This window comes from Centroberyx gerrardi, chromosome 13, assembly GCF_048128805.1.
Source record: "Centroberyx gerrardi isolate f3 chromosome 13, fCenGer3.hap1.cur.20231027, whole genome shotgun sequence".
Classification (NCBI taxonomy): domain Eukaryota; kingdom Metazoa; phylum Chordata; class Actinopteri; order Beryciformes; family Berycidae; genus Centroberyx; species Centroberyx gerrardi.
This window is the reverse complement of record NC_136009.1, coordinates 19,341,604-19,400,210: the sequence shown is the minus strand read 5'-3', so window position 1 is coordinate 19,400,210 and position 58,607 is coordinate 19,341,604. Positions and strand designations below refer to the sequence as shown.

At 39.0% G+C, this 58,607-nt stretch overlaps 2 protein-coding genes across 2 annotated transcripts; one reads left to right on the top strand and one right to left on the bottom strand.

Annotated features, from left to right (window-relative positions):
* The first annotated feature begins 22,480 nt into the window (after positions 1–22,480).
* Positions 22,481–41,523, top strand: pth1r (parathyroid hormone 1 receptor). Its single transcript, XM_078287875.1, has 13 exons — positions 22,481–22,519; positions 24,730–24,832; positions 29,619–29,729; positions 30,195–30,319; positions 33,450–33,553; positions 36,463–36,649; positions 38,411–38,564; positions 39,069–39,129; positions 39,672–39,738; positions 39,878–39,972; positions 40,530–40,671; positions 41,026–41,067; positions 41,161–41,523. Exons 1-13 carry the CDS (start codon positions 22,481–22,483, stop codon positions 41,521–41,523), a joined length of 1,593 nt encoding a protein of 530 aa, XP_078144001.1.
* Positions 41,524–45,898: 4,375 nt separating this feature from the next.
* On the bottom strand, positions 45,899–57,924 carry tmie (transmembrane inner ear). Its single transcript, XM_071913831.2, has 4 exons — positions 57,817–57,924; positions 53,472–53,589; positions 52,339–52,488; positions 45,899–46,197 (listed from the first exon to the last, which is right to left on the bottom strand). Exons 1-4 carry the CDS (start codon positions 57,922–57,924, stop codon positions 45,899–45,901), a joined length of 675 nt encoding a protein of 224 aa, XP_071769932.1.
* Between the last annotated feature and the right edge of the window lie 683 nt (positions 57,925–58,607).

Genomic DNA, 58,607 nt, shown 5'->3' with positions numbered 1-58,607 from the left:
ATGTCTCGGTAATCTAATCTTACTAGATGCAACTTTTGAGAGAGACTGCAGGGGGAAAAAAAAAGAAGGTTTGGCAAAGGCCCTGAGATCTGTTGAATGTGGAGTTTGTTTGAGGGGTGAGAAAATATGTCATTTCGGAGTCGTGGTTTAATCTAACGTAAGAGAGTGCGCACCAATGGGAGCCTTTTACGCTCCACCCTACCTGCCTCTTTCCGCCCCCCCTTTCCATCCACATACTCACTACTGAACACGACCTGCTGCCTTCCACATCTGGAGCCGCTTCCCAACACGAGATCCTTCAACTTTTACATTCACTCCGCGCAGAAATACTCAGGCGTTTGTGAAATATACTATCCGTCAGGGTGTATGTGGGTTTCTCTAAATAGTAAGTAGTGATTCTTAAAGCCAAGTTGGCGTCTTTTTTTTCCTCTCTTAAACTCTCCGGCTTTTGGGCTACATCACCATGCGTAAACAGAGAAGGTTTGGGAGTTTCATACATTCAGCGGCGATCTAACTGCCAAAGCTAGGCTGTGTTATAGTTCAACGCGACTTCTGAAATTAACTTAAACGATAGATTGCCATTGCTGTGTTCTCACGTGCGAAGAAATAAAAAAAAACAGCCGTAACCAAGAAAAGTGATGTGCAGCAATGCGTTGATCAGTTGATCCACGCAAAATAGACAAATATATGAGAAGTTTGTTATGTTATGCTGTAGTTTGTAACAAGAATGTTATTTGTTGTTAAATGTTGCTGTGACTAAACCCTGTCTGAGACGCTGCTGGCTCACTGTCGCCTGCACGATAGCAGACTATTGCGCTGATGGTGACATGAGCCAGAGGGACTCCAATAGTGAATTTCAACAGCGACTGGTGATGGAGTGATACATTTTGGTCTTATTTTGTCCAGCACTGACCTAACATTTGGACATAAGCGCCGACTCTGGAAGGGAAGACTGGAATAAGCCATAAGGCGCACAGCTCCATACTGAAGTGTTTAAGTTAGTCTGAGGGGAAATTTAAAAGACCTAAAAATACAGCGTTGGTTTCTTCCCTACAAAGAATCATTTGAACTTCCCACCGCAGAGCGAGAGCGACATAAATAGTTCTGACATGTGGATGTAATTTCAGAAGAAGGAAAAAAAAAAAAAAAAAAAAAGAGACAGATGCAGAGAAATAAAGTGAGCAGAGGCTGAGACTGAACGTATAGTAGATTAGAGGAAAAAAAAATCGAGAGGCGATTATAGAGTTATGATTTTACAAGCCGCCATCAGCACCAAGAGGCCAGATGGAGTAAAAAAACACAACTCGCCCCACTTTGAAGATAGTTAAGTCGCTTCAGTAATTTCATCTGCGCGTCAGTCTCTATCTGTTTGAGCCTTGTAAGGACTGTTGGAGGTCCCGGGAGAGCTGCCTCAGGTCAGGGATGGGATCCACTCTGCTGCTCCACAATTTGGACTTTCTCCTCATCTCGCTCCTCAGCAGTGTGTGCCTGGTAAGTCATTTCATAAACATGCAAGTTGTTGTTGTGTAACCTGTGATTATGAACTCGGCTCTGGGGCCAGTGTTGCCTCGTTTGACAGCATGTCAAACATAGAGAGCAGACTGAAGAACAGCTATGGTATTGACAGATATTGACAGTTTCATAATGCTGCACAGCCAGAGACTGAAGGTGATCCCAGCATGTTTGCTCTCAGATTGAATTCTACCGAAGGGGTTGACAGGGCTACAAAGAGCAAACTGCTGTGGATAATAACAGACCTTAAGTAATAGTGATTACACTCTTGTTCCATTAAGTGCGTCTACCCACAGCAACAATAACATGCTGTTTTGTGTGGAGCAATGCCTGGTAACCTAGTCCCCGTAATAGACATGGTCATTATGTTTACTGCAGATTGTTGTGTAGCTTCACCATGCTCTCAGTTGCCTTCACAGCTCATCTTCATGTCAGAATGGGAAAATGCGTTTCATTCACTTTGAAAACACCCCCATGAACAATCCCAACTCTGATTCACAGCTTTAATAATTTACAGTACATTTGCGCCACATTGTGATTTATAATTGCACTCTCAGATGTTGCCATAGCTGTATGCAGAAGGCCCGCTCTACACACACTGGCGGTGCAGGCAGAGCAGCCGTGCACCAAGTTGGTTCTGTGTGTTTTGGCTGAGACTGTTGTGCATTCAACAGGCAGTTCGCCCAGGCTCTGAGGTACAGTGCATTTTCCCAGTGATGTGGTCCATCACTGTGCCGCGGTGGACCTCTAGGCTCATTGGTTTAGATGGCAGAGGAAAACAATTATAACATAGCTGTGTATTTATAGCTGATTCAACATTCAGTCGTTAAAGGCTGTGTCTGTGAATACTGTTTACCCGTTTTTTAAGTTTGATGTTTGGTTAGTGTTGCTCTCCACAAAAAAGTAACAGTTTTTTTCCATAGTATGACCAAAAGGGTCACAGATCGCCCTGGATGCCAGACCTGGGAGTGGAACATCTGTGTCCCTGTTTATAGAAAGGACATAAAGCTTTTGTATTTGACTTGAGGCATACAATTGCCAATCTACAGCACCCTGCTACTTATATAGGCCCAGCGTTAAGTGTAGATCATTGGCTGGTATCATAAATACAAATGTTGTGAATGATGAAGCTTGTACTTGTTGAGATGCCAGTATTTTGTTAAGGTGAAGTAGGCTGATACTTGAACAGACGAGGCTTCTCTCAGCTGTTTTACACCTCAGCAGACACGCTGTAGTGACAGCTCACAGACAAAACCAGAGCACTTCCTCATAGGAGCCTTTGTTCAGTGTGACTGACTGCCTCACTTACCCAGTTATTGCATTTATTAAGCGGAAGCACTACTTTCAGGAACCTTGGTGAGCATCTAATTTCTACCTCATGACTGTGTTTTTCTCCATGATGACTTGCATGTGTCTGGATCCTCAATGGAAGGACTTGAAGTAGTATCTGTAGCGTAGGCCTGCAATAGCCGCATGCATTATGTTACTGTGGGCCTGGACAGAATATGAATTGGAAGGGTGTCATGTTTTGTGTTGCAGCAGGAGACAGTTTTGACTAGTTTGAAATGTGTTTCCATTTTCAGTTTGAAGGAAAATATCTGTTTTGTTGACTATTTTAGCCCAGTGCATCTTTGTGCCTTTAGGGCAAAAATGTGATGACTGACAGTGATTTCTGGGTTAAGTAATACTTAAATCAGTGTGTTCAGCTAGAACAGAATAGTTCACATTGCAATTCATAGTTGTAATCTTCAATTTCATGAATAATGTGTATCAAACCATGTGCTTAACTGCAGTGACCTTATTACGTGAACAGCACATGACCATTCGAGGCCTGACTGATGAAGGATTTTTGGGATCAATACTAATGTGCATAACTGGGAACAAATTAAAAGCACATACTCCTCAGTTTAAGAATTCCTGTATCTTATTTCTTTCCCTGAGGACAGTTCAGTTGATGTTCATGAACATGATCGATCTTCTTCCAAAACTTGAAACCAGAGAATCACGATTCTAGTCTGCAGTGTCATCAAGATATATGTTATAGGCCAGAAGTGTGCCATAAACAGTGAGAGTGATTTTTAGACCTATTCGCTGTTTGTTTTCACTTTTGCCCTTCACATGAAGTGTATTTTATAATAGTTGATGATCAAAAAGAGTACTTACTGTTTATCCCCCCCAAAAAAATCACCTCTCACAGTTGTTGTTTTTTTGGCAATTTATTCTCATTGGAACTATACTGTATGTTGTAACATCATCTCAGATTAGGGAACAGGATAATCTCTTCTCAGTCTGTCTCGTAATTAGAAATAGCAGATACCTCTCACTAATACATACGAATTGTACTGGTGCATTTGTGAAATTGACTTTAATACTGAAACTGTATTATACCCCTTTAACTAATCCCCAACTAACTTCTGACATTTTATGTGTTTTTGTGTGAGTGTGTCGGTGACAGCGTGAAATAAATAACAAGTATCTCCTTGAGAAGCATTCCACTGTGTCTGAGTAATTGAGACAAAGCTGCAGTCACTAGAGACTATCTGATTGCCTTATTTATCATTCTTAGTAAGCAACTGAGCCCAATAAGCCTCTGTATTCACCTACCGACTCATTACTTGCTGGGTCAAAGTAGGGAACTGCAATGTGTCATTATCTGTCAAGCACACTTATAAAGGAAGAGCTGCTTTCCAATTAAATACGCGCCATTGACGTATTTCCCCTGAAAACAAGCCAAAAAATACACCTAATTTTTACAAAATCATAGGTGATATGAAAGTAAAACTCATCTTACAATGGACTCTAAATTATTAGATATCTCAATGCCACTTGTATGGATAGGATCATCTCTGTTTAAGGAATATTTTGTCATGCATTTAAGATAACAATTTCTCCTCATATACTGTACAGGGTTTGGGAATGAAACCCTTCAAAATTTGACTTTATTTACCTCCTTATCCCCTCCTGTGAAATTGTGAAACTAGACTCATTTATAAGTGAATCAATCCAAAGTCACAATGTTATGTGACATCAAATATTTTCTTCACAATTTGCTCTGGATGATTTCATCCGACACAGATAGTGCACACAGTTGGGATCTAGCTTTTACCCTGATTTCTTCTCTCATCAGGCCCAATTAGGATTCAGGAGAGACAACAAAGCACTGCCAGGACTAAGCGTCTCATCTTGGGATATGTTTCTGGTGTGTTAACTGTCTGTCATTTCTTAGCCAGATTGTTAAAGTAAAAATCCACTCTCAGATACTGTTACACTGTTAGAGCTCATCAATTTGTGATGTTGAGTGTGTTCCAGGAGTTATTTGGTGATGAAGTGTTTTTTGGTGTACCCGCTTTCTCTCAACCTGCCTCGTCTACTACTACTTTCTCTCTCTCTCTCGCTGCCTCTTTTACAATGGATTTCTCCCTGTGTGGTTGCTGAAAATTGGTACAACATAGTGAGTCTAGAAAGAAAGCTGTGTGCAAAACCTGGCCGTTGATGTTTTTTGTTTTTTTTGAAATCTTTTTTATCAAACTCCATTGTAGCTGCGCTGGAAATTTCTCAACATCACATCATCTTGGTTTGGCCAATTATCTGCGGGAATCAGAAAAATACACCACCAAACAACACAGTGAATTCAAAAATGCAAGCTACAGCTGCAATAGCTTTTTTTTTTTTTTAAAGTTGTTTTCATTTATTAGATATTTGTCACAGAATGGGGGAACATTTCTGCATTTTTCCCTCCATGTTTCCCTACAGTGACCTTTTAGCATTGTTAGCATTCCCCAATTGAAACCAAGGGTACAGCTAGCTTCAAGCTACATCTTTTAGGAACACAAAGTGACAAATGCAGGAACTTCTTCTCACATCATGAAAAGTGTCTGGTGAAGAAAAATAACATCTTAAGATTCAAAATGTGAAAGTATCCCTTTAAAAAAGTAATTTCAGATCCCCGTGGTAGCTTCAATAATTCTGTTTGATGCTCATTTTCATACTGTTGCTGCAGTAGAAAGCATCCAAACATCAACATACTGCTCATACCACTTTAGCCTGAGGTAAACACTGGGTGCACATTGCACTTTAGAATAAGATGAGAGGACTGTATCAATCCTGGAGATCCATCCATCTTTATATGCCCAGTTCTCCCTGTATAATATGTAGATGTGTGTTACAGTATAGCATGTAGTGTAGATTTGACAATGCCACGATTTTTAAGTAGCTTTCAAGCTAAGGGTTAGAATAATACTTGATTATTAACTCCCAGATGATTTCAAAGTTGCTAGAAAGAGGCCGGGAAGCTTGAAATAATATGACAGTAACCGAACATCACCATTCACAACCTACAGTGGAAAGTGAAGCTCTTTTTGATTTATCTTGCTGCTTCCTTACAACCTGATCTTAGGCCTATTTGTTTATAAGGAAATGTGAACTCTCAAAACACACAAAACAGAGGCATGGCAGTAAACCACTGACTTAATAGTTTCTCCCACTGGTCTTTTGTTTTTGCTCTCCATACAGAGTAAGAATTATCATAATTGTGATCAGTGGTCAGTTTTTCTTAGTCTGTAATTTATTTGTATGTGCTGCTGTTTCGCTGTATGATGATACTTGGCTTTTTGTGGCATTTCCATAGCTTGTAACATTGCCTTGAAGCGATATTCAGCAAGCAATATACTGTGGTATTCAAGGGCAAACCTTGGCTATTACTGTTAGTCTAGAGGCCAGATGTAAATGTTGTCAAGGATGACTATAATATGTTAAAATGAGACACAAGTTTCTTAGTGGAAGTTTTTAAAGTTGTGTTCCAAGTTAATTATGGATGCTACTCTAACTAGGAAAACCATGTAGTTCTATGGCAATTGTCCACAGGTACTGCACTCATTTCCAGAAAGAAATGTCACATTATCCAGTCGCTGAAGCACACCAAAATACCATGTTTACACTCTTGGCTTTGGGAGAATTGGTATTGTGTAATTTTGTGTGTGATGGACTGCAAAGAAATGGAAATGAGTGGTAGGGTATAAAGCTGAAGGATTTGAGAGGGAGTGTTCAAGTACACAGATGGGATTTATACCCACCTTATTTACGATGTCATTTTTCCATCCAAATGAGAGAGTGTGGTTTTGTAATTTCGTTTTACAGCGCACACTGTGGATTTAAGCATCATCGTCGAGGTGTAAACTCTGTATCAGCTGCTGTAGCAACACGACTTACCTTGCTAGATTGTGAGAACGCCATTCGCTGTCGTCACCGGTCGGTTAACATGTTTGTCTGAAGTTTCCTGGGATCAGCGCGAGGTTCAGGAGGGAAAACACCCCTCACACAACATGTCATTATACCCCTTAATATTTTAGAGCATGGTATGTGCTTTACAGTCGCTAAGAACTGTATTGAGTTAATTACAGACAAATTACAGACAGACAAAAATCAGATTTCTTGAATTTTCTCTCAGAAATGCACCCTTCTTTATCATTAATCAATGGTCACCTTTTTCTGTAGTGACTGACACATTGCTCACTTTTGAGTGGGCCCATGAGTCAGTCTCATAACGTGTGTGTTAATAGGGGAGTCTTCAGTTTCATTGGCATGGTAAGGTTATACCATGGTTGTGTTTGACTCAGGAAAGGGCTTGTTTTCTTGACTTCCCGTGACCCCCTCTTTTTTTTTTTTCAACTTTTCCACTTGAAGAATGCTAGAGTATGTGTAACTCAATGCCACTTTTACACCTCACTGAAAAAGTTACACTACGAACACAGATATTTTAATGATCTGCCTAAGCTGTAAGAAGTTCAGCAGGCTCTTCCGATAAAAAGAGAAGCCTGTCATTTAGGCTATATGCATGAAAGAGATACATGTTTCATCCGTTTTGGCATATATGCATAGTTGTTCATGCAATCTTCAAAAGTCCATCTTGTGGTTTAATATATTCAAGATTTCTATTTTTTATTTAGAATTTTACATTCTAAAGGACTTCATTATTTTTGAGTTGATGGCATCTGACTTATTAATGCTTTTCATTCGACTCATTTGTACTGTTCAGTGATCATACGTCTCTACATGTTGCATCCTAAAAGCTTAATCTGTCACAGTTTGAGTAAGATGAGAGAGGACACAGTCTTTAATGAGGCCTAACACTGATTTAATGCACTGGATCTGATAGTTTTGATCTTTTCTACAGACCTATAAATCTTGCATGTCGCCTTTTTTATTTTATTTTTTTTCATTTTGGACACGATGACATGAATAGAGTGATTTTTCTGCAATTGCGCAGTTGTCAAGTTTCAGTTGAATACCTAGAGACATACAGTATGGCGATGGTTATCTGTGCAATTGTAAAGCCATCTGTCAAATTTCAGATTATCAAGCCGCCGCTCTTCTGTCAATCTTTGATAAGATTTACTGGATTTCTTCTCTTTGTGTTTTCAGGATTTCCAATATCAACATTGTTTTCATTGTTAATACTGCAAATACAGGCCTCTTGAAATAGAAAGTCTACAAACTGGGCTGAGAAAATGTTTGACAGCAGAATACCTATATAAGTAACAATTGGACACAGTGATTGATTGCCAACACCAGGATGAGTTCTTGTCCTGTGGGGTCTTTTTTAATGCAGTTACCTACTCTATGAATATTGTGGCGCAGACTTCCCTGTGGACAGTTTTCCTGGAATCCCAGAGTGCCTCAGTTGCGTTGACTTGTGAAAATTCTCAGTCATGTAGCTGCCTTTCCCATTGAGGTTCAGATTCTGCTGAGCCCTACCCCCACTGTTGCACGAGAGATTGGGTTTCAAATATACAGGAGCTCCCTAGACCCATGCTGCTCTTCCTATCCTAAATGCAACATGAAATGAGTTTGTAGACAGCACAGAGTCAATATCCTAAATTATCAAGGCTTGGATGAGTTGGCTTCCACAGATCTGATCCAGTTGTTTACGTGATTTGGATGCAGCTCAATTTTTGGGCAGGACCATTCCCCCCGGCACATGGCTTATGGCTGAGAGAAGGCCGGATTTCTTAAAAGGACCTTTATTAGTTTCATTGCAAACCTCTGGGGCTTATGGGTTTGTAAGTATGCAGTTCACAGCTCCAGATTTTCCAGCAAAGAGTAAGAAATCCTCTCACTGCAGTACATGGCAGATCTGAGCCAATTCAAATTCAGATAACGGTGCGAAGTTTGGCTGGATTGCTGCATTAGCTCCATGGCATTTAGCACTTGAGCCAATGAGAGCAGGGACTCTGCATGCTGTTGCAAAGTTATGGTTCAGCCATGGCTCTGCAGCTTAAGTGCTCCATGTGAATACAGCTGCCTGTATGGTTCAGCAGGGAGGTAATTGATATTTGCCACAAGTGTGATGTTGACAGTGTAATGAAGGGAAAATGGCCAATTTATACCTCATGTTCTCTCCTGGTGCTCCGGATTCATTCAAAGACAACAATTCTATCAATGTCTATCAGTGTCTATCAGTGTCAGCCCTGTGATGGACTGGTGACCTGTCCAGGGTGTCTCCTTGCCTTCTGCCCAATGTATGCTGGGATACACTCATCTCTTCTTCTTGACAATACATGGGTTAATGATGTGGTTATCCTGATTGTTCCAGGACTGTTGTGACTTCAGCTACTCCAACAGTTGATGCTTCACACCTAGCTAGGCGCTGTGGGACTGGACAGCATCTAGACTTGTCTGTGTGTTTGTTTCTGTATCAAGTAGAGCGATTCAAAATGAGTCCTCTTCCTGTTTTGGTTGAGGCTCTGTCTTTGAGCTGTAGGTCAATCCTGCACATTTTGTGCCAAGTCGTACCGTGTGACAAATAGATTAAACACATAGAGAACAATACATAGAATTAACCAATTTTCACACCGATGATCTCATTTTTCTACAGCCATTATACTGTGCTATCAAAATGAATTTGAGAATGATATATAGAGGTAAACATTCTACACATAGGGGCTTTAAGAAACATTCTTCCTTTCAGTGAATTTGACTTCATTGATCCAGTTCGATTCATTTTTAAACTGACATCGTTCTCTTCTGTTCTCATCTCTGTTCATTGCTCCCTTTAAATGAGATATGATCCTTTCAGCTCATTTACAAGCCACTATTTTAGTATTAAGTTTTAGTAGCCATTTTATTGGCTACTTCAGTGCAGTTCCAAAGGCAAGCTGGAACACTCTTAGGAGGTTTTGGTTTATTTCTGCAAATAGTTTCACTGATGGTGTTCACATTGAACCAGACACCACTGGAATAAGCTTACTAGCTTGAATGTGTTTTCCTTGATAGTTTTTCAAGAATAATATGCACCTTATGGTTTACACCAAGGAATGGTATATTGCACATATTGCTTTTCTTTGAATTAAAATAAGGTCGGTCAATCAATCAATCAATCAATCAATCAATCAATCAATCAATCAATCAATCAATCAACTGTCTACATTTTACTAGGACAGTGGGTGAAGACATCAGCAGTTAAGTTTGGTTTCACTTTATTCACACACTTTTTTTTTTCCATGTCCAAATTCTTCTGTAAACTATTTTTAAGCAATTATTCAGGCTGTTTATATGCATCATCATATCCCAATTACAAATATCCCAATATTCATGTATAAACAGAATAATCTAAATGCTACAATGAGACTTTACCGACTTCAGACACCAACAGTGAACAGGACAAGGTGTTGGAATGCCTCAGTATCCCGGCTAAAATCGGCATATCCTAGCAATCATATTTAGATTCATAATCAGGACATAGGTGTATCCCAGCTACTATACATGCTGCTTGCATGCTCTTAAATTAGATATGAGTATCTCAGATGAGAATATAAATGTGAATTCAATATACTTGATATCAGTGATAACTAAGAATTTTAAGTTTCTGAGTGTTTAAGTTTAAGTAGGTGTTGGGAGCTACAAGGTAAGTTAGCTTCAATTTACCATGTCTGTTGAGGCAGTTGATGTGTTGCTGTCTTGGGTGAAAAACTCAGTAACCCTGGTGTGATTATTTTATGTGCCAAGGGCATTGGATGAGTTCTCTTTCAAATCACCACCGCTCGAGATGTTATAAATAAAACATTCTTCTTAAAATATTGAATCTGTATAGAATTTATTGTGCATTAGTACTCTTCGTACTTTTAGTAATTGAATTGCCTTTTTGTGCGACAGAATCGAACAGAAAGCAAATTCACTCAAACTATGTTGCTATGTTGTTATTTACACTGCACTGTAAATGTGTTATCAACTTGTCCAGTCCTACAGGTTCTCATCCATGCACACTGTTGCCTTTTGATATAGACTCTGCTTTTTCCCCATGAATTCCAGTCGTTTTCGATGAAATAAAAACACGGTTCAAAGACCTCAGCACCAGCGACCTTGTAGTAAGTGGAAAGTGGAAAGCCCATGCTGACAGGCCAGTTACAGACCTCTCACTTGCAATATACCATGCACACAGTTCAGCCCATGTGCGCAAGCAGTTTTTTTTTCTTCTCACTAATCAGTTTGGCAGTGTTTTTCAAAGTAGATGCTGCCAATTTGTATTCCATTTGTCCTCCATCACTCTTCATCCTCAACCCTGCACATTAACATTTAGATTTCAGGCTATTAAACCCTGTGAAGAGCAGGGAATCTGTTTTATTTGAACGCATTTGATGACTTGCCATGTGATGTATATTTCTGTGGTTAATCCATTAATGGCTCTGCAGATCCTTTAAGAGGTGTACCCATGGAATGCCTGGTTGCTTCAATGGAGCTGGTCTGCAACAGTCCATCAGTCTGTGGCTTGTTGAATCTACATTGAGATAATTGTTAATTTTTTTCTATTTCAAGAGTTGCCTTCATCTAATGGGTCATGTGTAATTTACATGAAACAATGTTGTGTGAAGGCTGCATGCTTTCTTCTGGAAGTCATGCTGGGAAGTACATGTTATTTTCGCTTGCCCTTACAGCGATGCTGTAGGGGAAGATGCAACATATGCAAATTTCAGAGATCATATGTCTTTTTGAAGGTCATAGTCATGCTGTTGTTACTTTAATGCTAACTTGTTTAATTCATTCCTAAGCAAAAAGAAAACCTGTGGTTCATTAAGAATATGTAAAAATATCCTACTTTGAAGAAATTTGGAATAAATTTAGCTATATTATTGGCCAAATTCCAGGCTTATTAATTACACTTTGAGACACGTAGTGTTTGAAATAACAGCAAATTGATTTGTGTAGTTCCTCTTCTCTTCTCTTCTCTTCTCTTCTCTTCTCTTCTCTTCTCTTCTCTTCTCTTCTCTTCTCTTCTCTTCTCACTTTGTGGCTGGTATCCATTCCAGTGTCAGTCAGATACACAGCTATAAAGGTGCACTTAGCTGACAAAAAATGACCTTCGCTAAAACAATCTATTTGAAGGGCATCTCTGAAAAGAATGGCTTCTCTGAACAGCACTTGAATCAATCTGGCCATCCGGTCAAGGTTCACAACAGCAGCCTCTTCAGTAAGCAAATCATAGGGGTGGAATGCTACTGGCCAATGAGAGACACCTTGGATGATTAAATGGTGCATAATTATTCTCCAATTTAGAGGCATTATTGGGAAGGCAGTTACAATTAGGGGTCTTACACAAATGACGTCTTTGCCCTAGTTCTTTGCAGGCGGTAGTGTGGTTGATGCTCCGTTGGCTAACAGTGGAAAGGGGTCTGATTGCTTGGAGTGTTGCCCTCTGCAGCTCCTGCTTATAGCTCAAGTGCTAAAATACCTCCAGAGCACTGATTGCTGTATTGTGTTCCACCTTCCCTTAATGCCACATTATGCTTCCTGTGGAAATTATTTTCGGCAGGTTTGTAAGGACAAAAGGACATGTTTGCGGAAAAAAAAAGAAAGAAAATTAAGCGATGCGTTGGCCTCGGACTCCACAGTGTGCTCAGGCTCGCTGGTTGAAATAGTCAAATTCTTTGCACGCCAGCCCCCACTGCGTGATAGTCTGTGATTGATCTAAAATATCATGCAATTGGTTGTGCTGGTTTGTGGAAAAGCATTTCCATTTTCTTTTCCAGTTCATTGCCTTTGTTTACGTCTCTGTGCTAACATCTCATGGTCAAAATGAATTGTTTCGAAACTAGGGTCGCTGAGCTTTTTAGAGGATATCTGCATCTTTCTGACTTTTCAGTGCAAGATTTACTAAAATGGCTTCTAAATCCTCATATTCTCTGCACCACCTTGTTGCTCTTTCACCACGGCCATTGTTGTTGTTCTGTGAGTTTTAGCAACCGCTATTTCCAGTTTCCCAAGGTTACGGTTACCTCTTAAATCTTCATGCTCCCCCACTGAAGTGGTGTCAATAAAGGAACAATACGAAGCCGCAGATATACAAAGTATACAGTATACACAAAATTGTATGTGTCCATTTCGGGCAAGATTGACTTAGTTGTTTGTATACCGCTGCCTTTAGACCATCAATTCATGAAATGTATTGATTACCTTTACAGGGCAACTATTGCAGTGAAGATTATAAATCAACTCTTTTACAAAGGGCAAATCATACTTTTTATCTTCAGTATTTTTAATTATATACATCTTAAGTAGTTTATTTATTCCTCTGGAATCAACAGTGGAGCACCTTTTTTCAGGTTGACTCTTGACTTCCATTGAACTTTGTCTAATGTGAGTATTCAATTATTAGATAAAGAAAATCATTTATCTGTGAAGATGCTGAATCTCTATGAGATATGGCAAGCATGAGTAAGCAGAATGATATGGATGCCAAAATGCTGAGGGTCTTTTGAAACGATTAATAGCTTGATGCTAGTTGACACAGCAGTGTGTCACATCCATTTAGACTTTGAGAATGTTGCTCTGTGATGACACCTTGCCATTGTACTGTTAAGCAAAGTGGAATATGAATTGAAACAACCCTTTGCAGCGAACTAATTATAATGTTGACAACAAAATCAAGAGCTACAGTACTGGAACAAGGTTCAGCACACTAAATTGATTTGTTATGAATAATAGGCTGAAACAGAGAAACATTTGTGGTAAACAGTGAAGAAGTTGATGTGAACATCGGAAACAAATCCTGCCACTGGACATTCCAGCTGAACCTTCGAGGCCACATGTGCTGGCAGTCAATTCACTGTCATCATTCATTTATGAAACCCTTTGTAAGAAAAAAAAAAAACTACCTTTGGAAAGCTTTCAGACATTTTCGGTCTTCTACTGTTTTCTTGCAGCAGTATGTTTTTTTTTTTACGAAAGTCACATTTAAAAATGGATGAGTCCATTAGAATGTACCTGCTGTTCATGCTAGTAAATATTGTAGAGTCCTGCTCTCTGTGAGCTCACCTACTTCTTTTTCCCAATGAGGTCACAGCGATGTGCAGGTATCTGATTTGTTTGATTCACAAACCAAACCAAATGGATCAATTTTCAATGGCTGACGCCGTTTTTCTCAATGTCCTTTACATTAATGTACCATTCATAAGGTATCAAAATGTAATGGACTATTCTTGTGTGTAGTGAATACTTATCTGATGATGGAGATACAAATGAATGAACGATGCTGTTTGGATGTTAACATATGAATGCTGACAGTGTCTTGTGTTTCATCCCCAGCTGAAGCTGCTGTGATTTAGAGGATTGCTGTTGATGTCGCCATGTTGTAACTGAGAGGATATAATGCCCCATTAATGCAACAGTGTCGACAGTAAAATGACACAATCTGTTACATCTCAAAATAGCAAGCTCTTATTTATTTAAAATTCACTTTTAAAAATATATTTTTATCCTGTAATCTTCATAATCCGTATATCAAGGCATCACTCCCCCGTGCCTATATATTTTCCAGATGTCATTGTAGCCCATTGTCATGCGAACAGTCTGCTGTGAGTAATCTACATTTTTGTTACATCCATTAGGATATTATGAAAGGTCTGGTGCATTTAATTGTTACATAACCATTAGGAGTTTCTAAGCTTTTGATGAAAATTAAAATGCTGTTTTTGCATTGTTTTATTGAGAGAATAGCCCATACTTTATATATTAAATCACTTATGTAACGCAGGAATAAGTGCTCAATTTTCAATTAGAGAGAACAACACAATCAGACCTATCCGGGCCCCATGATATGTACGCTGCTTCTCAGAGCGCACACAATGTTTCCATCAAGGACAAAAGTGCTGTTCTTCAGGCTTATGACCAGAGCAGGGTATAATTAGGAACTGAATGCTGCTTTAAGTCAGAATGTGGTCTGCAAGCATTTCCAAAGGACAACCAGTCTTGTGGTTTGTGGTTTTTATCATCAAATGCAAATTGCACAGTTGAAGAGGAGTGGCACTGACTCATAGAGTTTATAATATCCAGGAACCTCATCCGCTAAAACATTCATGCGGTGCAATATGTCAAAAGTAACATATTCATGTTTTTTCCAGATAGTGGACAGGCCATTAAAAACAAGATTCAGCGGAGTTATAATTTTCTAGACCCCCCTATTTTGTGGAGAAAAAAAGTGGAGGAAAGTCAAAAAGCCCTTGGGATCAAATTTTGAATATGCGCCAACAACAAGGAAGTAAATGTTAGCCTATGGTGTAAAGAATGGCAAATGACCAAAACAAGTACATAAAACAAACATACGACTGTATTCCCATAATAGGGGCGTTTTACAGCGACCAGAGTAAATATTATCTGTATATTATTTATCATCCATGTGACGAAGTGTGATCTGGAAAGGAAAGTCTCACTTTACATGACCATTTACCCAAAAATCTCATCCTCAGTGACGGATTAACTAACAGAGAGGAGCATTATTGGATGACTCTGAAGTGATCTAGGAAATTAATAAGGTATGTGTTTCCAATCAAAATACTACCGGAGTTGTGATCAGAGGTTTTATGTTGACAGACAAATCATGTCAAAACACTGTACTGGGACACAGAGCTTGTGTGTCAATAGCACACACAGTTTGCCCCTCTTTCCCGCACATATAAATGATTTACCATTTGGTTGCTTGCTTATCCCGAAATGACCCATGTTTCGAAAATTGGTCAAGTGAAATTTGCCCTGAAACGGAAAGCAGCAATATCTATAAACATGTTCCCATGTTGGGATGTTAGTTACTGTATCTCCCACTTACATCGGTCTGTAAAAAGCATCCACTATAGGCTCCTGTAAGGAAAGGCACAATGCCTGCATTATGCAAAATGTACAAGACATAATTGTCCTCTAATCTGCCATGATAATTGACCCTCACTTACTGTTTTGTAATCACTGGATTCACATAAACTAGCAGTAACAACAATTACAGCTATTAGTAAAACTAGTACTATGTTCTTTCATTCAACTTTGTGTGACATGATCATATACTGAGCTATGCAAAAATTGTCATATTAGGGTTTTAGATTTATTACTATGGATGTGTTGATGATTTTAGTTAGACTTAGTTTATGGTTAAAATCCAACTGGCGTTTAACATTATCATTGGAGGTACAGTACAATTTAAGTGATGGTAAGAGACATGTCCCACATTTTGGTTCTGCTAAGGATTTGTGGTCACACTAGAGTAATGAAAGTGTATAATCCTTAACAAACTATGAGTCAATAATGAATTAAATGACAATAATCAGTTACTCATATTCTAAATATGTATAACTGAATAGTACATAATTAGTAATGACATTAGTTTAACTTTTATGTCTGATTCATAAGTGAGGGATACTATGTAATACTATTAGACATGCATAATTTGCATGTCTAATAGTATTACATCTATAGTTAGACCTACATAAACTTCTTAAGGAACTCAGAAAGTTATCTTTATTTTTTACTAATGATGTATAAATTATTTGTTGATCATTAAAAAGTAATGCTTAATGCTTCATGAATTTTTTCTGAATGTCAAATTGTTGTACTGGGCTGTACTCATGTTTTACTAATGTATTATAAATGATTTGGTGGGACATTTTGTAAACAGTTGTACAGGTTTTTGCAGCCCCTCTTTTGGAGTTAAACCTGTTCATCATGTAACATGTAACACAAACATGGATGAGGGATGAGATTTGTAAGCTTTAACTTTTCCTAAATATTACTAATCCATTTTGAATGTGCTGTAAATGTATTCATAAATTATTTAATATTAATGAAACTGCTTGCAGCCTGAAAAGTTGCAACAAAGCACCAGTAAGAGTATGACGCATAATGTTAATAATACTAAAGACAAGGACTGATGATGCTCACAATTAATGAGAATTTGACCCACTTGGTTATCTATACAAACAAATGATATATTCCAAGATGAAATAAACCAAGCATTCATTGTGTTTTTTCAAGTATTAAAAATGTATTCAGCTATTATTTTACCTGTTATACCCCTGTTTTAAATGTGAATTAGAGCAATGATGTGTTTGTTTTAAACATCTTTTATCAAATCCCCTTTCTCTATAGTAGCCTGGTTTGGAAGCCTGAATGTTGTTCTCAGAGTAATTTACCAAGCACATGCATGGCACCACATATATCAATTTAGTGTCCAGGAAAATGAAGGTAGTGATAGATGGTCGACCGCAAAAGAGTTGATTCCTCGACTCCAACAGGCTTGAGAGTTGGCGTTGGCTCTCAGCCAAAGACTCCGAGAGTCAAAACTGAACAGAGTCAACTCTTGGTATCTTTTGACCAATGATTTTTTGTCTATATACATAAAATATCTCATTTATCAAGAACCATACCACTTGACCAGTCGCTTAGCTACTTTAAAGAACAAATCAACGCCAAATCACATAGGGCAGACAATCGTTGTTGCACTGCTCTCTATGGGTTTGAAACTTTAAAGCACGTTGCACTAACATCGGCTTTGAGATCACTGATTGGGATGAGGCCAAAAGTGCAACATGCCTGACAGTTTCAACCCATTGAGACCAGTGCAGCAAAAATGTTTTGCCCTATGTGATTTACTGTTGATTTACTGTTTAACATGAAGATGGGACTTCTCCCTTTACTTCTTAATGGAGCGGGCGTTGTGTGGGTAGTGTATTTCTCACTGGTCTTTTGGAGAAACCACCTGTGTGTACTATGCCGACCTCAATAAGAGCTGGGAGTGGATGGAGGATGTACACACAGGATTAGCCCCAGTGAGACACTAGATGGCATTAAGATTGGCTGTGTGAGCATGTGTATATGTACTGTCACTCCAGCAAATCATACCCTCCGAGCACCTAAAAAGCGATAATGCACTTGTTTATGGTAAATTGGTTCTAAATTATTATTGCTCTTGCAACATTATTCAGATTTATTGATTTGAGAAATTAGCACTACTCAACGTCTCCCACAATTGGAATCAGAGTCATAATCAAACATAATCAATCTAAATGGCAGAAGGCAATTGAAACCGCTGATAAGCATTACCAGCAAGCCAGCATTACGTGTATTGCCATCAAGTATAGACCTGGATGAATCACAGGGAAATCCTTTTGTACTGGGAACAAAGAACAAGATCAAACAGTGGAACAATGGAAGTTGATGGTGCCCCATCTACAACACATTACCAGAGGCTGTTGATTGCAACAATAGATCAAGGTTTGACGTCGATGCCATGGATAATATGAACAGATTATAATTTATTCATTTACAATCTGTTCATTTATTCATTTAAACCCTTATTTATTTAAAAACATTCACTTTATATGCTGTCCCAGTGAGACACTAGATGCAAGCAATGCTGCTTACATTGCTGTGAAGAAAGGAGAGTATTTTAAATGTGAATTACAACAATCTTGTCTAATTTTACATATCTTTTATGAAATCAGTCCCCTTCTTCTTTATAGTAGCCTACTTTGGAAACCAGAGCCTGAAAAACAAAAACTTACTCAACAGTACTGGGTTCAGCCTGAACTTGATCCGTTTGAGCGCTTGCCTCAGTCATAAAAGGAGGAGGGCAAAAAACACACTGTGTTATGTCTTTGTCATCCGGCTTCAAAGTGCTCCAAAGCTGCCGCTGTTTCAAATATCACATCATTTTTGTATTTATTTATTTGACTCAGGACAGCTGGCATGGAGCTCTGTTTGTCACTCATCACAGTTAAACTTTCAATGTGATGTAAATGTCAAAAATAAAGGCTAGCATTCCTTTGTCTGTTTAACAATTAAAGAAAATTGTGTGCTTTGTCTACACCAAAAATAGATTTTCAATAGATGATTTTACAAGCTAGGGCACTACTTATAAAGCCCTCAAGACCCACAATATGAACCAAATGCATTGCTTAGGATTAGGATATGAGCTTTGGTCAATATATATGAGCCATGGTCAATATATACAAGACAAGATGCACCACAAGTTAAAGCTACAGTCTGCAGCAGCAAAAGTGCACACTTACAGAAAAATACATCAGCTAATCAATGGGCTATACAGGTGAGGACATCAAAAGGCACATTTACATGCTTTCATGTACATAGCCTATGATCTACAAATAAATTAACTATCAAGAAGTCATCCAAACAATGGGCACACTTAAAGGCCAAGTCCTACTTCACAAAATAATGAGCCGAAAAAAAAGATTCTGCATCACGGATGCAAAAGGATGGTAGGAGGTACTCTTAAAAGTGCAGTAGTTCTAATGTACTAAAATTATAATTTTACTTGCATGGAGAATTACAGAATCTGTTTTCCAGTGTGCTACTATAGTTTAAAACATAGCTCATCAACAGTTCGCCTAACATTTTACACGCTTTACACAACATTTTACCACAAGATGGCGATGTGATTAGGGGTTAGACATCACTGCGCCTCCTGGTGGGCAAATATAAACAGCTGTTAAGATCCATATTAGCTATTTGATACTTGATTGACATCAAGGGGCGGTTCCACACTTCAACCCCCACTGTGGTGCAAACAACCGCTACTCCACCAACACAGAGTGAATCTTTATTCAGCTGATCTGTCCTTTCTTTAATTCCCCACTGCAGATACACAAGTAAACAGAATATTGTGTCAATTTACAGATTTGTATAGTCTAGCCATTGTTACTGTACAGACTGAATCTTGAACAAAGAAGATGTATTGATCCGCATATTGAAATTTCTTCTCTCTTGTCTCTCTGAGAGGTCAGAGCAAAGTCAGATGTAGAGCAGCGTCTCTGGAGCTGATAGGGATTCAGTGTTTTGCTCCAAGACACTTCTTCAGATGACTGGTGGCTGGATCCCGGGTCCTCTGGTTGAACAGCAGTGTCTCTAGCCCAATGTAGGCACCTCAATGGCATTTTAGAGTATTTGGTTATGTGCCACTTCTTTTTTGAAATGGGAATACTACTAATGAGACTGTATCAGTGGGCTGTACTTTGACCAGTGATCCTTTATTGAATTATGACGCTCTGTTAAACTTAGCGGCATTTTTGCTGTTCAATTCAACTTTCTGGACCCTGGAGTTTTTTCTGTTGTGCTTTTGAATGAAAATCTACTTTCCCAGCCCTAGCATTTGACTCTCCAATTCACTGCAGGCCATTTCAGGAAATGGTTTTGGTCAACCACAACTTTCTTGAGAAAAAAAAAAAAAAAAAAACATTGTGCAAGACTGTCCATAATCAAGACTGTTGGTAATGTACTGGAAACCCAATGTCTCCACTCAGTGTATGCATGGCATCTGTCCTTATGACTCCATTCGTACTTGTTGATTTTTTAAAAGTTTGTTTTGCAACAAAATCAGACATTCAAAAAGCAACAAGTTAACATTGAAGATACTCATTTGTGAGTGCCACAGATAGATAACTTAATATAACTTGCAGACCTTGAATTCATTTTGTAACCAAATGTTGGAATTAGAAAGCTAATGCAAATGTGTTTCCACTCCCTTACTGTGTATAGTATCAGTATGTAGTCATAGTGGTTCAACACTGTCTTGACACACCGGCCTAAATACAGTAAATTCAATATTGGTCTTCGTATATCCTTGAAGAGAGCTTCAGTTTAAGTCATTACCCCACAGTTTTTGAAGACAAATAGAAACTTGTGGTTTATTCAAGTGGAGTTTGTATTCCAGGGACCAGTGATGAAAACACACATATTTATATGGTGTGTATTTTTCTAATTTTCATATTGGCACACTCTCAAAAGTATTTAACAAAAAGAATACTGTGTTTTGAATGAAATGCAGTAAATAAGAATGTCCATGTTTCTCCCTGTGAGAGTTCTGTTTACTTTGGTGGTTTGGACTCTGGCCAGTGGAGGAGGAATAGTTTTCAGAAATAATCAGGGGGCACACTTATTACCCAGGATTCTCTTCTTAAAACGGCAAATGATACTTCATATCTTTGAGATCCCTCTTGCCTGTAAGTAGGAGTCTGCAGCAGAGGGAGAAATTCCTCTCGCTTTGAGAAAAAAAAATGACAACCTCACACTCCATGACTCATTTTGGAGTTGAAATGTATGTATTTCCTATCACTATGTCTCACAGGGGCTCAAACCAGCTGCACTGTAAAGGTTAAGATATTTGTTCTTAGTTTATCAGAGCAGTGACCTCAGTTACCAGGTTTGTAGTATTCATAAAAGCAGATGGAAGTTCAGCCAGTTATACTCATTCAGGGACTTGCAGAGTACAGAAAACTCACTACCATTATAACATTAATCATATTTACCACTGTTGACAGCAAAGACAGCCAAAAATGTATGAGTAAAAATGGCTACCATCATGATAAATTAAATTACAACATAAATATTCAGAGTTGATTTATTGCTGATCTAAAAATACATGGTTTGGATGGGAATTTATGAATGTATACCCTGTTCGCATGTTATTTTCTGTGTTGTTTCTTGTTGTTTCTATTTCTCTGTGTGTAGCTTTATCAGAATCACCCCAGGGTTAAGTTCAATGATGATGCTGGTGATTTAGTAATGATGAAGATGTTTATAATAATATTTGTCCTTTCAGAACAGAATTAGTGCCTAGACATTTGTTTCTCTGTTTCTGGTCCCCCATTGGTTAAGGCTTCACTAAAAGAAACAGCGGTCAGCCATTCAGATGAAAATGGTCTTAACTCCTTTGGAGCTGTCAGTGGAATATTCTATATTGGCATAGTTAGCACAGTAAACAGGTAGTATCTATCCTTGTTCGCCTGTGGTCAAATGTTGTTCCATCTGTGGTTGTTTACCGTGCAAAGCCATAAACGTCTTCATTCTGTAACCTTATTCAGCTCTCAAACTGGACATCCTTATTTCAAGACTGAAAGTAGTGAAAATATTGATGGATCGAGGTATTATGGTTTTGTGTACAGCAAACCCACGAGAGCCACGAGGTATTTACAGTTTAATTTTAAGCTCGGGAAATTGCCCCCTCGCATCAAAGACAATGTATACACGTCTTAATTTGCAAATGACTCCTTGTCAAGTATGCAGATGCAGAATGGTCTTAGCTGCTCGTTTCAAATCGTAAACAAGTACCCCAGAGGGTTTAAAATAGCTCCTCGGAAATTAAATTACATTTAAATAGGTGGTTCTCTGTGTCAATTGCAGTAACCGACTGCAGCACCACAGTTGCAGTTTTTGCATCAAACCTTGAATGACGTTAATAGCAGTGTACCTGTTGGTAAGAAAAGCATCCGCAAGTTTCAGTGTATAATCACTTGCAGTGTAGAGTAGACACTAGCTGGGAAATCAGTACAGCTGTGTCTTTTGTCATGGTGGAAACTGTTTTAGCAATTATGTTGAATTTTGCAATTTTATTATAGCTTAATTAAGTGCACAATGAAAATATTAGTGAAGCACATATGAGCCTCTTCTTTTTTTGGTTTATTCTTTTTGGTTTAAAGTCTCAAATAATAGCCTGTCTCTAATAAGCAATAAGCAACATGTCCTTTGACAAATAAATCCTGCTGCCAGTAAAAACAGGGTCAAAATGGTTAATCTGACATAGATAAAACAGCTGGCACAAGTGTTTAAAAATGTTGCAGCCTGACTAAAAGCCGTAGCCTTAATTAACCAAGGAGGCCCCTCAGTACTTCAAGTTTATTCAACCAACAGACAAAACAGCAACATGGCCAGAGGAAACTTCAGTGTGGAGTTTATGCTGCAGGTGATCAATTATGTAGAACAAAACTCCAGAGATGCAGCAGATAGGTATTTTGGCATAGGCCCAGCACTTGTCATTTTGATGTGATTTTTGTGAGTGGATTGACAGTTGAAAATGGCTGTAATGCATTTAGTGTGCCTGTATTTATTTAAATCCGTGTCTGCATTACTTTTTTCCTGCTCTCCCTCCTCCTCTCTATCTCTTTCCATTTCTCGCTGCTATACCTGTCACTTCAGGTGTCCTGGCGTGACTGAATGATAAAAGTCAAATTGAAATGACAAGTGTAAGTTAGGGAGTCAGCTGCTCTGTGAAGTAAATGTCTGTTTTCAATGATAGCTTGTCTCCCATATGAATCGTTTGCTCTACTTTTGTTGAACCAAAAACAAGACTAGGTGTCCTTGGTGATGGCTGGGCTGTGGTAGCCCCGCCCCCAGGCCTTCAAAATGTTAAACCAGTAATACGCCCAGATCATCATTGGAATTTTTACGGTATTATCTACAGTTGTGGGGATCTAAACCATAAGGAATATCTTGCATTTTGCTGCAGTATGGCTCACTGCACCATAAAAAATCCATATGACACCATAGAAAATCCTGGTGATGATCTACGCCTTAGTTTTAGCACTGAGCTTGCACTTTTATATTTTCACTTTTATATTTCTTGTCACACGATGTCAGCGATGAATGTGGTCATTTTCAATACAGTCATATTTGTTATTGACTCAAAGTGATCCCAGAGCAAACAGTGAGCCAGCCAAAGTGAGCTATTAGAATGGAAAATATTTCCTTGAATGGAAAACCACACCTGAGCTATAGCGCTGCTCTCAGACACAATGTTCACAAGCCACTAAAATATAAGGTGTAAGAAAATGTACAGAGTAAAATCTCTTTTTCTGTGTCATGTCTGATTAGTGGCTAATGGATACTGACCACCTAGTGGATAAAACCACATGAATACAAGCTGGGACTATAAACAACAAGTGAAACTGATACTATTTAGTCAAGGGAAGAAAAAAAAACACTAGGTCTTTCATAACTCTTTGCTTCATGGCAGTTAAGACAGGAATAAATATATATATACAGTATATATAGTACGCTTATTTACACAAGTCATTGTAACATTCACTTGCATTGCTTTAAGGGATTTTAGAAGAATTCCGAGCACTGGATTACCATATTACAATGAGTGAATTTCTGTTCCGTTAGTGTGCATGTCCCACTGAGATCTAACTCTCACATATATACATTTCAGCAGAGAGGCCTCTGTTCAGGGGAAGCAGGAGCAGCGGCCCCTGGGGCAGGTCGGAGTTCACTGTGTTGCTCAAGGACACTTTGACAGGAGTGGACTGTTGCGGTCTAAGTGCAGTCTAATCTGAGACCTTCCAGACACAGCACAGTCCCTCTAACAACCAGGCCACCCTGCTGCATTCCCCCAGTGGCTGCACGCTTAGAATATCTGAGAAAACGTCTGCAGCCTCGATTTTCAGGAGGTTTTCACTAAAGAAAGGCAAGGATTTAGATTGTCCACAACACTATGACCAGGGATGTTGAGTATAGTGCTTATACGATTTTCTTGGGAGTTTTCCCTTGTCTTCACTGAGTGTCTAAGGTTGGTGGTGCCAGGTAGGCTAGGTAGGTTAGGCCTGCTATGTCTTCCAATATGCTATCGTGTATCTTGTGCTTTGTTTTGTTTCCTTTTTGTCGGTACACTGTATTGCATAATTTTCTTTGTGACTGATTGCTGATTAGTTAGATCTAAGTCCTTAAAGACATGCTTTTGTAATGAAGGGCTATATAAATAAACCTGACTTGACTTGACTTGAGTAGTGGTTAGAGGGTTGTGTGAAGCAGCTGTGCTGAGGAAATCATATCTGGATATCAGCCAATTGATGCATTTCATGCTCATTTGGTACTGTGAGAGAAATGTCAGAATCTTAGCTTCAGATCCAGATGGGACCACAAACGTGCAATAATATGTTCACTCTGTATTTTAGAATTGCCCTATTTGGATGAACTTGAAGTTGTCGAATTGTTTATTGGCAATGCTTATTGATGGAATTTGGCTTTGGCTTTGGAAATTTGGATTTGGCATTGCAACATGTAATTCACAGATGTCAGCATACAATGTTTGTGTCAGCATAAAGCCCATTTTATGTACACTTAACGTTTGAATATTTCCCATCACTAACTCCATGTCAATGTCCTTCCATGCAGGTTTATGCAGATGATGTGCTCACCAAAGAGGAACAAATAGGCCTTTTGTTCAAAGCTAAACGGAAATGTGAGGGGAACATCAAGTCAAAGCAAAGGATTCCTGGTGAGTAAAGTAAAATGCAAGTACGTGAGAAAAGATAATTAGACCCTTAAACCTTTTTTGGCATATCTTCATGCTTTTGTTTTGTGCCATTAATCTGAAAATGTGCCTGAAAAATTTAGCTGGATGGACATCTGTGATCCCTCAAGAGTTAATGTTATTGGTTCATTGCCTGCTACTTTAACCAGACAGTAATTTTGTTATGGTAGAATTGACATTTGGCATTTAAAATGCACCATTAATTGAGTGTGATGGATAGATAATAGATACAATCTATACTAGGCTTGTGCTGTTTATTGATCAAAATGTGTCTTCCTTAGCAGTACAGGTTCATACCACCGAGGGTAACTCAAATATTGACACTCACTGTGCAGACGGTTGATAACTATCTCATGTGATGGGAAGGCCATACTTCATTACGATTGATTAGGTTTCCACCAGTGTATATGGTTGCATTGATTTACCACCACCTGGAATGAGCTCCTGTGAAAAGTGCAAAAAGAGATAATCCACTTTGACTATTTACACCTACACCTTTCCTGACATTACAATCAAATGCCTTCCTCAAGGCAGTTGTGTCTGTCAAACAGTTCCATATCCAGTTGAATGTAATTTGATGGTTACATTGAGGAATGCAGCTCTTTTTCCCTCCTTGTGGCTTTCTGGAGGCTAGGACCGAAGGGGGAAGCTGATCCTGGGTGTATTTGTGTACTCATGGGTGTCTGAAGAGCATCATTTTCCAGCAGACCCCAGCGTCTATCTCACTGCGGTTACTGTCATTTTCCATGTTGATTGTTCAGAGGAGGTTTTTGGATTCCATATCCAAACCAATCATATTATTTTTTTCTTTAACCCCAGCACATTGTGGTCTCATTAAATTCTCAGACCCTCCAAACGATACCCCTTTGTAAATGAAACACATAATTAAAAATGTTTATTTCCAGGCTAAGAACACAAAAGCTTTTGTTGACAGTTCCCAGTAGTTACATTGTCTCATGTAGCATTTCTCAACTGTTCATGGTTTTGATAAACGTCCACAAAGCTTCAAATTGATTTAAAAATTACTTGAATTGCTACCATTGAAAATTGTAGGCATCAAAAAGCAGTTTGTGTAACATTCTCAGTATTTATAGGAAAAACTAGAAGCGTGTGCTGTTTCTCACAGCGTATTGATCAGAATGGCCATAGACGCTAATGCAGAGCAGAGCACTCAGACACACATCAGGCCTTTAAGATCAGAGTCTCGGTTCCTCCTCTGACCACCATCATGCCTAATGCAGCCTGACATGGCATAGATGTGAGCTAGGCATTACACTTTCTCAGGCACCTGCAGGTACCTTTGTAGAGGAAATCAATATCACTTTATTTAGCCTAGATGTTTAGATTTATTTTCAATCTAATCATTTTATAATTTACTTACATCAAAGTAGAAATTTCATGCAAGTAATCTTCAATTGAATTAAATACTTGAAAGTGGCACTGTAGGTCTACACCATATTTCTTGGTGAAGAGAGGATAAACACAAATTGAATGAAGATGTGACTCAGTGTTACATACACTGTGGCTGCAGTGGCTGGGTGAGTGCAATACATGTTGCTCTCTCTCCCTACATTTGGCAGGATGTTGACACTGAATCTAGCTACTTTCTCATGAGAGACTCTAATTTGCCCATAGGGGAATCATGTTGCATGGGGTTCCTGTGAAATGCTGTTTTGGGGGTACAGAGCTCCAGAGCCGCCCGCTGTAGCTGACCTGCATACCTGATGATGTTAGCCGAGTGGATGTGACTTAGCCTTTATGTGGTGCCTGTTTTCTGACCTCTTTCGGAAGGTTGCACATGTCTTTTCAATCACAGCACAGTTGAAAAAATTAGGGTAAACATATTACCTTAATAAAGAAGAACAGTCCCTGGTGTGCTTTTATGCCTGGAAAAGCACATAAGGGCTCATTTCATGTGCTTGATTTCAGATATTTATTTAATGGCACATGGATTGCTTTTAATTCACTTCATTTGAACTCCAGAGTCTCATCTGGTTGTTTGTAATTTAAGTAATCAGTAAGTGGAAATCACTGAAAACCTGATTAGCGGTTCGCCGTGATGTTGTAATACTTCTCAGAATGTCAAGTCGAGATGTGAGATAAAGTTCAATAGAGCATTGCTTTAACAAGCCCCCCGATGACCCAGATGAACGTTTCCTTTGAAGTGGCCATTAAGGTTTGGACAGGATTTGTTCTTGTAGTTGTGATGACTTTGGCCAAGAATATGCTGGTTTTATTTGGAAACTGGTTCATTTTGGTCTCTTATTGTGGTGAGACCTTGAATCTGTGGGCTGAGTCAAACTCAAAGAATAGCAACTGGTGTGCATTTTTGAGGACTTTGGCTTTTCGTCCATATTTGTCTTGCCTGTGTCCTGCTTGACCACCCCTAGTGTATTTTTTTCAGCCACTGTAAACTAGTGGTTAGCTAAACTATTATTAGAGATGTGGAGTGATGACTATTTTAAATTGTTTGCACTGTGCAATGTAGAATTAGCTGAGAGTAATGAATTAATCTTGCTGTTCTAGGTATTTTGAGAAAAATGAGTCAAGGCCGAACCCCCGGTTTGGTTGTGTTGCAACCCTTCACGGTGAAGTCCCATCTATTTGTTTTTATTTCTCATTTGTGCTTTAAATACACAAAAGTCTCCATTACATGGCTGAGACAAGGTTTTCATTGAGGGAAACACTGAGGTTTGCCTGGAGAGGACAGTGGAGGGATGTGGGTTCAAGGCCCCAGACCTTGCAGTGTGAAAATAGCTCAGCATTCAAACTTGTGGTCTCGGTGTAGAATAACATCAGCAATCATTATAAAAGGTTGCATATATCAGGAGTCAGTACGATATGTGTTTTGACATCTGCAGGTCTGAATCAAATGAGTGGGGGGAAAAGAAAACCTTATTAAAAACCTCAGTTACATCACTAATACCAAAGTCCCCCATAGTCACGTTTATATTTAAATCATGGTTGTGGAATTTACAGGAAATTATATATGTGTGTGTTCGGTGTTTAATTTAAGCCTGTTAGTAGGTGGTCCTATGGTAATAAAACCTATGGCAAAAGCGAAGAGCCATTTTACTTTTACTCCCAGGATGTGTGGTCAGTGTGATTTTCAAAACTAGACGCTGTTTTCCTCCCGCCAGAGATCTGTGCGAATCAGTCAGCTCCACTCAGTCTACTCTTTAATTATGTTCTCCAACTGACAGGCCATTTTGAAGGCAAATAAAAAGCATGTCGTCATTGCTTCAGATGTTTCTTTGTAACTTTGATTACAGGAATGAGAAAATAATAGATCTACAGCAAAGAGAGCATAGTTTTAGTTTTATCCTTAGCTACTTATTAGTGGTCAAAATGGGGCAGATGTTTTCAATAATGCAAAATAAATGCCAAGCCATAAGAGCGGCTTTTGCCAGGAATCTGTGGGGAAAGGGACTTTGCTCCCACTATCGGAGGGCTGAGGTCCACGGTTTCGCTGACAATTAAGGGGCTTTCTGCTCCGAAACAGGATTTTTTCCTTTGAACCTGCAGCTCTTTCTTTGTCTGAAAGAAGTATAGACGCATCTTTGAAAGTCTTGTGTATTACATTCTCCGCTGAAAAAAAAAGATGACAGAGTTTCAGAAAAAGCACACAGTCAGCAATCCTGTAGGGCATGCCGAGGAAGTGAGGAAAAGAATGTATAAAAAGTGCACATTGGAAAGATTCCTGAACAACTTTTTTGGTTTCTTTCTGAATGTTCCTCACCACTCGTCTCAAAAAATGAAAACTGTCATTGAAAGTCCTTGTTAGTACTATTTGATCAGGGAGGAGCACTCTGAAACAAAAAGTGTGAAGTTGAATAAATGTTAACATGGTTGATTTTTGGTTTGGCTCGTCAGCTAGTGTTCGTGTATTAAGAAATTCAAAGCTGAACATATATGAGATATAGTACCAAAGATATGATAATGGTAGTCAGATTTGATGGAAGTTGGAAACTGAGATCCTTTATGCTATTGTGAGGGAAAACAAGCTTAATGCCTTTATTTCCTGTCAGTGACTCAGGATACTACACTGCGGTCAGTGTTGTTTTCCTTTTGCATGGAATCTTGTAAATAAGATCCATATTGAAACCAATTTCCTACAACAGAAAAAAAAAAAACAGTACGGTTCTCTAACAACAATGCAGCACTATAATTTTAAGTGTTTGAGTGCTGTGAATAGATCATACACTTCCAGTTGCGCACAAACATGCTCGTTCATATAGTAATTTATTAGTTATTAGTTACGGAAATCTGCCGGGTGAAGAGGCCACTGCAGCTAACAAACAAGGCTCTAATGAACATAGATAGAATTCAATGGACAAATTGTTATCAACATGCTGGAAATCCCATGATTATCAGGCCTTAATTATATTACAATGGATGTTGAGTAGCCATATGGCGTCTTTTAAAGACTAAGTATGTATGTTTTCTGTTCTCTGGGTGACTGGTGTTTTCCTTTAAAAAAAACAAAAAAAACATGGGTCATGGGATGTATTGCGTCTAATTTACAGTCTGTCAGACTTACCACAAATTACACGGTTGCTGTGCAATGCTAATTTGCATACTATATAAAGTTCATGCATGTACCCTACTTTTCAAAGGACAACACAATCCTTAGAAGTCTTGCATACTACTGCCCTCGTAAATGCCTATAGCCATGTAATGCTGGAACCGAGGCAGCACAACCTCTCCGCATCTCTATTTTTAAATGTCACCACTGCTTTTGTCTCTGCAGATGGTTTCTGCTCACCAGAGTGGGATGGCATTGTTTGCTGGCCTGAGGGGGCTCCAGGAAAGCTTGTTTTCACTGCATGTCCGGAGTATATCTATGACTTCAACCATAAAGGTAAGATTGACCCTGGATCCAGTCAGCAGGTGTGACCCTGAAGCTCGTTTTCAATTCTTGTAAGAACACCATGCCTCAAGGTGCATGGTTGGTGCAGCACACATCACAAGGCCACCTTTGACTTTTTAGATAAGATAACATAGACAAATCTTGCTACTGCAGATCTGTTCTGATAGAAATGATCTGATATTACAACAGATAGATAGACAAACAATAGATATACATTAGGTTTTCTAACCACTCTTCAAAAACCAATTAACTTATGTCTTAATTTTTCAACATATACAATAAAGTTAATCTAATTAAGTAGCATGCTTGGAATGCATAATTGTCACTTCTTGTCATCTGCACTGCTGTTACTCATATAAAGAGTTGGCAAAGTCTGTATTTAATAATAGGCTCAGTTGGAAAAACAGTTGGAAAAATCTGTATTTTAAAATAGCCTTGCGTCTGCTTGATGTCCAGGACTAGCATACCGCCGCTGTGACAACAATGGGACATGGGAGCTGGCCACAACCAACAACAAGACCTGGGCCAATTACAGTGAATGTGCAAAATTCCTTTCTCATTACAACCAGAACCATGAAAAGGTGAGAATGTCATGTCGTCCATTTACATGCTCAGTTAAACCTTGCCTCTCTCCACAATAATTAAGAACAACACAATAGCTTTTGTGAATGTATTGCCAGAGTAAATTGTGACACTTTTGATACTACGCTCATTTAGACTACTATTGCACCATTTAAACTTGCAATTACACCGCCATTGGAATTTGTACACATTTTTGACAAAGGCCGTTTCAGTAATGTACAGTGTAATGTAGTTTAATCATCTGTCATAAAACGATGAGATAATGATAGGGAGATGATGAATAGGATCCAATTATTCATAAATGGCAATGCGGTTGCCATGCAATTACGTAAAGCTGCACTAGGCTAGACAACAGAAATGTAAATGGGTGTATTCATGTAAAAATACATCCATTTTGTAATCCTATAGGGTGTCAAGTATGTACACTGGCAGAAAATCTTGTCGATGAGTGACAAATTGAAACTTAAGAGCAAAATACAAAATTTGCATTCTGCTCATTGAAGTTCTCAAAATTTAAACAGTTACCTCTCACTGTCATTTGGGGCCTCCAATGTGCAAAGTTGCCTGGTGCCGCTGTAACTATTAGCAGCAGATGTTTTTGGAAATGTGATAATATGTGTTTCTCTCTTTCTTGCTGTGACCAACTCAAATGTGGTCAAACTGCACAAACTCTATAAAAATCATTGAATTTATATATAGAGTTCAGTATCCAGTGGCTCTCCAGGTCCAAGGCAGTCAGTTGCTCTTGGTTACAATTGGTCTGTTCTGTTACTTGCTGTGATTAGGTGGCACAGCAATCAGTCCCACATTGATAAGAAGGAAACACCACAAACAAAATGAAAGCCTTCAAAGGTCGCCCAAAGAAGGTTGGCAGGCGGCTGTAAAGTGGAATATTACGTTTACGCTGAGGCCGCTGTAAAGAGCTTTGTCCATTATTTTCAAATAGGCTTGGTTTTCAATACTGCATTTTTGCCATGAAAGGATATGCAACATTGGCTGTCCCACATGGATTCGCCTCCCCCTCACTTAAATGTGGGTCTCAGTGTAGAGGATGTGGGCATAACCTCATCATGACGCCCTTCAATTTCTTACTGACTTCAAATGTTTATGTTGATGGGCTCCCAGGAGTGGTTGCAGCAGTTAATGACAAATGCATATGCACAAATGAAACCCCTTCACGGCACAATTGCCGCACCGCGCACCACCACCACAACTTACAGACCCATTACTTGGCACGGGATCCCGATGCTAAATGATAACAGCAGTGGAGTGTCTGGTTACATCACACTGGGCTCTTGGCCCCTCCAATGTGCCTGCTGTGTTGATGTACAGAGAGCATGGTTAGTGGCTCTCCTCACTGTGTCCTCTGGCTGCCTGCTCACTGCTGTAATCTCACCGCTGGAAGCCCAAGCAGTCCCACCCAGCCTTTGTCAGCTCCATCACCAGCGAGTCAAATGCTGTTTTTATTAGAAACGTATGGTTACTTGAGACACTTCTGTCACCAGGTGGCAATGCACTGTCAAATGCAATGATTGCTTTTGAAGTTAATTTTTGAAAAAATGCCAAGTGCTGACATCTGAGAATTTTCCTCTTACACTTTTTTTTTTGCAATGCAGCATCCAACCATTGATCTTTTGCTGGAGTAACAAAAGCTCCCAATGGTAAAAAGGGTATACTGTAATTACAGATCCATAATATCTCCACCATGTTTGGAACAGTAATGTGTGATTTCAGTACCATGTTACATGCTCTTTGTGAAGAAATGATAGTCAAACCACTTGCCTAGTGTAGTTCACAACAAAATTTGGACTTGCAGTCTCTTGTCACACAATGTACACAATACTACTTGTGGAAGAACAACTCCTGAAGCTTAAGTGTGTTGAAATGAGCGTTGTAACAACTAATTAAATAACTTAACTAAATGTTATAACTAAACAACATTTTTTCTAATTTCCTAAATGTCCTACATCACATATGAAGTTGAATGAACTCCTACCAATAAGTGTGCAAATGTGTGGCATACATAATGAGATAAATATGCATGTTAATTTACAGTCCAAGTTCTGTAAAGAGCCTGACAGCACTCAGATGGTAGTCAGTGAATCTTTTCATTACATATGGGTAGATGAGGCATCCTGAACCTTATCCACTCAGAACACACAACATACAAGTCTATTCTAAACTGTGAAAATAATAAGCACGTGTTTTTCTGCAGGTTAGTGGTCACTGCAATCCTAATTTATCAAATCACCTAGAAATATGCCAGTCATTTCTTCACTTAAATATGGCAATTGAATTAGTTTGACTGAGTTGCTTTAGTTATTTCTAATATGTTGCGGTCATTTGCTGAATAAACAATGGAATGTTAAACTGCCACACTACTATCTGCCATAGTGAATCTGTCGAATATTAACTTACTTATCAGCTTCACTTAAAGTACCCAACACAGCTCGATTACTTGGGATTTACTTGTGATTCTGGTTATGTGTGATGATTATGTACACTGAAAGAAGTAATACTTTTTACAGTGTTGGTTCTGTAGTTTCTTGCAGAGGGCAACCTGCATATCTATTTCTACTTATTTGTGCGTGCACTGGCAGCTGTCACACAAATTCCTTATCATCCATCTGTCCTGCAGTCCTGCTGCAGCAGTCACAACAGATTATTATTTCTCAGATGCTGCAAAGTAGGACTGAATACATATTGGAACACAAATCTCAAACGGCTGATGGCCAGGTCATTTCTTGAACCTTATGGTGGCTGAAAGGAGAATAAAATTAGATTTTTTTTCGACAAAAAAAAATCTCTCCTGGGCAAGCAGCAATGTAGCAGGGGTACACTGTTGCATGCAATTCATACAATAAAAAGTCAGCATTTTACAATCACTTCATTTTTCTCTCTGTATCTTATATTGACCAGGCAGCTATAAAATACAACAATACATTCCCTAACATTTTACAAGCTATTTGTTTTTTTAAAGTGAATTATCAACTATACTGAAAATTCAAAACCTCAATCTGTGTAAAACCAACAGTACATCAAGCAGTGCATCAAAGAGAGGATATAGCTTGGTGGAGGTTACATTGTTTTTATAAAGGTTTACTGTTGATACTATTTCACATTCTGCTTTTCCAACAGGAGGTCTTTGACCGTCTGTATCTCATCTACACAGTGGGTTACTCCATCTCTCTGGGATCACTTATGGTGGCTGTGGTCATCTTGGGATATTTCCGGTGAGTTGAAGTTGTCACTGGAATTCTGCAGTCAATCTTTCCAGCCACACACATTCCCCAGGAGAGGGATTTAGATGCAGGGTCAGAAATTAAGGTTAGAGTCACTGTAGGAGAGATCAGAACATACAGTCTTTTTTTTTTTGTTTAATAGTGTGATTTCTAATCATCTGAAGGAATTCAAGTCGCACCATTTTATGCTCTGTTTTGCTTTGCTTTAATCACCAAACGTTTTTGGCTACACAGCCTCCATCATGGTGGTATATAGCGAATGTCATCACTTCCTTAATTCTAATTAGTCATGTGACCTTGTTCTCAGACAATATTTACATGTACCATACAATCACAATCCCATTTTTCACTGGAACAGATGTTTACATACAATACCATACACATGCAATATCAATTTCCTTATCTAGAAAAATGAGAAAATGTATTTTCTGCATGACAATCTCAAATAGCACAACATTTCTTCATATCAGTTCAACATGGATATCCATAGTCAGTTCAGTTCATTTTTACAAAAATGGTCTTAGATCAAACTCCACATTTAACCCTCAGGGATTTAATGTCCCCCCCCCCCCCCCCCCCCTTCTTGATAATGTCACCTTTGCAATTCCAATTTATTTATAGAGAAGAAACTCCATAAAATACAGTACCGCGACTGGATAACTTTCTGTTTTACATCTGATTCTACTTCTGTGTTCCGCAATTCTCTGTTTAAGTTCCCTTGATGTTTTTCCTTCATGCGCTTCACCGCACAGACATGTCAGCATATAGATTACTCCCTTTGTACTGCATGACATGATCCCTTTATTTGTATTCTTTTTCCTGTCTGTGGATGGGGATTGGGACTGTATACTGTATGTAAAACAGTCCTAAGCCTACTACTCGTCTGCACCTCACTGGGTGTGTGTTTTCTTTCGTAATTTTAGCGATTTCTAATCACACCATTGAATTCCAATGTATCAAATGCAAATGTAAAGCACAGAGAATATTACAATGAAAACTCTCTGGTGAAGTTTATGTTGACTTAATGGAAAAAAATAGGCTTTAGCTTGAAATCATGCAATTCTGTTGTATTGTGTAATAGCATGCACATATACGTATTTTGTACCATGACAGTAAGGTGAAGCGTGCAAAATGTTGTATCAAACATTACCTTTGCCTTTATCGTGTGCATTTGACTTTTACCATGATATGTCTCTCTTTGAGGAGTCTGCCTCCAGGCTTGCAGTAATGCATGCTTCATGTTCTGACATTTAGGTTCTTTGTTATTCTCATACTGATTTCAGGTTTCATAGAGCCACAAGAAAACATTGGATATTGTTTTTATACTTCAGCCAAGATTTACAAAAGATTACTTTATTAGCAAAGTGTTTGAGTGGCATTTCTTTCTAATTTAAGGCTCTAAATTCAAATGGACAAAGGGGATAAAAAGTCCTTAGAAGGAAGAACCATGTGATGAAGAATTTGCTAGAGATATTCCTCTCTTGCCTTGTAATATAATGTGGCTCACTAGGAACTGTGTTGAAGTGAAGAAAAATCCTTACACAAGGTTGAATTCATTTTTTTTTTTTTTTAAATGTGGCAACAGTTTGATAGTTTTTTCTTAACTGATTAATGCAGAGGAGGACTTTTCATTATTTGCTTATTTTGTTGAGCATAGGGAGTATCAGGAGTCGGTGTGAAGGCGTTGTTTACCAACGCTCCCACCGGCGTGACTTACTGTACAGGCAGGCACTCAGAAGGAGCCGGGCTTTAGGAAAGCTCCAAACTGGCACCAGGAAATCTATGGGCCAAATGAGTTTAATAAGTTCTCCCAGGGGCCCGTCTGACATTCTGGCTCTGTGCTCCGGAGCACTCTAGCCATGTCTCCCCTTCAGCATGTCAGCTTTCAGACAGGAGACTTCATAAATGTTTCTGAGGGAGAGAAAGGGGATACTTCACATTAGCAGTTGTGTTCGTTTTTTTCACTGGGGAACCGTTCTCTAGATTAGTTTTCGCCCACCACTTCCAAATCAATAGTTCTCAAAGGATAGCTTGTCAAATATACAGCTCTTTAATGAGGCTATGGGGAAAGAAATAATAAAATAATAAAACGCTTATGGCTAGTTGTGGGTTGCTTTCATTATACATTAATTGTTAAGGATTTTTTTTTATTAGGCTTAAATTCTCATTCAAGTTGGCATTAGGGAAAATAGATTTATTTTTGTGCTAAAAAAACACTTTATGATATAACCTGTGCTACTATTGATCCAGTTGATTCCAATACTGTGGCATGACCTCAAAAGCCCACTCCATTGTAAATACTTAGAGAGGATGTTTTGGAGAAATTTTGACAGATAAACTTTTGGTTGTCTGGAAGGAAACTCGCATGCTCTTGGAACTTCTCAACACATGCTTGCAATTTTGTTTTTACAGCTCACTTTGAGCCGAGCAATTCAATATTTGTGCTTTTCAAGCCCCTAAATCTCAAGAATGTGTTATAGTCAGCGTGGAACTCAGCTGGCTCTAATTAGGATGAGCATTGTTCATGTGTGTGAAAATACTCACACACACTTACATGAAGGTGCGCGTGTCCACACACACACACACACACATACGGGCGTGCGCACACAGGCACACATACACGCACACGCATACACATAAACAGTTCATAACAAAGGAATGACTTGATTCTTTGCACATTAATAGCTGCTGGTGTATTTTTTTTTGCTAGATCCAATTTCATTTCATTTACAAGCGATTTGAATGTGTGGAGTGTTTGTATTGTTGATTTTTCTTTGCACTTCTCTTTGAAGAATATTCCAATTTTGCTGTTTATGTGAACAGTGCAATTTTTCTTTATATGTTTTTTTTCCTATCAAATCTGTCTTCTCACTTTTCTCCTCTTATTTTTTTCCCTCTAGACGCTTACACTGCACCAGGAACTACATCCACATGCACCTATTTGTCTCCTTCATGCTAAGAGCTATAAGTATTTTCGTGAAAGATGTCGTGCTTTACTCCGGATCGGCCTTGGAGGACATGGAGAGAGTCAGCGTGGAAGACCTCAAGTCCATCACTGAGGCACCGCCAGCCAACAAAACACAGTTTGTAAGTGCAGCAGTACAGATAAACAAGCGTACTGGAAATATATCACTAAATATATTAGCATACAGTATACAAGGCATCGCACACAAACACACATCTTGTCCTGTAAAAAATAAAAACAACTCCTCTTATGACTCATGTGTAAAGAGGCATTCTTCAAGGCAATGGACCAAGATATTTTTTGTGGATGCTTTGATGTGCAAATAACCGATAGTAACATATTTAGTGGCTGCTTTTATCCAGCACCTTACAGTACCATGAGTGCACACATTTTTGTGCCATGCTCTACTCATTGAGCTATATAGGACTAAAACTGCTCACTAAAGCAACGCACATATAGTGCAAATAAAGTGACGGTGCTAATTACACCACAAACGGAGCAGAAGTGACAGCAGTGATAATGATTAGGTTAGTTATCATGCATGGGGAGAATAGAGTGCTGAGAGAAATTGGCTTCCAATGGCCATCTATCTTATCTTTGGCTCTATTAATTCATGTCATGGCATACAGCAACAACAGCTGTAGCTGGATAGCCGTGTGGAGGCTGATTTTTTAGCTGGGGCTGACACTGGCTGAATCAATATGGGCTGTGGAGATTTTCACACCTTATATCAACACAACAGCATGGAATACTAATTGGTTCAGCAAACATCCTCACTGTCAATGGCCTGAAACTATATATATATATATATATATATATATATATATATATATATATATATATATATATATATAAATATATACTATAACAGTATTCAATATGTTATTTTAATAAGGATAAGGTAGTTAGAAAGTAGAACGTTCAAGTAACTCTGATGGCACGTTCATGTCATATTGGATTTACGGTAAATACAATCTGCCAGCTGGGAAAAATCGTTCACATCAACCTCCTAGTGGTAATTATAGATAGGATATGTGGGATTTTTTTGTGGGCTCCGTTATCTCCCTCTCGGAGTCACAAATTGCAGAACTGCATCGCCACAAGCAGTAAACACAGCAGGGAATCCACCAATGTCAGTAGTCCAAGGTTAAAAATCAAAATGATCATATTCACAAATACAATCAACCCTACATACGAAAAGCGAGAAATATCTGCTGCCTTTCGTTAATGGTAGATTTTAAATTCCTAAGTGCAAGCGCTGTTGGATGTGTTCGACGAGTTAAACACGAGTCCTCCACCACAAAATCCTGCCTTTCCGCTTCTTCCGATGTGACCTGAATGCAGCAGAAGACCGGCAGCCGGCAGAGTAAACAAAGACGTGTGTGAGCAATGACAAAGAGCATCAAATGGACAATTAACTGACATGCCGTGTGATAATTGTTCAATCTCAGCTATATAAAGACATATGCAACTGCAGCATGAGTGTTATTGTGTTGAAATGACGTCAATCGCTTTTTGTGTTCGACTGTTTGAGATTCCCTTGACCCTGTTGCATTATGTTGGAGAGCAGCACTCCCTGCGAAAGTCATTTTGATCAGAATCAACTGGCATGATGGCAAAAAGTAGGGCAATAAGGCCCAGACTTATCCCTTAAGTCCGCATAGCTTATTCACACATTGTATGTTGCTGCAATAACAAACATAACTATCAGCACCCATAGGATTCATGCTTGTTAAGCCATAGAGCCGGCAGTATGGGAGGAGAGACTAGAGATAACAATGTGACGGAAATACATTTTGGACAGGTCCTGGAAAAATTATTTATGTCAGTATAGGTATTGATTAAATCTGTTAGACTTGTTTGTCTGCTGTGTGTGTGTACAGATTGGCTGCAAGGTGGCTGTGACCCTGTTTCTCTACTTTCTGGCGACCAATTACTACTGGATCCTGGTGGAGGGACTATACCTCCACAGCCTCATCTTCATGACTTTCTTCTCAGACAGAAAGTACCTATGGGGATTTACTCTGATTGGATGGGGTGAGTTATACTTTATTCATATTCTCCTGCACACAAATTAACATTTAATAGGTTGCAGTATGATTAGTAGGTTTGGTATTGTACTAATCTGAATAGTATGTAATTTATGTCATGTTGATGGTCTAATTTGTATGTAAAAAAAGATTGAAAAAAAAACACAAAAAGCTGTCAGAAAGCTGTCATGCTCACACTGTGTTACTATCCAGCTGAGAACAAAGGAAATGACTCATGCCTGTGTGGACACTTTCACCGTGAAATATGGGCTTTGCAGTTCCTGCATTGTACACACTGTGCGTATTAGTTATGTAAGCACAGCGCATACAATGTGGATGCTGCGCTGCCCAGTTTCCTCACTGCAAGGACCTGAAAAATATGAGCAAAGTTATGGACTCTTATTATGGGATCGTTTATAGTATTGCATCACATCATGATGGCTACTAGTGGACATTGCAGCCTTGGTTTTTAATGGTTGCTTCTTGTAATCATATTTATTTTATTTTTCAGGAGTCCCAGCTATGTTTGTGACAGTTTGGGCAAGTGTCAGAGCGACCTTAGCAGACACAGAGTAAGTGACCTGCACAAATGATAGATAAACTATACTGTTAAGTCATGTTAATTAAAAATAAACTATTCTACATCAGCAGCAACAGCGGTTAAGGGAATGTGACACTGCAGGCTTGTTTAGGCCAGCTAAATGTGTGTGTTTTCAATACCAACTTAAAAGAAGATACAAATTTTGCTATTTTTATGTCTTGGGGCAAACTGTGACAAAGTTTAGTGTTTCAAATTGCAAAAGCCCTTGAACATGAAAGGAGCTTCATCTGCATCCCTGGGGTTTATGCATCAGTTCAGAGGGAATTAAGGTCAGAAATATATCGTGTAAATATGTAGATCCAAAAACTTAAATCGATTCTGAAGAGTTTCATGTGATACCTGTGTCCAGACCTTTCAGATCAATCTATAGCAGCTTTTGAAAAAAAAAAGCGATGTGATGAAACGATTGGATTTAGAGAAACAGATGGCTCCTGGATAATCACACCTACCTGCAGCGTGATATTTCTTTTATCGCTCATTGATCCCTGTTTTGTTGTTGTTTGTCAATGGCAGATGCTGGGACTTAAGTGCAGGCAATTTGAAATGGATAGTTCAAGTCCCTATCCTTACAGCTATAGTGGTGAGTAGATACTTTCTCCTGCTGAGCTGTAAATTATAGTATTTTACAGCACCTGCGGCTTTAGAGCCGTTGACTCTGTCGCCTTATCATGTTTGCAATGACACTTAATTATATCATTATATTTCTGTTTTCTCTCCAGGTTAATTTTGTGTTATTTCTGAACATCATCAGAGTCTTGGCAACTAAACTACGGGAAACAAATGCTGGAAGATGTGACACAAGGCAGCAGTACAGGTGCTGTAGGGTGTTATCATGGCAAAATTATTTTTACATTCTTAAACCTTACTAGACTGACAGCTCCTCTTGATTTATTCATCATATAATGTATTAGTAGCCCACATCACTGGCAGTGTAATAAAATCATGAATAATTTACTATTTTTGCTGTGTGTATCATGTGACAAGTTATGAGATAAGCTTTACATATGGCACATGACAACACCCCCGTCATACAGTGAATATATTTAAGATAAAGGTATTTGTCCAAAACTGTTAAAAATAGTGTTTAAATGTTAATCTCTTTAGCATGTCAGGATGATAAAAAGGGAAGATGTCTGCATAAATTGACCATTATAACCTTGAAAAGGAATAAGCAGGTAAACAAAATGAATGAATACATGAATGAATTTAAAAAACAGATTTTTTTAGCTCTTAAGTGTGCAGAATTCTTCTCTTTTTATGGACTTGATGTTTGAAATGTGCTCCAGCACGTTTGCAAAGTAGATGAGCGGTAGGCAATCTACAGTAGTTTGTTAAAATGATTGAAACTTTTGCCATTCTGTTAATTTACAGAAAATTGTTAAAGTCAACGTTGGTGCTGATGCCGCTGTTTGGTGTCCACTACATCGTGTTCATGGCCATGCCGTACACAGAGGTGACTGGAATTCCCTGGCAGATCCAGATGCATTACGAGATGCTGTTCAACTCCTTCCAGGTAAAGCAAACCGATAAAATGCCAGAAACTTAAATCTTAGCTCTGGGGTTCCACATACATATTAATTTCTCCTTTCAAGTTGAACAAATCTGATTGAACTGGTCAGGATTTAGCGTGTCTCCAGGCGCCACGTGTCTTATCACTGAAAACGCTGCCTTTGAATTAACTATAGCTGCACACATGCTTTGGTGCCGAGTTATGATTAGATCACAGTAACTAAGATTAAGAGAAGGCAGGATGATGATGATGAAGACGTGCACCCGAATCACTTAAAGTAACTGTCTGGATGTAAGACTGAGGATAAAGTAGGCCTGGAAGTTGAGAATATTAAAATCATACTCTCTTCTTTTCCAGGGATTCTTTGTCGCCATTATATATTGCTTTTGCAACGGGGAGGTAAGAACTTATTTCAGCATTTTACAGCAAAGATTACCGTATAAAATCCAAGCTCTTCTGAGGCTAAATGACTGACTCATCTTCTCCCCTAAGGTCCAAGCGGAGATCAAGAAGTCGTGGAGCAGGAGGACGCTCGCCCTGGACTTCAAGAGGAAAGCTCGGAGCGGCAGCAACACCTACAGCTATGGACCCATGGTATCACACACCAGTGTTACCAACGTCACGGCCCGCGGCCCGCTGGCCCTCCACCTCACCACGCGGCTGGGGCCGGTGCCGGTGAACGGGCACCGGAACCTTCCCGGGTATGTGAAGAACGGCTCCGTCTCTGAGAACTCGATACCCTCGTCGGGACAGGAGCTGCACATTCCCGAGGAGGAGCACTCGACCCACACGCGGCCCTGCGAGGAGGAGAAACCCTCTCCTGTGGTGGAGGAGGAGAGGGAGACAGTCATGTGAAACTGGAAAAAAAACAACGACAAAAACATAGAACGGTCAGTATTCTCAGGATGGTCTGAAGAGGACGACTGCATACACCAACACTGCCAGTTTTTTTTCTCCTGTGAATCGAGCCAGAACATTGCCGACTGATGAGGCTCAAGGCAAAAAAGGGTGTATCACTTTTGTGAAGCGGGCCACCTTTCTTTGGGGATGAAGACCTTCACTGTTGTGGCAAACGCTCTCTTCGACTTTAACCAACCACCTGCCACGCTGAATGTGTAAAGGCTGAAAACAGACTGCCATCACTTACTTTGTTTTCCCACTGCCATCGCTGTTTTACCTTTTTTCTATTTGCTCTTTTGGTAATGTTTTTCGCTCAGTTTTAGTCCATAAAAGAGACTGGGGTTAGTTAGTTGGTTGCCGGGAACAGCCTTAATCACCTATGTAAAGCCTAGTGGATCTTGAGTGCACTTGGGGGCCGATGTCTGGGTAATTTCAACAGATTGAGCTGACTAAGTGCAGGCTTAAAAAAAAAAGTCCTAGCTTTTTTGAGGAAGCGTGCAGGAAGCTGTTCATGCTTTATAGCGTCGTATCTCACTTATTCTGCATTGACTTAAATCTGCTTCAGTGTAAAAGGGAAGGTACTCAGGTAATTGAAGTCCTCTGTTGTTGCACACCAATATTCTATAAACTATTAAAGTGGTGTTTCAGCATGGGCCGCATTTCTCTCTGGAGGATGCTCTCATGTAAGGCTGTGTAAAAGGATTTTTCCAAAACTTTGTACAGTTTCTGCTGTTTAGAATAACCCAGTATCCATCTGTCTAATAGTTATGGATTTCACAGAGTTCAAATGATTGTTCATATTCACATTTTCTACAATAATATTCCGTGACACACTATATAATGCCAAAATAAGAATTATTTCCTTGAAGACCGTCTCTCTCTCTTTGGGATTCAGTGTGAGGTGAGGTAAAGAAAGCCCGCACGAGAATCTGATAGAAATGGTGTCATATTTTCTCACAAAGTTTTCAAAGGAAGGGACCCCACTCAAAAACACAGGGTGCAGGAAACGCTCATATTTTCCAGTGGAATGTTAATTAAATGAGGAATCCAAGGGAATCTCAAATTCCCCTGCAATTCCAAGAGCGACATTTGTGGTGGCTATGAAGGAAAACCAGAACTGAATAACACACAAGAAATTGTACAGATGGTCCAGTGTTATGCTGCTTTTTTTTGTATATATATATATGGTATGTATACATATGAATAGAAGTCACAATGTTTACAAAGATCAGAGATACATTCTAGTTGTGAGCTAATAGCGTTCATGTTTATGGATATGTATTCAAGCTATGTTTCGATGTAAAAATATTGAACTTTTTTTTTTTTTTTTTTTGGTGCATGGAATATTTGGAATGTTCCATAATGTATATAGTCCAAAATAAAACTGGTGAATACATTTACAGGTAAGGGAGAGCATTCAAACTAGTATTTAATGAAGCATTCCACAAAATAATATCTAAAACACAGTAACTTGCCGCTTGTAATCCGCTTGTTTTCTTGTGTCTGTGAGTGTAGAAGTTGAAATTGCTTCTTTCAACACAACCAAGCATAAACATGTGTAGCCTTCTTTAGTAACTTTTTGCACATTTCTACACTTTGAATAATAGTTTTGCTTTCAGTTCATTCCACCGTACTGTTCGGTTCATTCCATTGTACATCTGCATATCTAGTACTGTTTCTCAGAGTCTGTATTTATGTCTTTCAAGTAAGTGTTAAGATGTCCCAGTCTTAAAATGTTATGTCCTGTGCGTTTTATTCCTAACCTCTCGTTGAGTGTGGATACTGTGTTAATGTCATGGTTTGCAGGTTGGGGCACATTACCTACTATACCAAAGAGAAAAGGCGGAGAACGCTGCCTTAGAAAAAGATTTATTGCAGTATTTCAGCGTACGGTCCAACCGGTCCAATCCTGTTTGCAATGACAAAATAGTCATAAAGTTGCAAGAAAATTACCCCCCCCAAAAAGTATTTGGTATTGGTAGTTGGTGTGGGAAAATCTAGAGATCTATGTGTTGTGTTGAAATTCAACGCCCACACAGATTAAAGGTTTCAGCTAAACAGCAGGGAAGCAAAGGAGAAAAAAACATTCACCACTCTCAGTAGCTCAACTGACGGTTGTGCGGTAGCGATGGATTAAGACCATTACTATTACAGGCGGTTTTGTTGTACTTAGATTTTTAACTTGACTTGGATTCAGTTTTCATGTCTCCAGACATGAGCTATTTGCGAGTTGACTTGGACTAAAATGTTGATGGACTTCTTACTTAAATCGGATTGAGCTGCTTGCTAAAATAGACAGACAAGACGTTTTACCTCACAGTTACCTGATGTGCCCAAAGCTAACATGTGCTTTTGTGTCCAGTTTTCTCCCCTTAACAGCCTATTGATTTGAAATCCTAATGATCACCATTTGCTGGAACACTGTCCTACTTGCTGTTGTGCTCTTTTGTTCCTTCACACTGACTGAATTGTGTTGTTAAGCATTTCGCTAAAAACTGTACACCCACCTTCCCTTCTGCTTCATCTGTTGCTAGATTAATTAGGATGTGTGCTCTCTGCACATAGACTCGACTTTTAAGATTAAAGTCCATCTACCAGTCTGCTCAAGATTGGAAATCAGTCAGGCCTGGTCTGCTGCAGTCTGTACTGCCGAGGAGTACATCAAGCAAACTCTTGCAAAATGTTCTTTGAGTCTGCAGAAAAACAGCAGTGCAGATCAAGATGTAAGACTCACAACTCAGAAAGTAATCATTTTTCTAAGTGAGCAGATGCAGCATTAATGAAGTTAATTCAGCAGATTCAGCAGGTTCAGATTGATTTAAAAGAAAATGTAAGATAAGACATACAACTTTTCAGCTTGTCTGCAGTGTTTTCCCATAGAGCAGATTTAGTTTTACTAGCCTTACAGCCAGTTTAGAAATGTCAAAACACTCATTTGAGCCAGACAACTTCCAACTGCTTTTGACTGTCGACTGCCTGTGCATTTTGACTAATTATCAGTGGAATTCTGGGAAGTGCGTTTTGGCCCTTAAGGGACTCAAGTTGGACTTGACTTGAACATTTCCATGGGGACTTGGATTGGCCATGATTGGGACTGGACTCGAGGTTTAGTGGATTGACTACAACACTAATTACAGGTGGCTGCAGTCCACAATGGTGGAAAAGGAAAAGACTGTGGTTGAGGGAAATCTTTTTGAGTTGATAATCCCTTACTGTCACTGAAAACTCATTTTTCATACTTTACTGACTACTTTTAGCTAACATTCATCACATTGGACATAATTCTCTGGAAAACCATATTCTCACTGGGTAATTCATTTAAAAATACAGTTAAAAAACATATTTGACAATGCCAAACAGGCACAACAACTAATGCCAACTTATTTTTTTTATTTTTTTACTTTTTTTTTTCTGACATTTTTTACCACCATCAAATTGCAAAAGCCTAGCTATCATTTCTTCAGTTGTCAGCAGTGGTACTTCAAATCCGAGCTGGCTTGCCACTAATTGCCACTGGGCGAGGAAACTTGGGTTTTAGGTCAGTGTTGTGTAGCTAATCCAGGCAGTATCTATATATCTTTGATTACATGAGGGTGGGCAATATCAGTATGAAAATCCTCTTTTTGAGAAAACATTTGGACATTTATATTTGAGCACTTTAATACCCTACAATACAGTATTTTGTTTTGATTGTATCATGTAAATTGATTGTGTTTTGGAAATCAAGTGTATAATAAGGCCAATATTCATAGAGCTAATGTTGTATTAGTTTCATTGTTTTCAAATACCTCTCATGGAAGTATAAAATGTGTTTCATTGTCTTTATTTATCTCATACTGAAATGTACTCAGTGGAATAGACATTGGTCTTTCATATGGTTCTGCTTAAGATATGTGGACAGTGTTTGCTAAGACGCATCATACCTTGTTATCACTCCATAGTGATTTAGGCAAGCTGATGTAGGTGTAAATGTAAACTTGGAATAAAACAGGAAGATGTTTTCTGGTCTCTAAGGTTCATCAGTGTATTGTGAATAAGACAATAAATTTATAATTATACGGTACTCTTGTTTGCAGAATTGTACTTGTGCTCTGATAATTCTTACAGCTTGCATGTTTCAATTGTAAGTAAGATTGCAAATATGAGCATACTTACGCAGTAATTCCTATATAGAACACAAAATTTCAATAATGCATTTAATTGATATAATATGCTTTTTATTTTCTTTAAATACAATATCATACAAATGTCATTTTAGAAAAAGTATCCAAAAAGCCTCTGTTGAAAAATATGAAATAATCCTTTGCTGTGTGTCCATGGAAGGTAGAGTTCACTTTTTAGCACCTTTCTTGGCTCCCCCCTTAGCTCCTCCTTTGCCGCCTCCTTTTTCTCCCCCTTTGTCTCCTTTTTCTCCAGATTTCTTCCCTTTTCCTTCACCACCCTCTTTCTTGGATCCCCCCTTTTCACCTTTGTCACCCTTCCTCTTTGTTGAGCCCTCCTTTTCATCTCCTTTTCCTTCTTTGGCACCCTTGCCCTCTTTCTTGCCCTCCTTGGACTTTTTCTCTCCTTTTTCAGCATCCACTTTCCCAGAGACTGTTGTCACCTCTTCTTTTTCCTCTGCTTTTGCCGCTGTAGAAAGAAGAAAAAATAAATAAAAAAGGTCAGGCTTCGCAGAGACATCAGGTACCATCAAGGTCCTGCCTCCAACAACCGTGATAATTGGAAAGGAAAATGTCATCCAAGAGAATGCTACCTTAAGTGGGTTGAGGGCTAATGAAAGCACATCGGTTTCTATCCATTCTAATAAGCATGGTCTATTTATTCTTTTAATGGGATTGTTCTAAGTGCATTCTGGATGAGAAATGAACATTGAAAGTTTAAAGTCAACCTGCTTGTTGACTGATGCTTCCAAGTCTTAGATGAGGCAAATATGAAGCTGCACCTCAAAGCATTCCCATAAAAGTGATGACATCCTCCAACCCAGAATAAGGATGTACAGCATTATCAGAGGTAGAAAGCAAGGATGCTACTTTTCTGAGTGCTTCTAAGTAGTGAATATAATTAAATTTGGCATTTTCTTTGAAGGAATCGTCCTTTGAAGTTCCTTTGAAGGAACCGGCACCAAACCTGGCTAATAATGACATCATCAAATTATTTGCAAGAACGAGGTTGATTTTGAAACATGCGTAAATAGTATTGCATGAGTATTTTATCAGTGAGCTGCTTATTAATCACTAATCCCTCACTAATTTTCTAGACAAGCACTCCACTCTGAATTGATTAACTGAAGTAGCAGTATTTCTAAATATTACTGTAAAATATGATTAAAGTACATAAAATACTCTTCCTACCTTTACATTAAATTATTTCATAATTATTTTATGCAGCTATGAATTCATTGTAAAGTGATGCTAGTAGTTACAGTAATATTGCAAAGATTTCAGCATTTATTGTATTTGTCATAATGCCACCACTATACTTTTTTTAGTATAGTAGCAGCTGGTGTTTAGACAACAGATCGAATGTTAACAAAAGTTTAGACATAGACAGCTGATACAGTAGATGTTTACAAGTCGTAATCTATTATCAAGGGAGGTAAAAGAGCTTTGGGCTAAAGACTATGTGTGTCACGCATCACATTGTTCAGACGTGGGACGGAGCTCGGCCTGGGGAGAGAGTCAGAGAATTACACCTGACCATATGTGCATCAGCAAGAAACACTGGTGTCGCTTCACACTTCAGCAGCCACTGTTAAATCCCTGTGAAAATTCACTAAAAGGAAAGACTACAGTTGGGGCCAAGTGGGGCTTCTTTTTATTATTATATTCTTCCCCAGTACCAGAGCAAACATTTTCCTAGTGCTTGACAAATGCTACAGAGACACTGGAGATACTCAAAGGAAAGCCCGAAAAAAAAAAAAAAATGACAAACACACCTTAAATGTCACAAGTTGCCAGAGGGGGTCAACATGAAACTCAAATGACTTTAGTCTCATGGTTCACTGTGTCAGGTGAATCCAACTGACTTAAAATAATCAACCAACCATAAGAATGTTTGTGAATAGGTTTTATTATGTTTTGAGCCAGTTCTGTAAATGTCTTCCTCTACTATCCTCCTGTAGTTCTCCTCTACTGACTCTCATAAGCGCCTATACTTCTTTAGCTCTTATTCCTTTTCCTAGCACTTCTCTCTTGATCATGATGATTCAAGGGAACATTGTCAGGGCCATAGAATCTGATTTGAATTGAAAGAATTGATAAAACAGTCATTTCCATTACAGTAAAATCTGCACTCTTGAATGGTCATTTGGCTGGTTCACTTACAGTGGCTGCCATAGAATAGAGGAAATCGGTGTTGATTCGGTTCTTGAGACTCAGAAAGCTGATGTGTTACCATGGCAACGGCGTCAAGTGGCTGAACATTCCAGTGGCAGTTGTGATGAACCTTCTAACTTTCTGAGTCTCACAGCATTATCAAAACACCGTGAAAGCCATGTTAGGTGTATCAGAGGAAAATTACAGTGAAACACCAGGAAGTGTCTTTTTATATGCATTCAAGTTCTGTGGTCAGGGAACTATAGTTCTGACCCTTACATGCTTTACTAATGGCTGGGGACTATGTATCAGGCTGTGTCCATCTGTCTGCTCAACGTGATATCTCAGATAATTTACCAAGACAAAAAAGCGTGAATATCACACCATGCACTGGCTTCCCATCTCTTTTATAATTGATTTTAAGGTTCTTTTACTTGTTTTAAGGCGCTACACAGTGTAGCACCTGCATACTTATCAGAATGCCTGAAAGAAAATGTTCCAAGTCGCTGTTTAAGATCATCAAACGCCGGTTGATTGAGCATCCCTGCTGTTAAGCAAAGGGAACAGTGGAGAGAAGCTGCTTTTTGTTTCTATGCAACCAGAATTTGGAATACTCTCCCAGCGCAGATTCATCAGGCTTCATCTGTAAAAAGTTTTAAAAGACAACTAAAAAACATACTTTTTTAAGCTGGCATTCCAATATTTTTTTTAGTTACCATTATTTTTTTTATTTTTTTTTAATTTTATTTTATTATTATTTTATTACTGTACTATTTTTGTAATTATAGGCCTACTATATATATTTGTAACTATTTTACTTATTTATTATTATTTTACCCTCATTGTTTTTATCTCTTTTGTTGTTTCCTTGTTTTAAATGGTTGTACCAAATACCTAAAATGTGAATGTAATATTATATCACATATCAGATTTATTTGCCACTCATACCCCAGTTAGACTGGAGGGAATCAACTCAGTACAACTGATGCTCCTTCTAGCCACAGACTGTTTAGCGCTGTTACTTTATTCATAGCACCAACAAGGCCTCTATCATTATGGTTTGTTTTCACTCCTTGTAAACCTTCAGCATCCCGAGGAACAGGGTGAGACATGCAACCATACTGAACTCCTTTTTGCAAGTCTGTCCCTCGACAATCAGCATGCTTTGACCCCCAAATGACTCCTTCCTCCCTCCCCCATTCAGCTCTATAGGGGACAGAGATATGTGTGAAAAATGCGTGTGAGTTGTTAGAACAGCAACTGCAACAGCTTGGTGAGATTAAGAGTGAGAATCTCTTAACTGTCACCTACTTGACAAACACACATAGTGTCCTGTAGCAGCAGATGGTGATGGGTAAATAAGTGAAGGTGGTAAATAGGAGTGATCTTCTCAACTCTACCTTTTAATTTCCTGTGTTTTATGTAATGTATTTGAGCCTGTGTGTGTGTGTGTGTGTGTGTGAGAGAGAGAGAGAGAGAGAGAGAGAGAGAGAATGATAGCAACGGATGAGTGAAAGAAGAGAGAAGCTTTTTTTCCCTCACCCTCATTGCATTTCTCTCATTGTCTGCGATGGATATCGCCAGTGAAATTGGAAAGGATAGGTTCATTTTCCCATATTTTGCCCCAGATGCCTTTACCAGCTCAGGCCAAAACATGCAAATTAAGCAATAGAAAAATTCTTCATGGACAATTTCATACTTCTTCAATGGTGTCATGCTGCAAAAAACGCTGAAAATGCAACTTGGCTCAGTTTAAAGCTCCTAGGAGATGTGTAGTGTGGTAGATGGATGTTACATTCAAAAGCTCCACTTATGTCTACCTTTGTTGCCTTATTCTTAACTTGAACTCACTTGAGAAATTTGCTGCTGGGTGTCAGGTGTGAAAAATGCAAGCTATAAAATATTATTCATGACAAGTATTCATGTGCTCAGACGCCATGTGATGTTTTCATATCCATGAGATAAAACTGAAGTGGATGTTTCTTGATACTCACTTTGCAAACATCCCTTTTAAGTACGTGCTAAGTTATGTTTTGTATTACAGTATTAGTACTGATTGGTTTGGCAAATGAATCCCAAAGTGCCCTCTTGATTTGCATGATCATGCCTTTACTTATTATTTTGAAAAGCAAGTCACAAAAGTTTAGCTAGTGGAATTCATTTTATGTTCTTCCTGACAACTATGTTCCCTCCATGTTCTCTCCAACGACTATGAAGTCATTCGATTTGTCACACATTCTTATATATATTTAATATTTGTTTACTCATGCATGACATAATCGCTGGAGAGAAGCCTCAAAGCATCATTTGCATATCTGCTAGTACATTTACGGTGCCCCCTCTCAGTTAATCCAGAGGCAAGCGTTACAGTATGGTGTGTTTGGAGTTCATGGTTGAGAGCAGACATTAGATATCTGTTCATCCTTTCTCTTTATAATGGCTGCAGTGTACCTCCCCTCTGCCCCGCCACACGGTTGATTACATATATGGTCACGGAAGAGGATTTACTCAAATGCATATTAGATCAGCTCTCCGTGATAGAAGCAGAAATTGATGCGACACGGATGCTCTCGTCACTGTAGGTTTTCACGTGATTTCTCAGATCGTATTTGACACAATTATCATGGCAATAAAACTTATTGACAGCTCAATGCTTTTTCATCCATAATTAATCGCATATGATAAACAATGGATGTATTTGTGCACATGAATGCATAATATATCAACTAGAGACACGGGGCAGGACAGATGTCAGTCCCTATTTGTCACCATTCTTGACCTTAAAAAGCCACAGAATGGTTTAGCTCTACACAGACAGACACGCCAAATTCCAGAGAGGAGCTGAGAGGAGGGAAAGAAGGAAAGACAAGAACAAAACTCATTCATACTTAAGATGCTAATGGAAGATACTGGGTTTGATTTGCTTTATTCAAAGCTAATCTTACATAGGAAAGCAAACAGACAGGTAGGGAAATAGACAAACAGACAACAAACATTAGGCATGGGGCATGCATGACCACTTGTCTTATAATCTACACTAAAGTAAAACACCCTTGTCCGATTTCATGCAAAGATTAGCCGACACAAGTGCATTTACTGTACATCAACAAAACTAACCAGGCTTTACTGTAAGAAAGAAGAAAAAGCTTCACAATAGTCTAGCTGCCCTAAAAACTGTTTTCTTTGCGGAAAACAGTAAGATTTACATCTTGTAGCCATAGTTCTATTTCTTTTTTACTTCACAAACTCCATAGTGAATCACTGCTGCACTACTACGAAATTTAGTTCTTTTTATAGCTATAAAAGGCACAAGGGTATGATGATCTGGTGACCAGTTGTCTGAGAGACACACATTTTCTGTTACATGTCATTTCCATTCAATTCTACTTAGAATTGGAAGAAGAAGAGATGGCTGTAGCAGCTTCATAAGTACTGCAGGATAGGCGATAGGTGCATGAAGAGGACTTTTCGGATGGCTACCAGTGTACACACAGTTTCTAAAATCTCACTGACCCAAGAAGAGCGTCTGAACCCAAGAAGGAAGATAAGAGGGGAAGAAAGGGGAAGTAGGAAAGTCATCCCGTCTCTGGCAGAGTGAGGGGGCTGCTGTGCTCTTCGTTCTCCCTAACTACTGGGAGCTGGCTGCTGCTAGCACTTTGAGCTTGGACCTGCTCAGAGACTGTCTGCACAGCAGCAGCTTCTGGGGTAGCTGGAAGGAAGAGAAGAGAAGAGAAGAGAAGAGAAGAGAAGAGAAGAGAAGAGAAGAGACGAGACGAGACGAGACGAGACGAGACGAGACGAGACGAGACGATGAAAGAAGAGGAGAGGAGAGGAGAGGAGAGAAGACAAGAGAAGAGAAGACAGCAGATAAAAAACAAAGAGAAGTGAGTTTTGTGAGACGTCAAGTAGGAAGCAAGAAGAAAAGTAAAAATTAGGGAATTAAAGCTGCACTAGGCAAGAGTTTCATGTAAAAAAGACACCTGTCTTAACAGCCTAAATCACCAAGTGGGGTTGCAACAGAGAAGAGTGTTCCAAGACCCGGTAGATTCGGCCTGTTTGAGATTTGGCCCAAATTAAATTCTGGTGTTGGGTATGGACACTTCTCCACCCACACTAAGTGACAAATGAAAATACAAACTGTCTCCTAAACAGCAGCGAACGATCTTTTGTCTCTCTCGTCCTTTGGTATCCTTTGGTATAAAGCCAGGTTGGTAAACATGCGCATGCTGTGTGCAGTTTACTGACGTCACCTGACGTCACATGATTTCTGGGTATTGACGTTCAAAACGTTTTCAAACAGTTACCTCACCATTTGGAGCCGCCAACATGTGAAGTTGCCCGGTGCAGCTTTAATCAGACACAGTAGTGATAGGAAAAGATAACGCAAGGGGAAACCAGCCAAACGACCTCAGGAGAGAGAGAGAGAGAGTGAAAGATAATATAGAGAGGCACTCACATCCTGGGATCTCAGTCAGCTCGCTCAGCGGAGGCACCGTCTCTAACGTGTCGGCATATGTCTTGGCTGCCTGTCTTTGTGCGGCTCGTGCCTCAATTTCCTTTTTGGTTCTTGGGATTCGGCATTTGAAGATACAGCATAGTGTGATAACTGCAAGGGAGAAAGGGAGTGAGACAGAGAGAGAGATTATTATTTGAATAGAACATGTTATGAATTATTGTAGCTTCACTCACAAGATTATGATCTGTTTGGGTGTTTTAAACAGAAACTAGGCCAAAGGTCAGTCAATCAATTAAATTATGTAACACTTGTACTCCCGGACATTTTGTTGTTTAACGAATCAGAAAGTTTCACTGATGACATGTTTGTGCGCTGTAGCAGATGAGCAATTTGTACGTCAGCAGGGTTTGAGAAAAAACACTGCTGTGATGCACAAGCACAGTCTGCATTTTGAACCAACATTCCCCACCTTGTCTGGAACTATTGGTGCCATTGGGACGAAGAGGAAAGTTGGATTTGGGATTTAGTTTTTTGGTGGGGGGTGGTGTAAATATATAAAACCTATACATTATTTGTGTTGCTTTTCCTTTTAAGTATTCCTGTTGTGTAAAAATATTGAATAGCTTCCTTTCTAAGATTTGCCAAAACCTTATTGTCCATTCTTCCATTTTTCCCATCATTTTTAAATCCATTTGTCCATTACATTCCATGTTTTTACAATCACTGACATAACAAACTTCTGGAAAAATAGAAGTGATCCCTGTCTTTCCTGATGTGTCTTATTACTACTAATCAAGTTGTTATTTCATTAAGATGACCTCTGTTGAACACTGCTTAACTCAACTAAATCTTCACTATTTTGTTACTAATAATTTGCACACAAGTTTTCCATTGTACTATTGTATGTTTTTTTTTTGTTTTTATGGATTTGTATGTAGGAGAAGCCAAAGGCAAATAAAGGCAAAGGCAATAAAGTCAAATCTAATCTTATCTAATTTAATACATAAATTGTTGACACACAATTGCATAGACATCTTTGGCCTGCCACTATGATTGATGACAGCATACGTGGCTGTCCTTCAACAGTGTTTTGTGAAGGTGAAAAAAAATGTGATTTCATGATTTCTACTTACTAACTGCTAAAACAAACATTGAAAAGATGCCGATGACCTGCCATAGCCGCAGTCCCCAGAAAACAACCGTCTCTGAGTCGACAGGGTCGGGCTTCTTTGGGGGGTCTGTGGGTAAAAGCTATGGATGAAAGAGAAAACATGGCTTTCTTAAGTCTCTGTAGACCACAAATATACCACCAGACTACATTCAAGTCTTACAACCTATGGAGAGAACGCAGTACATATTAAAACTTCACACATGTCAATGAATTCAGGGATAAGAACGTGGAACTGGGAGAAGGATCAGTTGCTTGAACTTCTTTACCACTCGACTCAAAAATCTGCACCAAAAAATGTCAGTCAAAAGCTTAAGTTGAATTCCACATGGCAGAAATGCTTTGAAATCGCTATTTTTGTTAAGCGTTAATAAATGATGAACAATTTGCCAATGATTTATCTTTTTATATAAGTATTATTTTTTTGTGTTCATTAGTAAAAGCCAGCAAAACTAGCAAAACTTATTGATGTTTTATTCATCCATATTTCACAACAAAAATGCATTTTTAAACATATGTTTATAAATGATTAGTTTGCTATATCACCAATTTATCAAGGATTATTTAATCATTTGTAAATTTGTAGTTATCCTTTTACAAAAACATTGTAGATAACAGAAAGTGAGCCATGTCAATGTCATGAACAAATTATGACCTTTTACTCGGTTACTTAATCTCTCTAACATAATATGCAAATTAGGTAATCATGAACCCCTTTGAACCTATAGCCTAATACTGGAATGGCCAATTACTGAGAGATTTGCAGGTATAGGTTAATACATTTCAGATATCAAGCTGTTTGAAGTCCTGTAAAGGGCACAGGTTCTTTAGTTGTTATCTCATGTCATATGACCGGGCTTTTGCTGTCACAGTATTCACAAGCATGAGACTACCATCCATTTACCGCCTCACTTTTCTACCCTTTCTACATGCTGTCACACTTTGTTGATGACTGATTGATGCCTGGTTGATTTTAACAGTGATTGACAGCAGACCTTGTTCCTGACATGGAGAAATGCTTCATGACTTTGGGATTACACCAAACCACTGTACTGACTTTTTGGAGATGTGAGTGTTTTCAGGACACAGATGAAATGTAAAAAAAAAAAAGTACTCCAAGTAAATATAGCCAGCCACCTGAGGAAACTGGCAAAGTGAGAAGGTCTTGCATTTCAAGTATTTCTTCAGCTGCTGCCAAAGACGCCAAAAAGCCACACACTCATGAAAATACTACTGTCATCACCTGAATCTCCCATTACTTGACACCAACACCCACCGAGGCCACGGACGCAGCCTGTAAACGTGATGCGTGTCAGACTAAACAACTGAAGGGAGCTTGTTTCTAGAATTTTCTTGTGTTTTCTCTGATCCTCCACGATCAGCTTAGCTGCTTGTACTCTGCAGAGCAAAATTCAATCAATAGCATCTAAACAGACACTATTCTCACATTTCAAAACACAGTACACCTCTCACCGGGGTGGGGTTACTGAACTGCAATAAAAAGAAGCATGAGTACTGTGTGTGTGTGTGTGTGTGTGTGTGTGTGTGTGTGTGTGTGTGTCTGAGATCAATGGCTTGGTTCACTGCTTTGCTGGAACCAGCCAAGCTTGAGTCCAGTGGCTCCCTGATAAAATGTGAGGATTTCTCCTTGTCTATATCGACCACTTGATTTGATGTTACAAGATTGTCCCGGAAACTCTATAGTTCAGAGGGATGAATCAGAAAATGGATCCTTATTGCATTTGCTGCTTTTACAGATAATGTCATTAAGTGGTGAAGTGGCAAAATGTCCTGAGCGAAAGCAAAGAGACCAATAGAGATAATAAATAAATCAGCGTTCATGTTACCAATATGAATGCTGTGACTGAAATGTTTCGTCATCATGTACCAAGGACCAAGGACAAGGACCAAGGAGAAGACAAAAGATCAAATAGAATAAGTTTTGCTTTGGTCCAGATAGATAATCAACTAACAATGAGGATTATTATCTTTTAAGAACATATCATTCACAATATAATTTTCAGATCAATTTGCAGCAAAAAAAGAAAACGTCCCAAACACATTACAACCAAAACACATTACACGCAAACAAAGGCTTTTAAGAGAATAAATGTTTCAGGGAAATATATTTCTTATAGAGCTCAATCACTAGCTTGTAAGATGAGCCTTTGTAATGGCTCTTTACATTTCCAAGATCTTCATATGTTTTCTCCTGTGTGCGGTGTGAGATTCTCAACACCAGAGCAAACTGGCTTTACTGAGTCAACATGTTAAACAAGATGTCACAGACCCAGCCAGCCTCAGTGTCTGTGTGTCTGGCAGGGACACAGGGGAGGCTGATCTGCCATACTTGAACAAACAATTTGGGGAAAAAATTGTTTCAGTGAGTTTACTTTCATGTTTATGCAACTCCCACAGAAGGATTAGCCTTAATGAGGATATTTAGCACTGCTCTTAACTAATAATAATGAATACATTTTGCTTCACAGTGATTACGTAATGCTAAGTCCTTTCCACCCGCGGGGTATTTCATGTGGCAGGATTAGTGGCTAAGCCTGAAGTTTTTTTTTTTTTTTTTTTGGATGGAACAAACACAAATTCAGAGGCACACTGACCTCAGGTTATCTTAATTGTTAAACTAATCAAATATATTAACCGTTTTTGTTTGTTTGTTTTTGTTTGTTTGTGTAATTGTTTGTTTACTTGTTAGATTTATTCCACGACATACATGTTTGGATGTTCTCCCTCAAGTAGAAGTGAAGTTTTTTTTTTAGAAATTCCTTTAGGGACTGATGAGTAGGCTATCAACCTCAAGGCAGATTAGTATAATTGAATGGAGGCTTAAGGTCTGAAAATAGAAAAATCAACACTGGGACACAGGTTTGGTTATTCCACATGCAATAGTTAAGGATCACTTACTGATTGATGATTTTCAAAAGGATATCTATTTTTATAAATATATAAAGGATATGGAAATAGTTCAGAAGGGACATGCTACTTCTACTGAGATTCTATTCAGAGATGTTTAGAGTCACTGTCGTCCTCTGTGTTCAGAATGAGCCATGTTGAGAAAAAACAAGTGCAAAATTTTTGAATTTTGATTTTTTCAAGTAAGTCAAGTAACCACATGCACATGAAAGTAAAACTACAACTGGCAATCACCTGAAGCCCTCATCACCTCATACAGTACCTGCATATGCTGAGACTATGGATGAAGCCTATAAACATTACATTTATATATGAAGTGTCGCCCCGACTCAGCGCTCATTTTATGAAAGCAGTTGATCTGTCAGAATTAGCAACCAGTGGGAGTCTGGAGTTTCTAGAAGTTTCTTGTGTTTTTCTCTGATCTTCCATGATACGCTCAGCTGTTTATTCTCTGCAGAATAAAGTTTATGAGGTCTTAACAGTTTCACATTTCAAAACAGAGCATGCCCAACCAGGGCGGGGTTACACGTATAAATATAGATATTATCCATTATATATCTTACTGATTGCCTGCTTATAATTGTATTCAGTAATCTTTTGGATTACTCATGATCTGATTATTTTTTAGTTCATTTTGCTTTTATCTTATCTTTATCTTTTATTTTGCTGTTTTCTTGCTTTCAAAGTCTATATAATATTAATTCAAACATGCAAATTATTCTAAATTGATGGCTACTTTGAATAACATTATCATCATTATCATCAGTCACGATTCATCATTTATTTGAATAATGTAAACGGATGTTTGTGTCAATGAAGTCCGAATCATAATGCTGTTTTGTCCTTTCTTTGTAATTAAATCACCTTTTTTCCAGAAGTATATATTATTGGACTACTGCATTTTTCAGCAACTGTAGTGGGTTCAGTTCCCATTTCTGTAGTCGGATCACTATAGTTGTCCTGTTACATGTAATCTGTTCCTCCCCAACCCTGTTCCTGACTCTGTCATGGTGATTCAACTGGCAGTTCATCACATACTTATGGTTTAAGTGTCATCTCCGGCTATCAGAAAAACAACAAAATGATACAATGACTTGTCGTACGACGAATTGTCATATTCACCCTGCTGTATGCATCCATTAAAACCTATATATGGCTTTGTCATTCCACATAGATCCTTATAATGTATCAGGTATCATCATATGTACATTCACTCTTCGTCAAACATGGCCGGATGGCAAGCAACAGCTCTGGCGATCAAACGATAAACATTAATCACATGAAGCTACCTATTAAACAGCGGAACACCCGCACCCATCACAGTAACCCGAGGACGTTCCTGTGGAGAACCTGTGGAGGACATGGAGATATCCGGCTCTTACCTCAGGATCCGGGACCTGGGAGAACACAGAGTAGCAGTGAGACAGCAGCACCGCTCCCAAGCCCAGCAGCACGAGCTGAGGAGGACACATAGCCTGATCCCCTGCCATTCTCTCCCCCTCTTTCTCCCTGCAGGCACCCTGCCCCCTCTCTCCCTCTTCCTCTCTCCCTCTTTCTCTCTGCCTGCCTGCCTGTGCTGGCGCCGTTTACTGGACAGAACCACAATGGCCTTGGGTGATTGATGGTCACTATGGTGCTGACTGCGTCCTCTCATCTAGCGCACAGTTGTCTGCTGCTCTGCTCCCCTGCCTCTCGCCTCCCTCCCACTACATAGGAACACAAGAAAAGACACACCAGTCCTCCCTGCTAGGCGGGCTCGAAACTGTTCCGCTACCATGGAGGGACCCAACCCTGCAGTTAGGGTACATTAATTAATTAATAGGCCCGGTGTGGTTTACAGCCAGCCCGTCCTGCTAGGGACAGGCAGTTAACACAGTATGGGGGATGGGCAGGCCAGGCAACCACGAGGTTGGCTTACGTAGAACAGGGAAGCAAATGGCTGTGACTGTCATAATCTGTCAGTTGCCTCATGCTTTCAGTGTAACAAAATGTGAAGAGCGTAGGTGCTGTGTAGCTGATAATGTGTGTCAAAGGTGCCTGTCTAAGGACATAGTCTCCTATACAGTGAAGTTCAGTAGTTCAGATCTGCTTTGGCTGCAATTTGTGCTGAAAATAGGCTACGAAATTGACATTTTACAATATGTGATCAAGTGCTTGGTGTGATTGGCTTTGA

Coding starts and splice junctions, on each gene's coding strand:
- tmie (XM_071913831.2), bottom strand. CDS start 57,924: ATGGCAGGGGATCAGGCTATGTGTCCTCCTCAGCTCGTGCTGCTGGGC. Junction 52,489..53,471: donor AATGTTTGTTTTAGCAGTTA/GTAAGTAGAAAT, acceptor TCTCCCTTGCAG/TTATCACACTATGCTGTATC. Junction 46,198..52,338: donor GCTGACTGAGATCCCAGGAT/GTGAGTGCCTCT, acceptor TTCTTTCTACAG/CGGCAAAAGCAGAGGAAAAA.
- pth1r (XM_078287875.1), top strand. CDS start 22,481: ATGGCCAGAGGAAACTTCAGTGTGGAGTTTATGCTGCAG. Junction 30,320..33,449: donor ACAACCAGAACCATGAAAAG/GTGAGAATGTCA, acceptor CACATTCTGCTT/TTCCAACAGGAGGTCTTTGA. Junction 39,130..39,671: donor GCGACCTTAGCAGACACAGA/GTAAGTGACCTG, acceptor TGTCAATGGCAG/ATGCTGGGACTTAAGTGCAG.